General features: G+C 35.5%; 1 protein-coding gene across 3 annotated transcripts; it reads right to left on the bottom strand.

Moving 5' to 3' along the window:
• Window positions 1-28,486: 28,486 nt before the first annotated feature.
• LOC131073921 (retinoblastoma-related protein) lies at window positions 28,487-43,476 on the bottom strand. 3 transcript variants are annotated; one of them, XM_058010434.2, is made up of 18 exons: window positions 42,310-43,476; window positions 42,056-42,160; window positions 41,541-41,686; window positions 41,336-41,432; window positions 41,156-41,202; window positions 40,373-40,583; window positions 40,175-40,241; window positions 39,877-40,056; window positions 39,559-39,752; window positions 37,957-38,845; window positions 31,802-31,991; window positions 31,617-31,689; window positions 31,243-31,419; window positions 31,032-31,151; window positions 30,580-30,724; window positions 30,366-30,478; window positions 29,197-29,312; window positions 28,487-29,097 (listed from the first exon to the last, which is right to left on the bottom strand). In XM_058010434.2, the coding sequence occupies exons 1-18, from the start codon at window positions 42,415-42,417 to the stop codon at window positions 28,908-28,910; spliced, it is 3,168 nt and encodes a 1,055-aa protein (XP_057866417.2). In that variant the 5' UTR covers window positions 42,418-43,476; the 3' UTR covers window positions 28,487-28,907. The 3 variants fall into 3 exon arrangements, with proteins under 3 accessions (XP_057866417.2, XP_057866418.2, XP_057866419.2); XM_058010435.2 differs by having other exon boundaries at window positions 28,487-29,091; XM_058010436.2 differs by having other exon boundaries at window positions 28,487-29,094; window positions 42,310-43,475.
• Window positions 43,477-72,089: the final 28,613 nt, after the last annotated feature.

Genomic DNA, 72,089 nt, shown 5'->3' with positions numbered 1-72,089 from the left:
TATATATATTATAAGAGAAATTTGAGATAAAAAACTCTGGTAGCTCTCCCCATGAAGTAATTTTAGGAGGTAGATGTGAGAACCATTCTAGTGCGGGCTCTCCAAGACTCTTAGGAAATAGTCTTAGTAGATATGTGTCTTCATGTGCCACTTTTATGCAAGATGTGAAAAAAACTATTATATGATCTCTTGGATCACCCTTTCCTTTGTATTTATCAAACTTAGGTGTCTCAAAGTGTGGAGGAAAGGTTGTCATATATAGAGATCTATCATAGGGATAAGACCTGAGATCTTCCAATGTGTACCTTTTTTTGTCCTTGCTTGCTTGCATGCTCACCATTTGCTTTTGTAATTTTTAGACTTGTTGAGCCAAAACTTTTGTTTGTGTCAAGGGTATGCTTGATGCATATATGTTTGTAACATATGGTGAAGAGGTGGTATATACCGGTGTTGTTGAATATGCTTGACTTTGCACTATATTAACACCACTACTAGGTTTTGTGAAGTAGGTAAAATGAGGTGTTGTGTTAGCTTGAGTGGACCCAAAGGGATTGGTATGTCCATGTTGTATCCCTTGGCTACTAGTTGCAAATCTCGTTGATATCGGCGTAGTTACTTATGGAGTACTACTAGCTTGTGAGTTCAATATGGGAATTGATTGGAACCTTGTTCGAGTAAACCCTGACATTGGTGATGAGCTTATACATGCTTGTGTTGTGTTTAACTGTGTTGAATCCATTTGTGTTCTTGGAGAAACACTTTGTGTAGAAATTATTGTTGTAGATGCATTGGACATATGTGTCACATTTAGGTTCAATGTCACTCCTAGTGGCATTATTATGAAGATTTCAAAATCAGGAGGCATCTTTGCTCCATTTTGAATTAAGAGAGATAGATACTTGTCTCTATTGTTGTTGATAAGGGCATTGATTGACATTAAGACTTGAGGGTCTTGTTGAGCTTCCTCTATTTCCTCTTGTGTTAACCCTGTTGGAAGTTCCTCTATTGTTGGTAATCTATTGGGATTTGTTGGTATCAAAGACCTATTTCTTGATTGAGAACTTGAGATTCCATGTGTGTTCATGTTCCAAGTTGGGTTATACTATGGGTCATTGTTCAGATCCATCTGATTTTTTGCCTTTTTTGATCTTGTTACTACCATGTGATCTTAACACTCTTTGACTCACTATGATCTTCTAAATGCAAATGGTAGATTGATATGGATACAACACTTATGACTTAACTATCCATGCAATCTATGAATGGTGATACCCTACTAAGATTATAGTCAAGGAATGTTTGCCATAAGTTTTTCGACAAATTGTCAAAATTCTTTTTGTTCTCTTTGTTCCTTGATTTCTTTTGCTAGCTTTGTATCAAGGCAGATAGATTTATGGATTTCATTGTCTATGACTACTTCTACTTCTTTATATTGTGGGAGATCAATTATTACTTCCCGAGTGAGGTTGTCCAAACCATCAATTATCTCTAATTGATCATTGTCTAGTCCAGGATTAGGTTGTTCGAATGGAAAATCACCATCTCCTTTTAGACCCATGCAAAGGATATGTTCTTAAGACTTCTATGATGAAAAGGACTATGATGAATGAAGACTATGCAAACTGATTTGGGCACTAAGATGTGTAATGTAAGGACTCTATCCTAAGAGGAGTGTGAATGATGGACTTTTACTCTCCTAATTGTGAAGATTTATGCAAGATGTGGATGAAAAACTTAAACTATGCATTCCCTATATGTTCCTAGTGGTGTGGTGTGATGTCTTGGTTGAAGTAGGTCATCAAAGGTAGTGACGATGGATGTTGAGTCACAAAAGGTGCAGCGATAGGCTGAGGACTAGGGATCGGTTGATCTCCTATGTTGGGTATGGATGACTGCATTGGTGAGGATGTTGAGGGTTGTTTCTTAACTTTGTTCTTCTTCCTCCTAGTGGAAAGCCCTAATTCAACTAAGTCAGATGGTGAAGAGCCACTCCTAAGGACTCGGTGGAATCTCTCGGGAGAGAAAGATGATATACGATCCAGCTTAGTACCTCAATTTTCTGGTTGAGGAGGTGGTTGTGGATTTTCTCATGGATTCACCTGAGGATTAAGTTGTCTTTGTGCCTTTGATTCTATACTTATAGCCTTTTGTCTCTTGTTGTCTAAGACTTGTTGTACTTGTAACCAGTGGTTGTAATTTCTTGTATTGTCCCAAGAAAAGTCATATAGTTGAGTAAGAATGTCATCTTTCTCATTGTTGAGGTTAGGTTGGGTAAAGGGCATCAATCCATCTCCTGGAAGTACCATATGCAATTCACCTACGAGGGGATTAGTTTTGGCCCTCCTTCTAGCGCCAGTTTTTGTTGATGCGTGTTTTGACATACTCACCAACAGTCAGGTAGTTTATGCAAACAATCACCACCTCTCCTGAAAAGTAACGAGTTTGGAAGAAGTCACTACTCCAACGTCTTTGTAGTCGGGTCTCGACGGTGATGGATACCCCAATGATTGATGTGGTTATACCTGTAAAGGGGCCTGCTGGTTAGAACTAAATCTCGTTGGTTATGGATAATTGCACTTCCTCTCTTTTTGTATTTTTATGGTTTAAGATTATTTGGGAAATAAAATGCAAAGCATAAAGGGAAACATGAAAATAACAATAAAGATCAATATAATGACAACTTAATGAACTACTCAATTAGTTCCCTGCAATCCAAGCAATTATCAAATATTTTCCAAGTTAGCATTCAACAACGGACCTCTAGAAAACCTGCAAAATCATCAATTTCACAAATCTATGGAAATAAAATCATCAACAATATGGCCTATCCCAATAATTCTCATACACCACTGACTTGCGCAATATGATTCATAAAGTGATAGACAAAAATATTAAACCACGCTGCTAACTCAAAATAATAGACGTTACCGGATTACACATAATAATTTGGTAGAATATAAACGTAGATCAGGCAATCTACAAGATGCTTTTCATATTAATCTCCATTAATGTATAACAAAAATAACTCAAACTTCTTAACAATCTACAAAATACTCTAAAATCTCTATGTAGGCCACAAATCATCAATTTGGGACCCCTACAAATGAATTCAACTTCTCAATTTATAGAACTTCACCCTACTATCTAGGAAATAACTTTATTCTAAATTGAGAACTAATCCTAGGAGTCGCGGTTAACTTGCAAGTTTCTGCCTCGACACTCCACTTAACAACTACAAAATAAGGACTGCATGAGCACTAGGAAGACCTTGCTAAGTGAGCCACATTTTTGTAATCATGCAGAATTTCTCTTAAAATTGGAACTCGAGTAGGAGCAGTAGTTTTAAAATACAAGAACAAAATCTTTGCTATCTTTAGCAATTGTGTGCTTATCTTTTATTTCTTGGTAAAAGCTTTATAATTTTCAATTATACATGCAATTGCTTGGACTGGAGGATTAGCTACATGCTTAATTCTAAATTTATATTTCTTCAAAACCTCATTTGCATGTGCTCCTTGTTCCTCTAACTCCTTCACCGTGTCTGCCACCTCTTGACACTGAGTAATCAGTTGTGTGTATATATCCATAAGGGTGACATCAAAGCAGGTTGCAGGTCCTAGGTGTTGTGCCTCATATGCATCCCTGTTAGAAATTAGGATCTTAGGATACTAATCATTATAAACAAGATTATAAAGTAAATGAAATATGAAACATACATGCAAAATGTACACATTACACAAGATATACATGGGGAAAACCCTTTCGAGTAAAAAACCCCATAAAGCACCATTTAATTAAAACACTTACAAATATAGTCTATCATAAAATTGACATGAACCTGGGGACACTCCTCCAATACTTCCACATGGCCAATAATACCTCATATGCATAGTGATACAACTCACCATAAAGCTCCAAATTCTCACACCTCTCAAATGAGAGAGAACCTCCTTAAATATAGGAGGAAGGGTGACTTCACTAGTCACACCTTTTCAATAACCCCCACTCATAAATAATTAATAATCTAATAGTTATTAGATTATAATTATTTCAAATGGGATATGCTTATAAAGCATATAATATATAAGGTTTTATAACCTTATATTAGAACATTATATATAAATGTTATAAGGCTGTGATCCCTAATAACATTATGTTCTAACACTCCCCCTTAATGTTAATAGGGGATCACATGTCAATTTCCATAGAAGAAAAAATGAAGCACCCCAGTAACATAGGTCTTCTTTGACAGTAATAAATAGGGACACAAATATATGCCAACATGAAGATCATGCATTCCGGACTACATGAAAGTCATCTTGTCATAATTTATAATCCCAGTGTTTTAAAAATGATGCTGTGAGGTCTTAAAAAATTATATTGGAGCCGCGGTCCCCTCAAATTAGCCTCTCCCCAGGTTCATTACATAGTGTCTGTAGGTCTTAATACAATGCTTTTACAAGTGGAATATTTACAAGGAGAAGAATTTACAAATGCCCGTAGGACTTAAGCACAAATGTGCCTATAGGACTTACTAATGCCTACCTGCAGTAATTAAAAACAAAAAGGACTTACATATGCCTATCTGCAGGCTTAAAGGACTTACTAATGCCTATATAGGTCTTATTTCATACCTATTAGGACATATGCCTACCCGTAGGATTTAAAAACTAGGATTTAGCCACTAGGTGGTGTCATTGGCATGCACACTCCCCCTCAATGGCATCACCTAAGGCCAAGCATTATTGAATTTGGAGCATATAATGCCTATTAGGTCTTAAATCTAGGATTTAGCCACTAGGTGGTGTCATGTATACTCCCCCTTAATGGCATCACTTCAAAGCCAATCACTGCATAGAGGATTTCAAAATGATGGCTGAAATTATAATATATAGTATGTGCTCATGATCTTCAAAGTGTCTTTATTATAGAATGATTTCACTTGAGTGAGGTGCCCATGATCTTCAAGATGCCTTTATTATAAAATATTTTCACTTGAGTGAGGTGCCCATGATCTTCAAGGTGCCTTTATTATAGAATGTTTTCACTTGAGTGAGGTGCCCATGATCTTCAATGTTCATTTTGATCTTTAGAAATGATATTCTCTAGAAAGAGTAAAGTAACTTCAAGTAATATGGTACTTTCATATGTATCCAAATGGAACTCTTCCATAAATATTCAAGGCCATATTGATTCTTCAAGAGCTACATTCATATTTTGCCCATTTGATTCAAAGACAAATAGAAGATAGTCTTCTCATTAAAGTATTGCATCATCCATATAATAACGCTTGCACCAATTTGCATAATAACACAACCTCGTCATAAAAGAAATAATATAGTTAGTAACATAGTAATCAATTAAACTTGATCTTTGGTGCAAAGAAAGAACACAATATTATTTTTGTCATTTGCCAAAGATCATATAATATTCCTTATAAAATTATAGTCCAATGATTGGTAGAAAGGAGATCAACATATATTTTCATGAGAATAGGAAATTTGTTGTCTTGTTTAAAAATACAAAAAATAGACATGCTACTGCATATAGTAATGATCCATAAAAAATTAGGCAACGAGTGAGCTATCCTTTCTAGGTTTGCTCCCTAGACAGTTTATAAGGGCGATAGTCACCCATTATAAATAGTATGATTGAAAAGAAAATGGATCAAATATAGAATAGAATAATAAATCACTTGGATCTCCAAAATAGGATGCTAATGAGAAATTTTTTAATTTACTTATGAATATTTAATAACCTTTATATTTCATTGGTAAATATTTTATCCTCTATCCATAGATGATCATTGTGATAATTTGATAGTAAATCATACGTACATTAAACATAGTACAAGTAGGAATATCCTCAATGTTAATATAATGCATATCCTTCATCAAATACTAAAAAAATAATTTAAGATAATTCATGATGTTCCTTCCTTTATTCCAACTAGTTCATATGTGACTTTTTGTGATGCACTTAAAGGACTAATATAAATAATAACAGGTACTTTGGGAGGGCCACTTGAGGGGCATGTGGCACATTAAAGTATAGTTAGTTGTTTGAAGATTCAAAATTCATTCCATGGGTCTTAAATATATATGAAGACTTCCTTTTATTTATTTTATTTTTTAAAATATTGAAAGTAGATGGGAAATGTCATAGGTAGACAAATTATATGATAATGACAAGGGATACCAAAAATTACCCTATCAAAATGTAGTTTGAGATATTCCCATAAAAATGACAAGGAGACCTCAAGTATATGGCTTGCTTCTAGATACCATTAGGCCAATTTATATGCTTAGAAGGGGTGTACGAAACAAGTTTTAAATATTTAAAAATCTCTAAATTTCTTGAGTTTTTCACTTTCCCTGAGTCTGAAGCCGAGTCTGACTCTGAGTCCCGAATCCGAATCTGATTTGACCTTGCTGAGTCTGAGTCTTGTTTCTTTGCTTTTAACTCAAAATCTTAAGAATAGTAAGAAAGTTAGAACTTATCTTGCTTTATTATAATAATCATAATAACCTCTCCAAGGTCTAATGTTCCTTATATGTCTTTATGCAAGGTATAAAATAACATCACTTATAGTGATATGTCTGAGATTATACGTTGTCCTGATATCTTCTTTATAATTTATGTGAATTATACTTCTGCTAATCGATCTGATCTGATATCAAATCACTGTTGTTTCAGATATTTGGCTTTATAGTTTATACTTATGCGATGTACGATATGCTTCACTGTGCTTCGTTAATGCAAAGGTTGTGAGAGCTTCCTTGCAAAATCCAATTTGCATTCATGATGCAATTGTTTCATTTTATTCCTTGAGGTGACATATCTTCGAGGTCAAGCTCTGTCCTAAGATTTGTCAAAGAATCTAAATAAGAAATTGTCTTACGATGGTAAGACTTCACAATTTCTTTTCCTAATTTGACTTATAAAAAAAATGCAATGAGTGATTAAATAAAGAGCAATATCTATAAAGACACATATGGTGGATAAGCAGCGATGAATATATCTCAAGAAATAGATTAATTTTGAAGAGTATAGGAACAGCAATTAAGATACAATAAGCAGCAATTCATTTGCTATGGAGTAGCAAATCATATTTAGAAGAGAGATAATGTATTGAAAGGAGGTATGGTTCTTTATGTACAGCGATGACATTATATGTGAAGGGTTATGACCCATTTTGCCATCCTTAACCTTTCATACAAGGACCATTCTCTCAGTTTAAATGAGGAGTACGGAGATTAAAGAAATATGACAATGAAAAGTAGAAGGTCTTCTTATGAGGCTTATATGAGTTTTTTTTTTATACAAGTCTAAGCATGATATTTAAAATAATGTATAATTTTAAATATTTATTTAATTTCAAGATATTATACAGAAAAAAAATTATAAGTTGATGATGTAATTTACTAAAAGGTTTATGAATTACCAATTAGTTACTTAATATGAATTTGATTTGGAAAATTTAAAATTAATTTTGAGAATTATTGTTGATTAGTATTTATCAATACAAATAGAATATTTAAAGTTATTTGATCATAGTTTTTTTTTTACTAACAAGGACATTTTTAGTTATCATTTATTTCAAAAAAAATCTCAAATTTGTCCTTATTTAATGTAAAATAATTAAATGGTTGTACACCTTTTCAAACTAGGCTCAAGGTAGGCTCACAGAGTATACTTACTTGAATGTGGAAGCTTGATTTTACAAGTATTTTGAAATTACTTAATGATATAACATACATGTTGATTGAGCATAAAGAATTTTCCCATCAAGTTCTATAGATCTTCTAGAATAATATGTGAAAATGATTAGTATAGCCTAATAGGCTCTGATACCATGTTAGAAATTAGGATCTTAGGATACTAATCATTATAAACAAGATTATAAAGTAAATGAAATATGAAACATACATGCAAAATGTACACATTACACAAGATATACATGGGGAAAACCCTTTCGAGTAAAAAACCCCATAAAGCACCATTTAATTAAAACACTTACAAATATAGTTTATCATAAAATAGACATGAATCTGGGGACACTCCTCCAATACTTCCACATGGCTAATAATACCTCATATGCATAGTGATACAACTCACCATAAAGCTCCAAATTCTCACACCTCTCAAATGAGAGAGAACCTCCTTAAATATAGGAGGAAGGGTGACTTCACTAGTCACACCTTTTCAATAACCCTCACTCATAAATAATTAATAATCTAATAGTTATTAGATTATAATTATTTCAAATGGGATATGCTTATAAAGCATATAATATATAAGGTTTTATAACCTTATATTAGAACATTATATATAAATGTTATAAGGATGTGATCCCTAATAACATTATGTTCTAACAATCCCACTGATTCAAAACTTTTTGTTGGTCCATTATTCTCATATCAACTATTCTGAGGCCAAAAGGTCTCAGTATATTCGTCACAAAATTCTTGTATGACAAAATTTCCCTGAGGAGAGGGTCCTGAATGTCAGTCATATCCTTGATATACTGCTGATACATCTCTATCTTCAGCTCCAAAATGTATACATAGGACTGTAAGTTTTCATAGATATCGCCTCTTAAGAGGTCTTATTTTACTACCACCTCTTCTCCTAGTCATAGTATCCTTTTCAAAACTCGGAAGTGTTTATTGAAAGTGCTCTCCTTCTGCTCCCATTGTGTGGAGCAGGTTGCCAAAGCTCCACCTGCCTGTACCGCCTTACGGTATATTTCTACTATATTTTGTAAGAACAACCTAATCTTGGCTGCATTTACCTGGGTCCAAGATTTGGTGGCAACAGCCACTCGTCTCACCTCCACTCGTGCCTTTACTTCTCCCTCTGGCAGTGATGAGGTTGAAGGTAGGTCATCAACTCTACAAGAGTGTAATACCCCGCCAGGAAACCCCGAAAGGTTAAAGCTAAAACACTCAAATGGAGTGCAAATATTTTTTTTAATAATAATATAATAATAAGACACAACATGATGATACATTGGAATTATCTAAAGCTTAGGTAACACAGCGGAAGACAAAACTAATACCTAAAGGGTTTCCCAATGTGATAATGTAGCTTAACACCTAACTCAACTCGTGACATCTGATCCAATTAAGCAGGTTCTCTTAATTACATGTTATTACTTAAGGCATTGATATAATTTGTTCAGTAAATTAAATTAATAAATGATAGGACACGTTCATCCATTTAGGTTGAAGATGAGGCCAACATGAGGAAATTTACCCAATGAAATTAAAACATAGATAACTTAAGAATTCACCCATTAAGGTTAAAATATGGTTAACTTGGCGAGTCCATCCATTTTAGATACAATATAACTAATATATCGAAGTTCATTTATAGAGGTTAAAATGTAATTAACCATATGAGTTCATCCATTGTAATAAAAATTAATGCTAAGAAGATGAAGTTCATTCATTAAGGTTAAAATGTAATAACCATATGAGTTCATCCATTATAGTTAAAATATAGTTAAAAAGATGGAGTTCATTTATTAAGGTTAAAATGTGGATAGCCAATTGAGTTCATCCATTATAGTAGAATGAAGCTAATATGATGAAGTTCATTCATTTAGAATAAAATGTAAATAACTAAATGAGTTCATCCAATTTAGTTATAATATAGCTATTATGATGAAGTTCATTTATTAAGATTAAAATGTAACTAAATGAAGTTCGTCCATTAGACTTACAATTTAGGAAATATGACGAGTTCATCCAATAATTGTTATCCATTCATTACGTTCAAACTTTTCCTTAACCATATACCATGCATCTAATTTCATTATATGCTTTAATTCCATCATAACCTAGTGAGTTCTTTCCATGCTTACTTATTTTCATTAACATTAACAAAATACTTTCCATAATCATATCTACAATCCTTTATGATCCTAATTACTGCATTTAACAAGATGACTATATACATGCATTCAAAAATTAACTTCATATAATTCTCATTACACACTTAACATAATGCATCCATACATGCTAGCACTAACTATGAAACAGGAGAGACAAAAGCATCACATAACACAGAAATGATCTCGGAGTTCACCCCTAGAGGGCTACATCTTCGGGTCTGCTCAACTGTAAGACCCCTCTGGCAATTAATAAAGTTATAGTTACATAGTTTCACGTCATTTACATTCCTATCTTTTAGGCGAGCACAACCAATATACAAACGACCACTTCGGACAATAACTCCTAAATGATCCCTACATAGAAACGGATCCAACTGAACACATCAAAAGCAATTACAAAGGTCTCTTGTTTGATGGTACCCTAACTAGGGACTTGACCCACTATGGCCAACCAGACGATAGGGTCCAAACAAGCATATCAAGGCCTTGCCAGTACTTAACAAAAGCAAATACATAAATTAAACTTGCCTTGTTTCTATTTGTCTGTTTCACAATACCGAGGAAGGACATAGCTAAACCATTTATTTTACTAAATAAGGATATCATTAACTTATCAATTTTCAAATCGATGCATTATTTCTGATAATTCAATAGCATATCATTTAAGTTTTCAGAATATCCAATATTAAATATTTCATTTTCCAATTACTTCTATACTTTAGTAATCCATTTTTAGATTTCCCAGATGACCTATAACATTTATATCCAAAAATAATATATTCCTGAATAATGCATTATTTAAAAATCATCAATTAATAAATATTTTATTTCAGCAAATTTTTCGATTAAAATAATATTCTATCTTTTTCCCAAAAAGATACTTCCCCATTAATACTGTTACCAAAATTAAATATTAATTAATATATATTTATAAACCCATTATTAATAAAATATACACAATTAATAATTAACAATACACAATAAACCAATTATATATATAATAATATTTAATAATGTTCAAATTTCAAATTAATTATTAATTAATATATATATTAACCTTCATTAATAAATATATATTAATAATAATTAATAATTACTTAAAAACTTTTATTAAAACTGAAATTAAAACATACCATCATAAACATACCAGTAGCAACATCTATTTTTTTTTACAATACTCAGAAATTTTCTGAGAGCAAAATGGGGATAAATTCCAGAATAGCAAAACACCAGCTTAAACATACCAGCAACAACATTTTTATTTTTTTTGACAATACTCAGAAATTTTTTGAGAACAATATGGGGATAATTTCCAGAATAGCAAAACACCACTGAAAACAAAATGGGGATAATTTCCAGAATAACAAAACACCAATCAGCAACAACATATATTTTTTTTTTACAATACTCAGAAATTTTATGAGAACAAAATGGAGATAATTTCTAGAATAGCAAAACACCAACATAAACATACCAGCAGCAACATATTTTTTTTTTTACAATACTGAGAAATTTTCTGAGAACAAAATGGGGATAATTTCCAGAATAGCAAAACACCAGCATAAACATACCAATAGCAACATATATATTTATTTTTTTACAATACTCAGAAATTTTCTGAGAACAAAATGGGGATAATTTCTAGAATAGCAAAACACCAGCATAAACATACCAGCAGCAACATATATATATTTTTAGACAATACTCAGAAATTTTCTGAGAGCAAAATGGAGATAATTTCCAGAATAGCAAAACACCAGAAAGCCCAAATAAAATACAAGTAAACTAAAGCCCCCAAATAAAAAAAATAGACTCGGAAATTTTCTGAGACAAACAAAGAATGGATTCAGTCATTCTTAAACAAGCATTTTCATTTCCAGGCAACTAAATTTTACAAACTTGTCCACAATAAAAAACTAATTCAACCATATTTCCTCAATACAAAACATTGCAAGCCCATTTCTTTTCAAAGCTGAAACTCAAATATGAGAACATTCATGGGTTTTTAAACCAATTTTTTTCATGAAGAACAACCAAACACAATTCTTGATTTAAAAATAGAATAAAGAGGTAAATAAGAATCCTACCTCCTATAGCATTTCTGGCAAGATTTCTTTGAAGAAGAGCCCAATCTGCAGTTGTAGAGGTCCTCCATTCTCTCCCAAAATCCCCAATTTTTTTTCCATCCAAGAATCTTCTTCTCCAAAAATTCAACAACCCCCAAAATATTTTCCCAACCTAAGTTAAAATAATGCAATTTTGACCTAATTTTCTAATTTCGAATTTAAGCACTTTTTAAATTAAAAAAATGAAAATAATCATTCTTTTCAACTATTCAAATAATCTAACTTTTTTCTAATTAAAATTAAAATGCTTCTCTTTTATTTAATTTTAATTTTTTCAATATTAACAAAGCTAACATTTATATTTTACAATATTGATGAGGAAAGAATATTTAATAAATTAAATTCTCAAATAAATCTTTTCACACTATATCAAACTCAACATATAAATTAAACTTGCTTTTCTAATAAAAATTGGTTTTCTTAAATGAGTACAATTAACCTTTCTTTTCCAAAACGCAAAAGAGATTAAATTATTTCTATTTCAAATAACTTTAAATCTTTCCTTTTAAAATGCATAAACTAATTAAATTCGTTATTTAAAATTAACCATTAAATTAAACTTGCTACAAACATAATTAAAGCGATCTTTTTAATTAATGATTAATCCCATAAAAGAAACTTATTTATTTTAATTTCTCAATTACTAATGCATAAATGAACACATTAAATCAAATTAAATACTTAAACTTGCTACAAACACAAATATAGGGATCTTTTTAATTAATGATTAATCACATAAAAGAAACCTATTTATTTTAATTTCTCAATTTCTAATGTGTAACTGAACACATTAAATTAAATTAAGTACTTCACTTTTCCACACGCGAGGCATGCAACCCAAGAAAGCCAACCAATCACATGACACGCAAACCCAAACGAAAAGGGAAACCGACAGACCACACACGACGCTCACTTGATCATGACTAAGGCAAGACGAGGGTTTTACGACCACCTAATCCAAATTCTAAGGATGAAAAAGGTATACTCACTCTGCGATTCCTGATGGAGATGGACCTCGCACCTAGGCGGTACTATACCTGCAATCTCCTGCAACCATGAGTCACGCAAGCACACACACACACACACACATATATATATATTCAAAGAAGGCGTTAGCACAATTTTTATAACAAGAATTAGGGAAACGGTTAGACTTACACAAGAATCGATGTGAAAGCACAATAACAGGTACGCACAATATTCATAATATAAGACTACAACATTACATAATGGTAAATCAAGCATCCAAGAATGCCACATAGAAAAAGTCAACCAAGGTCAAACCGATTTTACAAGGCCGACTAGGGTAGGGGCACTACAAAGAGTCTAGAGGTTTACTCATTTCTATCAGAAGTTGTTTATATTGCCCAAGTTTCGCCTTAAGCTCCATATTTGAGGTGTGCTCCTTTTCAGCTCACCCTCTGACAACACTTGTGGCTATCTCCAAGGTATCTAGCTCTCCCCACTTGGTTTGCTTACCCAAATTTACCTGAGATATTTGATACTTGGGAGAAACCTGTCCTTCAACTTCATGTGGAACTGCCACGTCTACAATCACCTCACCGGAATCTATTTTTGACAAATGATGGATGGTTTTTAGCTTTTTAACCTTTGGAGGTTCCTCAGTGATTACTTGTTGTAGAGTGACCTCTGGGAGTTCTTCTTTTCTCTTTTTCTTCTTGAAAGTAAACTCCAGCCATTGTGGTATATCTTTATCTTTATCACCTTTATGTGATATAATATCTGCAGTTATGACATGAACCTCTGCCTGCTCCTCTATTTCATCTCTTACTTATGCTCATGTTTTCCCAAGATCTTGGGGTGAGGAAATCTGGTGAGCTAGGTTAGCTTGGAGAGTTTGTTGTTTTTGCAACTCTCCTAGTTTTCCACTGACCTCCTCGTTGAATGTCGTTTCTTCATCACTTGGCTTTGTCTATGCTTGCCCGGCTGCTATATCCTTATGAAGGTCCTCTTGATCTTGGGGATTTAGGATCAATCTTTCATTCAATATGTCTTATGCCTCACCCCCTTCACCTTCTAGTTGTCGTTGTTGCTCAAAATCCTCTTCTTCCTAATCGGAATCAAACTCGACGTTTCTAACTTTCATCCCTTCAGTGGTAGATGTGAAGCCTTGCACTCCGGGCTGCCCTGCAAATATATTGACTAATGATGGTGTAGGAGCAGTGGTTCCTGGAGCACTTGTTGTATCTGTTGAAGGTGTTTGGGTGGGTATCTCCTTAGTAGCTTCTACATTATCTTCTTTTTCTTGGGTACCCTCTCCTTCGATGTGGCCTATAGTCGTCCTTGGTGAGAGAACTTTGGCGAGTAGCACCGCACCCAGCCCATCAGTCACTCCTAGGTTTGCAGCCTTCTTCAATAGTTCAGACTCCCTCATCTTCTCTTGGATTTTCTTCAATAAGTCCTCGGTGCTTTCTTGAGGCTTGTCTTCCTCACCTGGGTTGGTGGACGTATTTTTCCTTGAGGCTGACCTTATCTTTCAGGCATACTCCTTACGGCCCCTTGACTGAGGTACCCCAGAGGTGGATTCCTTTTGTTTTATCTTTGATATGCTGGGCCTTACCCTCTGGCTTAACCATTGTTTAGTCCTATTTATGACCGCTTGGGAGACCTTCTCCATATTTGTATCTTTGCTTGCAGACCACTTTACTGGGGAGAGGGGCCTCTTATCTATCCTGGATTCTCTATAAATTGGATCAAGTAACTCTCCATCATCTCTCAGGTCTTTAGGGCGGTTAGTCTCAATACCAAAATCTCTTACCTGTGGGACAGATAACCTATTATAGTTATTTTCCCTGACCTCAAAACTATCTTGTAAGTTGGCCCAAAAGTCTTCCAAGTTGGGTTTGTGCCCCTCATATGCCTTAGGCATAGCTTGTTTGAGTTTCGCGTAGGGATCGTAAAATTCCCTAGCATGATCATATTCTTTCAAGTTTAAATCTTGAAGCTCTTGTTCCGCCCACTTTGCCACTTGTATCTTGGAACAGGCAAAGTATCCAATAGACATGGAGAAATCAATTCTTGTTTTATGTTTCGATGACAACGGTGACTGGAGGCCTATAAGTTGCCTTACATATTCTAGCATAATCACCCTATCGTTGCAATAACGAGGCAACGGCATTGGGTTCCCTGTGAATCCTCTAACCCTGATGTACGTGGAGCGTGGGTTTTGGATGAACCAACATGCCCACTCTCGGATGATAGCCATAGCCTCTGGGTTAATCCGATATCCTGCATCCCCTGTCAATTTGATGATTATTGAGAAAACAAAACCATCATTAACTCTCTTGAAGCGCACCTTAGCATTAGCTAAAGTGAGTTGGGAATAATATTCTCATATCTTCTTTTGTCCTTCTTTCTCTCCCAATTGTCCTTCCACTTGTAGGCCTGGGGATTTTCTAGCTCTAGCAGCTACCTAGATGACATATGATGTGAAGAAGAACTTTTGGGTATGATGCACCTCTTTCATCTGCTTACAGATATTATCGGAGAGGATCTGTGGCCAATCAAAGTATTGTTTCCCTATTAAGATAGTGCTCATGAACTGGAACATCCAGGGATGGAAATGCTTGCAGTTCGGATTGCTAAAGGCCTTGCTGAGCATAACGATCAGGTCCTTTTGAGGTTCTTTGAAATCCACCCTCAGGATCTTTGTTGCCTTAAGCCCTGTCTTTCTTTCTTCTTCTAGCCAGTTGGAATTCATGTGTCTCTTACTAGCTGATACTTTGTCGTTCCATGCCTTTAAGGCCTCTTCTTCGGTTAGCAAAAATACTTCTTCCCTAGTGGGGATACCAAAGACGAATCCAATCATATCTGGGGACAATTCTATAACTGTTTTTCCCTGTGCATCTGTGCACTTTCTGGTCTCTGGATTGTAAAATGGAGCAATGGCCATTATTAATTCTGGTGCTTGCAACGACTATGGGAATACAATAGCCTCTACTAGGCCAGATCTCTTGATTCTTTAGTGGAGGGCCTCCAGACTAGATTTATTCAATTGAGCTCTGATATCTTCAATTTCTATGTGGTTGATTTCAGTGTCTGTAACCCTTCTGATTTGATCCTCAAGCTTTGAGACATGGACCTATCCCTGATAATGGTATTTCATGGTGGTTGGGAGTCTATCAATTTCTTGGCCTCTTTTGCTAGTGGATGAGTCCATCTAACCACTCGAACCTGCAAGCAAAACACAAATCTTCAGTCTCCAAAATTAGGCATAAACTTTAATTTGCTTCAGGACTTCGGGGTCCCGGGCTAAGCACAAAGGGAGAAGGCTCAGAACTCCGGGGATCCAGGGTTCCGAGTTTAGGTCTACACAGCAACCACCCAGAACTCTGGGGTTCTGAGGTTCCGCGCTCATGGAATGGGGTGATCCAAAACTCCGGGGCTCCATGGTTCCGGGGTGGTGGAGATGAAACCACCTAGAACTCTAGGGTTCCAGGGTGGTGGAGATGAAACCACCTAGAACTCCAAGGATCCGGGGTTATGGGGTGGTGGAGATGAAACCACCCGAAACTCCGGGGTTTTGGGGTTTCGGGGTGGTGGAGATGAAACCACTCGGAACTCCGGGGTTCTGGGGTGGGAAATGAAACCGCCCGAAACCCCAGGGATCCGGGGTTCCAGGATAAAAAAAACTAGGGCACGCAAACGAACGAAAAAAAAATGTGAAAATGAAAGAAAAGCAAGCAAAAAGGAAAGGAAAGGAAAACTAACTTAGAAATCACAACAAGGGCGAGAAAATTCACCAACCTGGTGAATCAAAATGCCCGAAAATGCCAAAGGAAGCTCGGAGGTCCGGAAGTTCGCAACTTGGAGCTCGAGAGGAGGAATTGTGGATGCACAAATGAACTTTCAAAAGTCCATCATCTCTATTTATAGCTCCTGAACCCGTCTATACGAAGGCGTTAAATGCAACCTTGGGACTCCAGAGTCTCGGGATTTCGAGCTCGACAAAAGAAAAAGAAAATCCCACCCTGGAACTTCGGGGATCTAGGGTTCTGAAACAAGCAGCAAAGACGACCTCGGGACTCCGGGACTCCGGGGTTCCGAGGTTAATAGACAAAAATACCTCGGGACTCCAGGACTCTGGGGTTCCGAGGTCAATAGACAAAAAGAACCTCGAGACTCTAGGGTTCCGAGGTCAATAGACAAAAAGAACCTCGGGACTCCGAGACTCTGGAGTTCCGAGGTAAAAAAAGCAAAAGGACCCCGGGACTCTGGGAATCTGGGGTTATGAGGGAAAAAGAAAAAAAGGGGGGGCGCACATTTCAACTCAAGGAGACTAATGGGGAAATAGATACGTTGGGCATAACAGTCCTCTTGAATTTTTAGCTCTTGAGTGTTGAGTTGAGAGAATTTTGATTAATGTTGATATGACAAACTTGGTTGAGAATCATCTTTGAAATATTTGATCATGTAGCAAAGACACAGCTGACACATCAAAAATAATAATAACATATAAAGAATACTTGTTTAAGAAACTTTTTCAAATTTTCATGAATGTTGGAGACTTTTTCAAAACCCCATTTTGTTTTTGTTGTAATTAGTCAATTGATTGCACAACAAGCAGACTCTCATAAGGCCAAAAGGTCACAAATATTACCACAGCCCACGTCTTGATACTCTATCAACTCAAACAACCCTGTCAAACCCTAAGGTGCGCCTGTTTTTTTGGCTTTGTCCGGAAATTAAACCAAAGAGGATCGCTCCTCAATTGGCTCGTTATCCTAAGAGATATATGGTGAGTGTCTTGGGGGTGGATTCTTCCCCACCCTTGCATTGTGATAGTATAAGTGTCTAGTTACTGACTCAGTTGGGCTTCTAATTTCTAAGGTGTTTAATCAGGCTTCCATTCAAGTGGGCATAGATCCAACAAATTTAATCATCGCTATGTCATTCCAACACCCGTTGCTTACAATTTTCATTGCAAACACATTTATTTTATAGTGGTTTAGAATACTTGTCATTAGCCATTACCACTTTAGGTCATTCCCCTCTCATCGGCCTTATGAGTTTCTCGGGAGGGCGGGCCTACTAAAGGTGTTATCCTAATGCAGAATCTACAGAAAGAATAAGAGAAATGGTTCTGGCTTTTTTATCACCCATAAAAGGGGAGAGTGTATACCTATCACCTTACAGACACAAAGAACAACAATCGTTTTTAACCTTCATCACAAAAAAAATTATAACTATTAGAGATGTTGCTCAAAAATACATGGCGTTAATTTTAGCCAATATTGCAATGGTGAGATTTGTGTTGTTCTTTTTTAAAGCACCAAAATAAAATGTTTGTCTTAAGCTACCCCTGCAAAGAAATCAAACATTGTTAGCACATAGTGGGCTCTCCAGCCTAATTTTTCTTCTCAGTTATAACTTTTATGTTTGCAGAAACAAAAAGAAATCTGACAGAAAATGACAGAAGAATCATAACAGAATTTATCTAACCTATCCTAGCAATTGTGAATTAACCTCCATGCAATTGTGAAATACTATCTAATCAAATGTGAATTGACATAATAGCGATTGTGAATTTGTGTATAAGCAAATGTGAATTACTGTCACGTCAATTGCGCACTAGTTAAAACCTGCAACTTTGAAAACTTTCTAAACAGCAAAAAAAGACGGAAGAGAGAAGTTTTCACTTTCAGTGAAGTCGTTCCATATGAGGTTGCCCATTACTGTGATATCATCATAAATGTCGAGTTTGTCTAGTATTTTGTTTATGGTTTGACGGTATGAAACCATGGCCTTTCCCTCTTCAAATTCTCAAAATTGTCTTTCTGCTTTGATAAGCCTTTGATAGGCTTTTAGATGTCTGTTGTGTTGTTTCCTCCTCCTTGCACCTGAAATTTTGAAAGTTACCTTGTCTGCCATGGAGTTAGAAACATTTTATGTCTAAAAATGAACTTTTCCAGAATCATGAAAGATTGATGGGTTAATCTCGCAAATGGATTTAAAGCCAAAACGTCATCAAAAAATAAAATTTTGGGTTAAGCCTGCAATTGCGAATCAAAATGATGTCAAATGCAAATCAAAATGACATCAATTGCGAATTAATATTTTCAATCACGAAATTTTGCGATGGCAATTGCGCACTCCATTTTCTATACGAACTTGCAAATCAGAAAACCAGAAAATCAGATCAATAGGCGGGTCATTCACGTCGGGTTCACCAATAGTTTCCATGCTTGAATATCATAAATTTATTATAAATCTAATTAGGGGGTAAAGACGATCACAAATCTTTAACTAATCAAATACAATCAAACATAAACCAATATAATTAACACAAGATAAGAATAAATTCAAGTAAATGAAACTCCCTCATCCTGCATTGTGACTTCAATTGTTCTTCTCCGAAATTTTATGGGTGGATCTCGGGTATTGCACTGAAATTCCTGCATAAGATTGGCAATTGCTTTGAAGAATGTGATCTAGACTGATTTGTGAAAATGATATTGTTTATATAGATTTTCAACACATAAGGGATGAGGATTTGAACTCAAGTCCTGATTGATAGTCAACTGATTTAGATTGATCAGTGAACTCGTCTTGATTGATTTGTTAACTCAATAGATTGGTTTGTTAACAGGGTTGATTGGAGAGTGAAATCAATTGATAAACCAATAGATTGAATAGACTAGCTAGTTGACTGAATAGATGGATTAGAAGACCGAATTGATTGACTAGTCAGAAAAAGTTGATTTGGAGTGAAAAGGGGTGATTGAAGAGTTAACTAAGTTAACTAATTAGTTAATTGATTTGATCAATCAGTTATGATTTCAAGATGTGTTTTAGGATTTTGGAATTGATTTTCGTTTTCATTTTCAATTTGGATTTGAATTTGGACTTTCGAATGTTGAAATGCACATGAAATTAACTGAAATTCAGATTTGGTGAAATGTAAATTTGATGATTTGGAATTAGATGAAATTAATTAAAATTTGAATTTAGGGAATTTGGAGGAAAAAGATTAATTAATTTAAATAATTTAAAATAAATTATTTAAACATTAGAAATGTGATTTAATTAAATAATAAAGATTATTTAATTAAAGAATTAATCATAATTAATTAAATAAATAATATTTAATTAAAATTTGAGATAGGGTTAACTGATAAATTAATTGAGAAATAGAAATTGAATAATTAATAAAATGAAGAATGATGGTTGAGTCAATTTAGAAGGATAAGTAACTTAATTAAAGAATTAAAGAATTACTTAATTAATTAGGACGCATATTTAGTACATGATGAAAAAGACATTTTTCAGTGTCTACATCATCCTGTTGCAAAATGTAGATGTTTGAATCATAATGGAACTTAGTGAACCCAACTGATAGAAGGAAGGAGTCCATCTTGGCATAGCAAACTCAAGGGGCCTATTTAAGACCATAGAGAGACTTCCAAAGGCAGAAAACAAGTAAAGGATCATGGACGAATCCCTGTGGCTATTCCATGTATATCTCCTCTTAAAGGTCACCATGAAGAAAAGCACTCTTCAAATCCATTGATGAACTTCCCAGCGATGGGCATCAGTAATAGCAAGAACAAGTCGAATGGAATTCATCTTGGCAACTGGCAAAAAAGTCTCAAAGTAGTAAATCCTAGGAGAATCCTTTGGTGAACAGTCGAGCCTTATGCTTATCAACTAACCCATCTGTAGCAAATTTTGTTTGGTAGATCCACTTGCACCGAACAAGTTTCCTTCCCTTGGGAAGAGGGACTAAATCCCAAGTACGGTTCCTCTCTAAGGAATTGAACTCCTTCTGCATAGAAGCATCCCACTGAAGGACACCTGAAGCTTCCCAAAATTATTGTGGATCTGAAGCTATTGCAAAGAAGAGATGCAGAGCATGCTTGAATTGTGACCTTGTTGTTCTCACATCTAAAGGATCATCGACCTAATCACCAGATGACTCCAATGTCCGACAATCCCAAAGAGACCCAGTAGTTGGAGAATGAGGAGATTTTGGAGGACAATCATCACCCTCTGAATGATGACTAAGAGAGGAGGAAGATGAATCCTCATGATCATCATCATCTAAAGTGGAGGAAGAAGACATCTTATAAGTATTGGGAGGATTAAAATCCCTGAAAGAACTATCATCATGAAGTTGCAATGTCTCCATAAGAATGAAAGATGGAGAAGTAGCAAAAGAAGAACTGGAAGTATCTTCCTCAAAACGAACACTCCTCTTAATAAAAATCTCATGTGTGGTAGGATGGAGACGCTTGTAGCCTTTGACACCATCTGGATAACCAACAAATATGCAAGGCTTGCTCTGTGGATCCATAGCCTTGTGTTTCTCTGTTGGAATGTGGACCCATGTAGGAGACCCAAACACTCGAAAGCGTTTGACTATGGATTTCCGACCAGTCCAAAATTGAAAAGAAGTTACCCCCTTCACAGCTCGATTAGGAACCTGATTTTGGATATAACATGTACAGTTGATGACCTCTGCCCAATACTGAGGTGCCAATTATTTGGAGTGAATCATACAATTAGCCATTTCTTTCGAGGACCGATTCTTACATTCTACAACTCCATTTTGATGTGGAGTGTGTTGCAAGGTGTGCACCCTTGGTCTTTGTGCAACACAAGCAATGGGTTTGCGACATGGCTTAACTGCCTCCCATGGATTCTATGTGTCTGGTGGTTGTAGCGGGCATTGACAGGTTGACCTTTTGGTGCAACGACAACCGTACCCAACAGTGTAGGGAACTGTGTGTTGAAGATCAGCACCTTTTGAGATACAAAACTACTCAAACCTCTAGTTGACATAATCCCCCCAGTTATCGGTGCACAGAACCTTGATGGTTTTCCCTGATTGTTTCTCTGTAAAGGCTTTCAATTCCTGAAAAGACTAAAAGACTTTAGACTTTTGTTTGAGACAAAGGTGTACCGGGAAAGATCATCAATGAATGTCAAAACATATTTGGCCCTACTGAAAGAAGGATGTGAAAATGGACCCACCAAATCACTGTGTACTAGCTCCAAAAGCTATGTGGCTCTCCATGCTTTACCTTTATCAATTTTTTTATTCAGGATGCTTGCCAATAATGCATCCTTGACAAAATCCATTAGAAAATTGAATAGAAGGCAACCCTATAACCATGTCATGTTGACTGAGCTGCTGCAAGTAGTGATAGTTCAAATGGCCAAACTGTTGACACCGTAAACGACTCACCTCATCTGAGTGAGTGAGAAATGCAAGTGAAGGAGAATCAGGAACAAAATGAGAAAAGTAATACAATCTGGACTAATGATTTGCCTTTCCCACTGCAATTGTAGACCCATTGTGCATCTCATTGATTGCCCACATCAACAGACCCTCTCCCATGCACTTCAGCAGGAGTGTCATCACCCAATAGAATAGATGGCATTGAACATGACTCTAAGGAGGAAAATTTATCTTTTTATGAAGCCTTGTGGTGCAAAGCACCAGAGTCAATAATCCAGGAATTAGGTTGTGAAGCAACAGCAACTAGGGCCTTGCCCTTTGCTTTCCCCTTACTTGAGTCCTTTGAATATTTCTGAGATAAACTTGGTTTGACATAATTGTGCATCTTGATGTTGTTCTTTTCAAGAAGATGAGACAAGTGATCAATTTGCTTCTTTAGACATTTATGTTCATCATGACCATTTTTCTTACAATAGGAACACTTAGTTTTCTCCTTCTTGGGCTTATCACCTTTTGAAGAAGATGCATCATTAGTTGCTTTTTGCGTGGTCGATCTCTATTCTTACTTCTTTTCTCCTTGGTTCTTTTGTTTCTTTTCTTGCTTAGAAGGCCCTTTTTGATCTTTTCTGTCTTGATTTGTAGCCAAGGCATGAGATTTAGAGGGATTAATTGTGCCCATTTGAATTTTATTATCTTGTTCTTTTGTAAGTTCATTTGCAAAATCATCAAGAGAATGCATTTTATAGTTGGTTCCTAAGACACTTTTCATGGCATAAAATGTAGAAATAAAAACTAAATAGTTTGGACCAAGTTTGGAAAGAATGCTTAGAATCAATTATGAATCTTTCTTGTCTATCCCACACACCTTCAATTGCAATCTTATAGCCTTTAGTTTTGTGAAGAAGTCTTGAATTGTATCAAAATTACATGGATTTAATCCTATTAGCTCATTCTCCAATTGGTGTCCCCTTAATTCATCTTGTCTACAAAACAACCCTTCTAAAGTTGTCCATACATCATTTGAAGTTGTAGCAGATTCAACATGAAAAAGAAGATCAAGAGATACAGACATGCATAGAGTACCATAAGCTTTGTCACATTTGTTAAACCATTTTGGCTTTTCTGCAATTAGTGATGGTTCAGTTTCAAGACCCATAGTTACTCTAAACAACCCCAACTTCTTAAGATAGGTTGCCATTTTTTACTTCCACTCATAGTAGTTATAGGGTGTGAGTATTGGTACTCTAATTTGATCCATTTTAATGCAGAAAGTAAGATTATTTATTGTGCGAAAAAAGAGAATTTTTTTACTTCCACTCATAGTAGTTATAGGGTGTGAGTATTGGTACTGTAATTTGATCCATTTTAATGCAGAAAGTAAGATTATTTATTGTGCAAAAAAAGAGAAAACAAAGATCAACGCAACACATGAGAAACCCCCCATTTTTCACTAGATCAGAAATCACCTCCCCAAATATTACAAGTTGGGCACTTTATAGTTTAGTGCATTTACAGAACTTTTTCCAAGTTACAATGCTCAATGGCCCACAATAGCCAAAATTACAAATTCTGATAAAAAAATGAGCCAGAGAAAAAATCTAGAAAAAATGAGCCATGTATCTATGTAGTGCTCTTCACCACCTTTTTTATGCCTATTTGTTTCTGAAAAACAGAGCACCAGGGCAAAAGTTATGGCTAGATGAAGGAGTTAGTAATAGCAGACTTCAACCTGCAAGAAATGGGAAAAAAACAACAAAAACATCTTATCAAAACCACCTTCAAAGCAAAGAGCTCGTCTCCAACTTTCTGTCAATATCTCGTTTGAACAAATCTACCTCTGTTTGCCCAAGTTATGCAAATTGAAAAAAATGCCCTTTTTAGGGCCAAGGGTGGAGCCCTGGTGGCTCACTGGTGGTGTCGCTGGCAAAGGTGGCCAGATGGCGACATTGGGGTGGCGACATCCATTTGGCGAGTGGTGACAGAGGTGGAGCAACGGTCAATAAGCCGCTAGCAGCTACTATTGCAACCACTTAACGATGTTAAGGCTTAGCAGTAGCACTCAATGCTAGCACTATTAAGGCTTAGCAGTAGCAATTAGTGCAATGCTTGCCGCAACGCTTTTAAAAGCGCTTTTTTATTATTATTTGTATTCTTTTTACCTTGGACTGAGTGTAGGGAGGTCGTACAACCTGCCTAGGAAAAAAAATTCCCACAAAGGTTCCTGATACCGAAATGGGGTGAATTATATATAAAAAATTTGTCTGAGGCCTTTCGAATGCAATGGCAAGGTCCTCTTGGCCTAAAAATGCTCAGTCTGAAAGTTGTCTTCTAGATCTAATCTACAAATCCCTGTTTTGTAACTATTTCAAATAATCTCCAAAAAGGATGAAACGAAAGCCAATCTTAACTTTCTTGAGCCTCTCAGACGCAATGAAATAGTCAAAAATGCTCTCAGAATCCTCCAGAACGTTACAATCACCCAGATCAAGAGAAAGACAAACGTGCAATGACAAAGATTATCGGATCTTCATAAATCATTGTTATCTATATCATACGCAACGCAAGAAAAAAAACAGCTTAGTTTTACAAGATCTCACTACAGAGATATAATCTTTCAAAACACGCTCTGATAACATGTTAAAATTTGAGAAACGGATTACAACCCAAAATCAAATTGAAAGAGAGATCAAATAAACTGTGAATGCAAATGAAATGAACAACATAACAATGATACCAAGAGAAAACTGATATGAAGTGCTCCAAGGCAAAATAACATCTGATTACTATCTCCAACTATATGAAAATACAAGCTAGGTAATGAGTTTATATAGACTAAAGAGAGGGTAGAGGTGGCAAAATGGACCAATAGGGAGAGGCCACTATGCGAGTTAAAGATAGCAAGAGCATCTTCCCAAGATAGCAAATGCCACCTCCCTTGTAGGATGTCGACACCTCAAATCACCCACTCACTAATTAAACTCACTCTATTTAACCTAAGCAAGCTTAATAAAAGTGTAGGAAAAAACCTAGGAAAAGGGAAAAATATAAACCCAACTAGGAAAATAAAAACCTACACTAACACTACAAATCTAGATAAAAAATCATAAATTTGAATATCATCATAATATTGTTCTACATGATTCAAACCATGCTAGTACCTTGTGCAAGCTAGAGCATAAAATAAGTAGGATGACATTAAAAAACTTATTGAGGCAAAAACTAGTAATCATAGAATGCAGTCGTTCACTAATTAGACTTGCTCAGTCCAAGTATGATTCACCAACACATATGACTTGTACAAAGAACATTTATCCATCCAAATTGAGAGCACCTACATCAGCTCTCAACTTATGTTGTAGACTAATTATATCAACCTTTCAAATATGACTTGTCAATTGTCTTTGGCAATTGGTATTGCCCTCTCCCCTTTAGTATGAACCAATCCTTGGCAATGATATTTTTATAATAATCTTTCCTTTCATTAAACGTTGTCTATGAAATGGTGAAGTCCCAATGTGAATACTCCTCTTTGTTTGGATACTGGAAACAATTCTAAAATTGTAGCCCAATCTAGTGTTATGAGAACCCTATCATTACTCGTCTTAATCTCCCAAGTACTAAGGTCATACCTATTGATGCATTTCATTACCAAATATGTACATCGAATTGCCACCAAGAATGTTGCCACTTCCAATAGTCCGCTCTCCACTAGCTTCTGTGTGATCGAATGTCAGTCAAGGTTCTTCACACAATCCCAAAATTCATCTAAATCAATGTGCCCTAGTTGGGTATCCTCGACCTTTGCTAATGAGCTCTCCAACCCATTTAAATGCTCATGCCCTAGATACTTGTATTTCATCTTGAATTACTTTTCAAATCCTTGAAGATTTTTGGCAAAGTTTCCACTCAATTTGGCCGCTTTTGATGATGAAATTAAAACCCTAACAGTATGAACAATAAGCTTGTTAATGATTATTCGACGGATTACCTCTTTTATGGCCATGATAGCGATTTGTGCTTCGATTCTTGGCATAATTAACTTTGCTGCAAACTCCTTCCCTAAACTTGGCTAAACTTTTGATTTATGCTTTTGAAAATGATGATTTAGGTTAAATACCCCTTCGGTCAAGCTGCATTAACTTCACACCTACCTTGGCCCCCTATAATTAATGCATAGTACCCTCGGATATGGCATCGACACTACAACTCTTGATTGATTAGAATAGCTTGTCGAAACAAAACCAACAAAGAAAAGGTTTTAAAATTAAGTAGTATGATCGTCGAAGTCCAACAGAGCTTTTAGAACGAGTGGCCAAGACCAACAACACTTCTAGGTGTTCAAAAGGAAAATCGCAAAGGCTGTCCCATAGGCCATCCTTAGCCTCGTGGACATTAAAATTGGTTGCTTTCTTTATTTCTAGTATGAAAAGGCGTGTCAAAGTCCCGTGAGAGTTTCTAACTTAAACCCAAACCTGACGTACTATGTAAATATTTTAATAATTGAAAAAGAGCTCATTAGACATCCAAAATATGATTATGACAGTTGATGAAATGAGATGCAACGCTTAGATTTTTCAATCATGGGGAAAATTTAAGGCAACAACTAAAATAGTGTATATTTTATTCAACTATTTATTATGTATATGGCATTACCCTTGAGAAAGGTGCATATTTATTTGTCCTCTGTCCAAACAACCAACTGAATGAATGAACAAATTATGTTACAGTAATATGCATTTATAGACCATAACGATTCATGCTATGGAGTCGAAGAATTCCTACGAAGTTAGAGAAGTGGAACCATCTGTGTTTGAATCCTTATCATCTGATGGTTCTGGATCTAAACCAACTACTAGTGTATCTCTAATGAGCTTGCAAATGACTTATATGGTGATAACCTTTTTTAAGACTGCAGAAATCAGCTTACCCCTCTTATAATCTGCAATGCCCCAAGTATACTTGTTAACATGACCAGCAACATTTAGATATACTGGAAACACAAAATCCAGTCAACCCCCTTATAATCTGGAATGCATCAAGTAAACTTGTTAACATGACCGGCAACATTTAGATAGACTAGAAACACAAAATCCAGTCGACCTATAAAATTTAAGGGTTTGAAGTTTGCAGCTTGAGGTTTAAACTATTGCCACCCAACCGACCGAAAACAAGATTAGTTCTTTATCATGACGTTCCACAGAGCAATTTAGATCTTTACAATTCCAATTATCTTAGAGCGGAAACTTGCAATTTCACTCCCTGTTAAACTAAATCAATTACACTAAAATATGCATGTAAACATCTAAACACATTTATATTTTGGGGGTAGGTAAACATTTTTTTTTGGTAGCTTCTAACTTAAATTCGTGAATAATTTATCCAGAACGGGCATGCTCTTGTAAGTGCAATTGAAAGTAATGTCCGAATTAAATAAGTCCTGTGCAAAGACGCTTAACATCTGGGATTACTTCAAAATGTGACAAACCCACCACAAAAAATCCTCGTTAATAGAAGCTGCTACGACGCTTAGGACTTTGAGATGACAGGAACTTCAATGCAAATAAATCTCGCACTTTTTAGTTCACTCTGATGATCATCCACGGGGATGCAGCAAGAAACAGCCAAACGACAACTTCAAGAACCACAGGTATCCATAGCGGACCTAGAGTCCAGGGATTGTGTATCTGACGATGCAAAATCATTTCCAAATTACAATATACGGGCTTATGGTATCGGACCACATACTCGGATAATTCACAATCAGGAGAAAAGTACTTATTATGCCAACTAGAACAGTTCTTTTGACCAAGGATGACTGACTATATAATTTATCGGCACCCTATCTCACCCCGATCTATCCATGCTTTTTTTAGGTATACAGCAGAACAATCTTTCCATAAAAAAGTACATGTACTCTGCAAGAAATATCCTCTGAAGCAATGCGCTGCAACCTATATCCTCTGAGCAATAAATAAATGCCACTCAGTGAATTGTATGGTCTACTACAAAAACAAGCAGTTATCCATTCTCCTGTTATGGACACAAATCCCAACAGGGAACAACATATAAGACCTTCAATGATGTATATAACTTATATATATATATCCTTCCTAAAAGGAATTAAAACCACTAGTTGTACTGCCACAATACAAAGAATCCCTATTTAATTAATCAGACTGCCAAGGAAAAAAGTCAAGATTTTCCTAAAATGTTGGCACTGTTCATTTTCCTTGCACTACACAAGGTCTTGTACTCGATAAATAACAGAAAAGAAAAACTAAAATAATGATGATGGTGCACCATACAACTTTCTTCTAATTCCTCGAACTTTTAGCCAAAAAGAATCAAAGTTATGCACAGTACAAATTCCTTGGAATCGGATCTTATTTAGCAACATAATGATTTTACTTTGAAGCAGGCATCACATGCCCATTGGAAGAACATCACTGAGACAACTGCAACTACTATGGCACAAGTTGCAACAGTAAATGAACACCTCATTCTTTGGTATCAAGTCCATCTCCTGTTGCATAGCTCTACCTCTATTGTTCTAAACAAATTGATGCTAGAACAGCCAGCAACCCAATTTAACGGAAAAATTGAAATAGCCTAACAGCCCTGGTGTTAATGTCTACACTAAATTAGAAAATAATGAATTATCTACAGCCCATTGGTATACTTGTTATCTATCTGTTTGTCTCCGCTTCAAAGGTGAAGCTGATGTTGTCCATGGCAAAGACTGGGACTGGCTTAGAACAGAATCTGAAGTAAGATTGCCAGGATTTTGTGAGGTATACAAACTCCCAGCCACAAGGGTGTCACTCACTAACCCTGCATCATCAAAGTTGAGTCTGCCACTAACACGTCTGCTGCTTAAACAATCAGAAACAAAAATCCAATTAACATCAACATGCTGCAACATAAAAAACCATCTTTCTCATAAATGGCAGGTAAATTTTTGGATTACAAACCTGTTCAGACGATTGTTAATAGCTGTCAAATCTTTTGAAGGGCTTTGATATGCATGAGTACTTTCACCAACACATGCATACAAACTTTTCGAATGGCTTGAAATGAGTGTCTCCCTCTACAAAACCAATTGGTAAATGTTTAGTTCTATCAACCATGTTTTCAGAATTTCCTTTTTCAAGACATAACTGTAAATTAGAGAAAATTGCAAACCCTTAGCAAGACATGACAAAAACATTTTTGCTTTTGGTATTTAATTACTAAGAGAAATATTTTCAGCTAGTTTTATTTATTTACCCACAGTACCAACACAAAAAAAAAAGGTGAGAAAAGGACACTAAAAAGGGGAATGAGAAAATGAATTTATAGAGATTAGATTTTGACCCCGAAAAAATGTCTCCAACAGCTGACAGAGCATACTGTAGTGTACTTTAGTTTCCCACATTTGTAATTTTTTCAATCATAACTAATTGTAAACACTGAAAATATTCTCTTAATTGGTCCCCTAATAGTCGACCCTTAATTACCATTTATCATTTATTAATTATCACAGATTATTCATTCACTTTGTTTATTTAATTAAATAATTATATATTATTTAATTAAATGTGAACTAATTATCCACTTCAAATCTCTGTTTAGAAACTCGAATCTTCTTCCCTCAGTCAACTCCATCTGAGAATTGGAACTCTGTGTACAATTATCCATTTATTAAACAACTAATCCAAGTATCAAATTGGAAAATTTCTAATTTCTAGTTGAATTGACAACTGATTTTCCAGTTAACTCATGGGATTGGTCTTATCCTCATCTCCTAAGTCTATAAATACAGTCTCTTCTTCATCATTTTGATCATCAATCATGTTCATACATTAACATGCTGTCAAAATCAATCACTTATCAAATCCTATATAGTGTTATACTGCTGAACTTGCATCCACATTCCAACAGGAGGAGCAACGTATCATTTACTTTTGAGATTTGAAATAAACGTGATAAAATAGGATTAGATTTGATTTCTTCTTTTCAACTTTTGAGTCTCTTATATTTCTGGTTTTTCAATTTTCAATGCCTACACTAATATTGAATATGTAAGAAAGATACAAGCATAGTGCAGGAACACGTAAAACATCAAAAATGCCATTAAAAATTCTGTAAATAAGAACAATACCTTGGAAGAGCGTAGTGGTGAAACATAGACATTATGCGCAGCTGATACTTTCTTGGGAGACATATCTGGAAGACTGGGAAAAGGTGATGGTCCAGGTGATCCTGGAGATGGACCTGATTAAAGAGACATGCAAGCACTTGTACACAATAAGAATTGTAGAGTTTTCATTTCAAAATGATTGAAAACTGTAGTACTGACATAAAGGAATAACTACCTTCATTTTTGTCTGGATCTTCTGAGCTATGGTTATGATTTCCAGGTGCGGCATTAGGAGCAAACTGAACCAAGAAGGGCTTCATAGTATGCACAAACACTTCATTATAAAATGCAATAATGTCCACAGTGTCCTGCCCTGTTTTCTGGTAAAAGTTTTAAAAGCAAATTAGAAAATAGTAAAATTACTTTCATATGTTGACAGTTTCTAACTGCATGGATAAATCAGAAATCCTGTCAGAAAGAAAGAATGAAAGCAAATTATATTAGTGTTGTTAGATAACCTGCAAAGCACATTCAATTACAATAAGTATAACCAAGCGCTAGGATAAGAAAACCCTAGGTTGTCAAAAATAACTGCAAACTATGCATTAATAAAATCTTATCATGAACCATAACAGAAAAGATAGCAACTATAGAGGACAATGCCCATGAAAACTAGAAACAACATACCCCAGGATGGTTTGTTAATGACCAATCAATGAATACATTTCGGAATACTTGAGGTTTACACTGAGGTTGTTTCCTGTACTGAGCAACAATTTCTCGAAATGCCAACCCCAAACCAGAAACCTGCAAAAATATTGCACATAAAAATGGCCGTTAATCTGCAAATGAAGCAAGTTTACAAATGTTTTCTAATTGAGTCTCATGTAAAACTGACCTTTGAAATCCCATAATAGCTACAAAGAATGACTTGGTCGATATGTCTATTGAAAAACAAACTTGTTTCTTGGTTTAGAACACATTTTACAAGACGATAAACTTGTTCCATAACATGAATAGGTTGATTAAGTCTCTCAGACAAGCCCTTGATTCTAATTGCAGCTAGCTTAAGAACCTGAAGATATGATCAGATAAAGGATGAGTAACAATCAGTAAAGGGCATGAATAGTTAGATAAATAAAATTAGAAAATTCCTTGTTCATCCAAATATACTCATCAGAAAAAATTCTAGGAAGCGTTCTACAAAAGGAAAGGCCCAGGGAATTATATTATAGTTGTCCCAGTACAGCTGACACAGGAGGAAGCACTTACCTTCTGGAAAAATACATTTATTCCAGTCTCTGCACAAGTCTCCCCTCCTCCTGCAGAACATGGTCGTGTGGGACTGAACATGCACCATACATTATACCAAAGTTCTAATATCATTAAATCAATAAAAAAACATATGACTAAAATCACCGATTAACATTTAAAACAACAATTAAAAAGAAAACTACCTTGCAAAAGCTGTCTGCAGAGGAGGCTGTAATCTTGATTTTGTAGAGGAAAAGGCTAAAAAGGCTGAGGACCGGTCCTTTGCTGGTGAGACAAAGCTATTATTTACACCTGAAACTCCAACTGCCATCTCAATTGAAACTACAGGAGGAGTATGCCTCTGAGGTGAAGATGGAGCAGCAATATTATTATCTGCAGTAAAACATTTGCTAAGTCAAATCCCTCGCCAGATATAACTAATGTAAAAAATTTTAAATGTCAATAACAGAAATCAGAATACACATGAAGTGGTACAAATGGGTTCTCAAACACCAAATGTGAACAGCATATATTCAATATATCCTCATGTTACCATATTCTTAATCTATAATCTCAATCCTACCATCATGCTGCTGATCTACTAAACAACCACATTCCACCACCACAAAGAGCACATCAAGTGGAGTTATAGGGTATACTCCACTTCCACTTAATCACAGAAGCAATTAAGAAACTAAGTAAAAGGGTCCGTTATTGCTTTAGAATCTTTGTGTGTGCATCCTTGTATTTTCCATTGTCTTCAAATATATTTTAATAAATCTATAATAGTTTATCTGCAATTTAAATAAATTATTTACTCATATCTTAAGTACATGACTACTTAAATAGTGCGAATGTTTTTTTTTTTATCAATAAATAGTGCGAATGTTTTATAAAAACAAATTATTTCAATAATTTTAATTTTTATATGTTAATTTATTTCACAAAACACATAAGTTTTTCAATTACTTTATCTTACTTGATATATTTTTTCTATAATTTTCAAAAAGCTCAATGAAAACAAAACAAATTATTTACTTCATATGTTAATTTGCAATGTTCCACACAGTTTCAGAACAGGGGGACAAGTTTCAAGGACAGGAGGACCAAGAGCTTAAGTTTGGGGACGGCGGGGGGGTGGTGGTGCTGATATACATATAGTACTTGAAAAACTAGTTATGAAAAGATGTATAAGAATTACAATTCAAATGAAACTTTGGCAAATTAGTAAAATAGAAAAATTGCAAATACTAAATACTAAGATTTAAGATATTCATTTCATTTTAAATACTTGAATAGTAAATAAAATTTGACAAATGCACTTGTCGAATTGGAGATTTCTATTATATCGAAAATATTCATAAAGATGATTACAATGATTAGCATGATATCAAAATAAGTACAAACTACAAAATGTCAAAATGTAGTAAAGGGAGGTCTCTAATCATCCCCAAAATGAAACTCCTCATCTAGGCTCCTCATGGTCAATATCCACCAAAGTAACACCAACCAGCCCGACATCTTAAGTCATAACATCTTCATCAGTCCGTGATGGCTCCTCTGGCTCTACATCCCACTGTATTGCTAGACTCTCTTTATACACAAATGTCTTACGTTCAATGAGATGCAAAGCACTATGTACAACCACAAGCTTCTCTACTCTCCTATAGGTAAGTTTGTTCCTCTTAAGAGAGTGGATAAAACCATAGGTAGACGAGTTCCTCTCAATAGCTGAAGAACTAGGAATCTGAGATAGCAAACAAATGGCTAGAGCAGTAGTCAAATATTCTTGTCCATGACAAGTCCACCACAAAATTGGGTCATCATGTGCCATAGTTCTTATATTTATCTTAGCCACATCAAAATAACCCCTAAGAGTGGCAAATTTGATCCACTCAATGCAAATTGTGTCGGCATTATGAGAACCATACATCTTATCAATGCACCTAAAGAACTCAACCTTCACCTCACCATCCTAACTCTACCAAGCTTAGTCTTGTACCGCTGAGGATTCAATCCATAGGCAACCATATGCAAGGGAGTGTTGAGCTTGTCCCATCTCTATTGAATGTTTGGTTGAATGTGCTCATTATAGAATGTTGAAGTGGGGTCCACTCACATAGCAGCCCTCATTTGGTCAAGCATAGAATCGATGCACTTGTACGCCTCTCCAAGGTTAGGTACATCCCCATCCCCATATATGATAACCTACAAAACTGGAGCAATAATGGAGACTATGTATTTTGCATCACTCCAAAACACATCACTCTCCACTATATCCTTCACCCTTCTCCCCTACTCTATACTACTCGGCCCACCAATTCCAATCTGTTGTCATAACCATGAGTTGTAGTGCCTCTTGCAACTCAATCATTCTCTCCAATAGAATAAAGTAGGATGCATATCTGGTCTCAACAAGCATCAAGAACTCCTTCAAGAAGCTCCTGAAGAATGCATGTGAAGCTATCACTACTTAAATTAAATTAAATTAAATAAAGCGACAAACTCTAGCGTCGAGATAAACTCCCCCGGGTCTGCAAAAAAAACAATCTGCCGAAGAACAATGTCAATCTTCTCAACAAATACACAATCTCTAAAGCACAACCATCCACATCGTTCTCTTCACTGGCATTTTGTTCTTGCAGAATTTAGTCAATCCAATCATTGGAAAACAAGCCATCTGGATCGTACTTTCTCATAGCCTCTACAAACATATCCAAGTGCAAATACTTGGCACTAATGCCATGGAAGGCAATATGTTTGTTTCTAGCCCAGTGAAGGCATGCCCCATGCTTGAAGAAGACCAAGCTGAACCAACAGGAACCTGGGCATCTAAGCCGCACTTGAGACGAAATGAGGTGCAAACCCACTTCGTACCTGATTTCAGCTCATACCCATACCCAAATCCAGACCTCCAAGAACGATTCTGGTATCATAGGTTTCAATCTATGTTCCCTGGCACATTCTAGGTTTTTTTACTTGTCTCCATTCTAAGGAAGTTGTGAGGATTCGTGGTCACCTCAAAAACACCCTCAAGCCATCCCCAATTTTTTGTCTGCCCTAAACATCCTAGAAACATTCCCAACACAAGGGGACACCTAAAATGCCTCCCAAAGTCGTCCCTTTGCTATCCCCACAACAAATCAGCCACTTTTTTGTCTAAATTGAATAAGTGATTATTTTAATCATTTTTTGGGTGGGCCCCACACCTCACGTAGCCCTGAATGAAATAAAAAAGGCTCCCTCTCTCATTCAAACTCTTCTACATGCCAAAGAAAAATGTAAGAAAGTTGAGAAAAAAAATCATCTTGAGCAGGGTTTGAAGGTGCATTTGGAGAAACCAAAACTAGTGAGCAATGAGGAGTGAGTCATCAAGATAAGTGGAAGAGGTGAGTGGTTCTTCGGATTTTTTTTCAAAAATTCAAGTAAGAAATATATGATTTTGTTTTCTATTTTCAAATTGCACTTGCATTATTGTTTGAACAAAAAAACATGAGCAAAAGCGGTGAGAGTAGTGAACATAAAATGGAAGATAGCTCATACCAACACAATTTGCACAATCAATAATGCTTATGCCCTCCATGGTTGCTACTGGTAGTGGTGATGTTTCAACAAGTGGAAAGAGAAAGACTAGTACTACTGAGAAAGCAAAGATAGTTGCAAGAATGTTCAATATGTGAGCACGAGATGTTGCAAAGTTTTCCATTGTCAAATTTTTCTATGTCCATGCCATCCCATTTCACTTAGTACATTCTCCTTCAAACAAATGTTCAAACATCTAGCTTTTGTCAGTCCCTCATTCACCCCTCAAGAGCATAAACTATGCACTACCCCCCTTTAAAAAAACATTCTAAAATGAGTTTGGTGATGGAGGACATGAGGCAGACTTGGATTAGGACAAGCTACTCTATTGGCATGGATGGTTACTCTATTGACATGGATGGTTGGATTGATATTAGACATCAACCACTCATCAACATCATAGTCACATGTTCAATTGGCTCTTATTTTATTACAACTATTGATTGTCCAAAGAAACGCAAAGGTTGCAAACTTCTAATTTCATATTTTGCAAGAGGCATAGAGGAGGTTGAGCCCTCAAATGTTATACAAGTGATAACTAATTCGATATGTATATGCAAATTAATTGGAAATTGGAATGATAGTGGACAAACACATCTTTTGGACCCCATGTTATTATGTTAATACATTGAACTAAACATTAGAAAACGTAAGTTACATTGGGTGCAACAAATGAAGCTAGAGATATTCAAATATTCAATTTCTAGCACCATACCTCACTCACTCTATTCAAAACTTTTTTGAAGAATAAATTTCTCAAACCTTTGGAGACTAAATATGTTAGTTATTTCATTTGTTAGAGAAGATGCTTGAGATGTAGGAGGCTTTACAATGGATGATGGTCAATTAGAAGTGAATCGAATGGCCTACTACAAACATTACTGAAGGAATAACTATCAAATAAAATATACTTGAAGACAACTGGTGGTCCAACCAACATAAAAGTTTGCTGATTTTATTAATAAATTGATTGCTGGTGGTCCCTTTGCCATCCCTTAAAATGGCCTCAAAAAAATCCATCCCAAAAACAAATCTCCTCATCCCTTGTCATCCCTATCCCAAAAACTTGGTGAATCATAGGTTTGAATTGGCATTTTCAAGCCTCATGGCACAAAGACCTAGACCATAGTAATTCAAGAGCAAGTGCCACTATCCACATACTGCATAATAGTGTAGTGTACCAAATTTTTAAATACTGCATACATTGGTGATTGCAATTTATATTTTAAATCATATTCATATTCTATTTCGATGGTTAATGCATAATACTATGTTATATAGCTTCAAAGCTATCAAAAATTTGTCAAACCTTTCACCTCCTCAAGCCTACAAAACTTATGAAACTTTGTTACTATGTTTCTCATCCAGCCTCCCAACTACATATGGCAGCAAGATAGTCTATACTTTAGCAACCCTTCATGAATAATAAAACTCTACAGAACACTTCAAACTAGAGTTGAGCCGGATGGTTCCAAACTTCCAATAGATAAGGGAATCTGTATTGGATTATATGCCTATCAGCTAAATCAGCTTCTTCCTCGGTTTTAGCTAGGTAACGAAAACATCATAAAACAGAACATCAGCAATAACAACCATCTGTGATAAATGCTTGTGATACAAGCTGCATTTATAGACTTGCTCTTTGACTGTCTTGTATGTATACAATATCAGACAAATAAAAATAACCAGACACTTAAAAGTCTGAAAAAGAACAACACATTCATAAATTCACCAATAAATCTGCACACCAGAATCAACTAAAACTGTTTCAACATTAGGGATATCAGTTTTCCACAATCCATAATGTTTCATTGTGTTGTTTCTGGATTCGATTGGTTGTTTATTTGCATCAACTTTTCGGATGACACTCTGTGATCCATCATCAACATTTCTAGTTTGAACCAGACCTAAAAAATGTGTATCCTGAAATGCTCTTGAACAAGACAGGATCAAATAAAGTAACCAGCCTAAACTTTTATTGCATTTGTCCTTCTCCCAAACAATCACCCCACAAAGATGGCCCCTTCTCATAAATGTCATGTTCTCAGTATTTCCAAATGGCATCAACTATTTTTTTTTAAATTGCGATGCAAAGGTCAATTGAACTTGCATTCAATCAATGCAATACCCATTTAATAGATGAGTGTCTATTCAAATATGGCTCTTGATGTCTTGTTCAAAATTGATGTCTAAGAAAGTTTGAGCAAAATGGTATTTAATATTTATTCATTTTTATCAGTGATTGAGGAAGGCAAGGAAAACATCAATACAAATGCCATGGCTTCGGTCAAAATTGCTTTGCATGGTTTGAACCTACTATGCTTTCATTGAATTTTCTGTAATAATATATTAATGCTAAGATGTAATTTCTCATAAGTATTGTTAATTTGAAAGAAATAATGGAGCAAGACAAAAGCATACACTGAACGCTCATGCATACAAGTCTCAAAAGTTTAAATGACTGCATCAATCATTTCTTGTCAATTGAAATGTCATGCCTCCTCTTCAATTTGATTCATTTGACACTATTTAAAAATAATGCACAACTTTTTCCTCACTTAATAATTACCATACAAGATATACAAGGCTAGGAAATGACGCTTCAGATATTTGTATTCAAAGAAATTCTCTAAAAATGTAGCTATCTATATGATAAACTACAATTTTAAGCCTCTAACATGTGAAAATCTAAACCCAAAAAAACGAGATGCTATAGAAATAACAGTAAAAAAGAAAGCAATACCCAAAACTTGAATTTAAATGTAAGATAAATTACCTGGTATAGCCTCACTCTTGTGAGGAATGGTGGATAGCTGAAGATTTCCAGAAGTGAGATTATGATGCATAGCAATGGTATCTAGAGATGGCATCGGTTCTGCTAGAAGGCCTAGTTGATTTATTACTGGCAAAAGGCCAGGCTTTGCTACAATAAGGGAATTGTAAATTGAGGAGCCCTTTTCCCATGCCATGCTTTCCAGTAATCTTTCCTCTAATGAGTTCAGATGCCGCTTTAACTCTCTTGGGAGAGTTTCCTCATGCCTTACAAAACTTTCTATCACCTTGCTCAAATCAAATGCAGTAATCCCTGCTCGTTCAAGAACTGCAGGAAACATCATTGTAACTGTCTTGTGTGTTGCCAAAACAAGTTCTGCCGAGCAAGCAAGCATGCATCTATGAAATCTTTCATTAGTCAGCAGGGATGTCAAGTTACTGCTACGTAATCTCTGTGACTCTGCTCTGCACATAGCAGACAAAACCCTGTAATATAGCTTTAATGCTTCCAGCCTACGCTGCTCTGCCCATATGCTATCCATCAATGCAGCGCTCTGAAGGCTTCCAGCAACACATCTGTACACAGGTGCACTGCTAGGAAAAATTGCTTCCAGTATTATTTGTGCTCTACGGATCACATCTGGTTTTATATCCCTCTCACATGATGAAAGGAACTGTTCAAGCTCTGAAGAGGGTTTTGCAGGAAGTGGAGTGATCACAGTTCGAAGCCATTTTGCAGTTGTCATTGTTGTGCTCACTGGTGTAGAAGGTGGGGGCATCTTATTTTTAGAGGGTGTAGAGCTCTCTTTTACTGGGGATGTCAATGGAGAGCCCGGCGGAGATAATGGACTTGTTATTGTCTTTGTTGGTGAGGATATAGCATCATATTTTCTCTGCAGAATTCAAATGCATACATAAGATTATTGCTACCATTGTGCAACAACTTGCCACATGCCCCATAAGTCACTAATTTTATGCCATATAAAAAATCAATAAATGTGTGATAAGTTCCTCACAAGAGCACAATTGCAGACCACATTTACATAATATGCTCAAAAACTTTCAAGTGCTGGGAAAAAAATGTCAATAAATCAACAAAGTGGGAAATGTACAAACCAAGAGTGCAATATGCATGCACATCAATCATCAACACAATAGAAAATAATCACCGCACCTAATAAACATTAGAATCACATATTTGGTAGAATGAACATACAAGCAAAAACATCACCACCCGATTAAAGACATCAAAAACAGTAATTTTTGCTTATTTCCACTGGAAAGAAGCATTGAATAAGACGAGACCAAAGGAAAACAAAAGCACTGGCTTGAATATCTGCAATTAAAAATAAATAAAGAAAATGTAAATTTATAACTCTTCAGAGAATGAATCAAAAGTAAGAACAGGTTCCATAAATTCAGAATGTTCTTCATTTATGTTTCGATCATATAATGATCAACCCATATTGCAGATTTCAGAACTGAGTAGGCATTCCAGTGCAAGTAATAAATAATGTTGACCAAAATACAAAAATGATGACCGTATTCAGAAACATTGCAGTTTTTTCTACTATTATAAACGCATTCATGGTTTTATAAGTTATACCTTTAATCCAGTAATATTTACATTGCCCCCGGAAACACTTCCTGAACCAAATAAGCTATCTTCTTCATTTACAAACATTCGTTCATCAAGTTCTCCCCTATCATGGATCGCATCTTCATAATCCCTTTCAAGAATTCGAATACTTGATACAATGGAGCTCTCTTCTACAAGATCTTGAAAATATGTCAAGCCATCTGAAAGATCCAAAGCAAGAAAATATGTCAAGCCATTGAAAAGATCCAAAGCAACATAGCACAATTCATCATTGAAATGTCATTCCACGAGATGAAAAAAAGAAATGAAAGTATAAATTGCCACCTGTATCAATATCCTTCAACTCTTCAGTGTGGCATTCTGAAGCAGGATATGGGTTTTTTTTCAAAATGTCAACTATCAGAGCATTAGCCTTGTCAATTGTTTTTAACAAGTCCTCTTCTGACGTATGATAGATATTGCACAGAGATGATATCAGATCGACCCCTTTGCCACCTTTCCTAACTGAAAGAATGGATATGTTAGTCTAAATGGGCTAAATACTAAACAAGGATCAAAAACAACCTAAAACAATAAACAGCAGCCTATCACAATTATTTGAGTAAAATCCACAAGGCATTACCAAAGCGAGTAGAATCATTAAAAGAAAAACTTCTGCATCGTATAGGAACGTGCAAAATCAGAATAGCCTGCCATACAAAACTCTCCACCCATTAAGACAAACAGGGGGCTATAAACCATGTCAAATATCAAACTAACGAGCCTAAAACACATTTGCACAAACCAACGAATATGACAACAATCCAGCTCTCAAACTTACCAATATTGATACCAACCCATTTGTGCAAGTTACCAGGTCTTTGAAACGGCTAAAAACATGGATTCTCAATGCCAGGAACAGCATCCAACCAAATCTAAGATAGTTTGAAACAGGCTCAATGCCACTTAAAACAGACTCAGAACCATTTGTGACTGCATCTTGAGTACTATCCCCTGATAAAAAGAAATCCTGGTATACTCGTTTGTAATACCTGAAAGACATGGTACAAAAGTTCAATGATGCAATAAATCTAGGTATCATTAGACATTTCTCATTCAATAATAAATCTCAAAACATAAGTGAATGAGCACGAAAAAAATCACATTTGGCTTCATCTTACACACTGTAGAACAGCACATAAGGATGTAAACAAAAAATATCTATCTTGCATGTGTAATGTATGTTATGATGCAATAAAACCTGGGTACTGTTAGCCATTTCTAATTCAATGATAAACTTCTTCACATACAGGAATGAGCATGAAAACAGTCACATTTGGTTTCAACTCATCCACTGTAGAATAGCAAATAAAGGTTAAAAAGAAAAAATGCATCTCTTGGATGATGTCATGTAAGTTACAGCAGGCTGCATTTGCTTTGAATGGAATCTTCAATTTTAAAGTTAATCTAGATGTCTATTTGATAGATATATGATCAACCAAACCTGTCTGGCATAAAGACGTGGTACTATGTTTCAACCAAAACTGGCAAATTGGATAACAAGGGAAAAGGCCTCCAAATGACAATGAATCATAAATTTAATTAAATCGGGTTAAGTACTTACTTGTACAATACAGTCAGATGAACAAAATTTGCCTGGAGCTCCTTTGTCTAAATGAACCCACACTAAATCAGTTAATATACTTGACAGCTCAAAAACGCTATCTCAAATCAGTAGAATGCCCAATGCTTGTAACATAAATATCAAGCATTGTGATTGTCTTCCTACTACAAATTAGACTACCTGAAGCCTTTTCTCCGAGTCGATTCCATAAAGTTTGTTTATAATGGAGCCTGCTTTGAGGAAAAATTGTGGCATTTCCTTGAAGAAATCCAGGATACTGTTCACAGTGCGTAGTTTGAAAGAGTAAATAAAAGTGTCACACCAAGGCATTTCAAAAGAGATACTGTTCAATAGCATAACTTAAAGAAAGGAAACCACTTCATACTTGAGCTTGGCAACTCTTAAGATCTGAGAAAGCGTAAAACCAGTATCATTGTCTTCTTGGTTTATTTTGCTAACTGTGTTGCCACCATTCAGTCTCTTAACAGAATAAAGAACACAAGAAAACCAAAACCGCTCATTTTCCTCTGCCTGGTATCAAAAATACATATGGGTAAGCACAGTCTAGATGTCAAAACTTTTGAAATTTTAAAAATATTGCTAGGTTCTCTTTATTATATATCCAAAAAACAAATCGGATTTCTTAAAACTATTATTTTGCTCAAAGATCAATGCATTAAATTACTAATAAAAATTAGAAAAGGAACAACACAAACAAGGGCTTGTCAAAGAACAAAAAATTTCAATTCTACTTGTATAATAAAATATCCAATTTCATTCATGTGGATGGAAAATATGAAGGTAGCTTTCAGCCATTGAACGAGATCTAAATCAATGAATACGAAAATTTGACCCAGATCACTAAAACATCTTACAGACAAGATGAATTGAGAACAATACATTTCCGTTGGCAAGGGATTTCATATTAGCCAACAGAACATCCTTGGTTTCTCTGAACAAACGAAGTGCCTGTTCTGTGGTTTCCTCCTCCAAAGACAGCCCTCTCTGTCCAAAAAAAAAACATAATAAAAAACTTCGCAGAACAATAATCATGTAAAAGCCCACTCTATGTGTCAAAAAAACTACAATCAAGGACATCATGATTTCATCAAGTTACATTTTTTAAATCACAACCAGAACAATCCACAAAATACCTGACAAAATTCTTTGAGCCGAGCTTCCATGCTATCCTCTTCGGGATTCAATCCATTTAACCTCGTTGAAGGCTTGATGTCTTCCATTAACAACGATCCAGGACTCATGGAACACCTTGTTAATTTCTAATACCGCCTCAAATCCTCAAAAAAAGAATTCATCCTCGCAAAATCGCTCGCCAGAACAGACTCTACACAGTCAAACCCTACCATTACAGTTACCAAAACAAATCATATCCATAAAACTATGTTCAATCGCTTTGCCTTATTTTTACACAGCATCACCGACTAAATTTGGCTCAAATATTTAATAATAGAAGACCTTGCACTGGACTAAAACTCACCTAACCTACAATCTCAGCTACAAAAGTATTCCTAAACGTATACATCTTATAAACCGCCTTGTTATTCAAATGCCACTCTTTTATATTTAAAACAGAAGACAGATTCTCCTGCCTGGATTTTAGCTCAAAATCTCTTCGGTATATTACTCTCATCATAAATTAAATCTCCTATAATAACTAGGAAACTGCTCCTAATCTAAATAATTAATTATACAACACACAAACCGACTTCTTCAACTAATGCCACAATTTCTAACAAGGATTCCTTGGCCCATATTCCAGCTCAAAATTTCAACCAAAAATTACTCTTATCATAAATTTCACCTCAAATCCGCAAGTTCCTAACTTCATAGCGTAAATTCAAAAGCGCCTGATCGTCATTTTCCAACTAATTTCAAGCCACTGAAAAACGCATTTTCTACAGATTCAGTCGCCTCAACTATACCCATTCAAAAGTCGCAAAGGAAGGAGAGAAAAACAAGGGGAAAAAACAGCAGTGAACGAAAAATACGTTAAAGTTCCAGGTACCTATTTCTTCAGGTGCTTCTGTTAGTGAGTCGTGGCAAAAAGGTAAAAATAAACAGAAAATCAGAACTGGGTGTGGGCGAATTTTATGTCGATCGGCAAAGTTCGAGCTCTACAATCCAACCGAACACACAGCAATGAAGTCTGAATTGATCAATCAGAGTCTTATAAAGCGAATTTGTCGGCCATTGATGAGGGTTTTGAAGCTTCTTCTCATCACTACAAAGATAAATAATAAAAATGCTGTTTTATTTTTCCCTCGCAATCACTTGTATTGTTCTGTCATAAACTTTCCTCTACGGGAAATGCTCTTGTCGTAGCGCGGGAAAAAGAGCCATGCGGTATACACACATGACATGTCATGTCATGCATGAATGAGGTATGCTCATGTCATGCGTGAATGATGTATATACATTGTGTATATGGCATCCTGGGAAGTATATACACAATGCATATACAACGTCGTGTGTATGATATATACACGTGCGCGCATCGCATGGCGTTCAGCGTTATGATATATCATCGTATCTGGTGACCAGGTATTAATTAATTATTTTTTACTAATTTTGCCTATATTCATTACTTAATTATTTTTTACTAATTTTGCTTATACTCAGCAATTGGGATAGAACTGTAAGTTCTATTAATTGTGTTTTTTTTCATTATTTGGAATATTACCTAGTTTTTTATTTGGTGTATTTTTAATTTCAATTTTACTCCATCTCTTTAGCTTGCTTAAATTAGTGGCAATGTGATGGCAACCTAACTTTGATAATAATAGTGATTGTGATCTATTCCTAAGGTTTATGTAAGATATTTTTTTTAAATAATCTTATATTTAATAAAATAATATTATTATTATTATTAATAAATAAAATTTTAAATATAATATTTAACAGTAGATATCTATAGTAAATTTATTATTTTAAATTTATTGTCTTAAAAAATATATATATAATTTTTTTTCATTCATTTTTAGAGTTATTTTATTATTATTATTATTAGAAATATTATTGCAATCACTATTGCTTGACTAATAAATTATTTGACAATAAATAAGAAATCATTATTTTTCTTTGACAAATAAGAAGATTTTATTTTTTTTATTCAAAGAAATACAGAGAACAAGATTTATAACCTCCAAATGTTTCAAAATTATTTATAAAAAGTTTTTTTCTTTTTTTTTAAATATAGTTAATGAAATCAAATAGGATTTGAATTCACACTACTAAAATAATAAAATAAAATTTAAATTAAAGATTTGATTTTATATAATTTAAATTGTTTTATTACAAGCATTAATTATAACATTATAATAATAGTACATGTTTTCTCATGGTGGATTAGATATGATATGGAGAATCAAAGATAGAGAACCATTTTATTGGGAATGACAAATGCATCTCTAAATACTCAAAGTTTTGTGTCAGAAGTGAGTTTTCAGGAAACTACTTGGGTCCTAGCTAAATGTACTTTTCAAGGTTGCATTAATTGGTTGAAGGGCTTGAAGGAAAATGTTATTATCGGAATGATACGTGTCCTCTGGATTCAATCATGTAGAAAAACAAGCAAAATGAATTCGAGAACGAGAAACAAAAGTCTATTTATCAACAAAGTTAAATATTTTTCTTTGATCATCAACATAAAGTCTTTGTTTTCTCTTTTAAGAATAAAAAAGATTTTAAAAATTAGTAAAAAAAAAAAATTTAAATCAAAACGAACAGTAAAAAAGTAGGTTGCATTGGAGAATGTTATTCTCGAAGAATGAGAAATAAAAAAGTTATTAAAAAACTAGTAAAAAACAAAAATCAAAACAGTAAAATAGTAAGTTGCATTGATTCTAGGGGAATGATAAATGTCGAATGGGAAAATGGATCAAAATGGATAGAGAGAACTAGGAACAAAAGTATATTTATCAATTAAGTGAGATTTTTTCTTTGATGATGGTTTGAAGGAATTGGATTCACTTGTTTGGGAAAATGGAGCAAAATGGATCAGAGAGAACTAGGAACAAAAGTCTATTTATCAATTAAGTGAGATTTTTTATTTGATGAGGGTTTGAAGGAAAATGTTATTCTTAGGGAATGATACATGTATAGTTTGGAAAAGAGAAAAATGGATCCAAGAAAAAGGAACAAAAGTCTATTTATCAATAAAGTGAAATATATATATATTTTTTTTTTATCATCAATATAAAGTCTTTGGATTTATTTTAATATAAAAAGAAAAGAAAAAAGATGTTAATTGAGCAATAGATTGAATCAAACATTATTGGAAAATTAAAATTTTCACCAGTGACTTCAAGTTAGTGCAACTAAATCTCTTCATATTGAAAATGGGATGTGAAAATATTAGATAAATAAACTAGATTATATATCTTAATTAATCTATACAAATAATGTCAAGACATCCAATTTTTTCTTATCATTATTAATTTAGTTTAATTAAAATTAGCTTCAAAATTGTTATTTAATACTATAATATATTTATATTATAGCTTTGTATTTTAAGTATGTATTTAATTATTAATTTAGTTATTGAAAATAATTATATATTTAGTATTTTTTTTTGTTATTTAATTATTATTTATGAAATATATTAATATATTTTATATTATTGATATATTTAATCTATATAAATTATTATAATTAAATAATATTATTAAGCATTTATATTGTATTTTGTAATTTAATGATTATATTGTATTATATAATTATTATTATTATGATTACAGTAAAACTATATGTTATATCATATTTATAATATATCTTTATTGTGTTGGTCTGTTAATGGGCTTTTGAGGGCTAATCCTCACAAGAAGGGTCAAATAAGACAGGAGTGGGTTCCGCCAGATAAGGGTTGGGTTAAGGTCAATTTTGACTGTGCTTCTAGGGGGAATTTTGGGACCTCTGGGGTAGGGGTTATAGCTCGTGACGAATGTGGAAGCATTCTAGCTTTTGGAGCTAAAAGGTTGGTGGATGGTTCGAACAATGAGGTCGAGTGTCAAGCGGCTATAGAAGCCATTCTTCTGGCAAAGAAATTGGAAGTGAAGAGACTCCATCTGGAGGGGGACTCCCAGATTGTGTTGAATGGGATTACTAAAGGTCGGATGGAGGCATGGCAACTTGACAAACACATTAGAAGAATGAATCTCCTTCTATGTGGATTTGATGAGTCCAAGGTGTTGCATGTACTCAGGGAGGCAAATGTCAAGGCTGACAAGCTTTTGAATGTTGGAGCTAATGGTTCTTTGGAGAGCAACTTTAATTTATTTGAGTACTTGCGAAATGTTTGTCCTCGTGAATTTGGTTGAATTTGCTTAAGATGTGGGAAGAGAACCCGAGTTGTGTTATTGAATCTGGTATGGTTTGTTTTTGACATTAGATATGTGGGAAGTGATGTTTCTCGTGGATTGTGATCTACGATCAAGTAGCAAGTTGCAACGGCAACATAGGAGTGATGATGGTAGCATTTGGAGGGTTATCCAATTGATGATGCTTGGTTTGAGGTGCTACATGTGGAGTGATTATTCCTTGTTGTGGAGCTAGCTATTTTAGGGTATTGGCTCTTGGCTTTTTGGCACTTCGTAGTGTTTGGTTTGGGTTTGGTTTTTGAGTGTAGGTTTTGGACGAGAGTGTGGGGAAGCATGGAAGCCAATTTCTCTCTGTCTATAGATGGTCAGATGCCAGCATTTCGTGGCTCTATTTTGTGTAATCAGTTGTTTAATATTATCAGGGTTGATGGGGATGTGTTTTGGAGGGTTGTACGTTTGATGGTTGGGGAAGAATTTTTGGTGTGCGATTGCAGACCACGAACAAATCTGGGCATTTCATCATTGTTTGTGGCATTGGCCCTGATGGTGGGTGGCTCGACTACAGAGGTGTTGAAGGTGACGTCCTTGGTGCCGAGACCTAAATGGTTGGGAGGGCTGGTGGAAGTGGTGGCACGTGCAGAAATTGGCAAAGGTTTGAGGATGTTGCAAGAACCGTGGCAAAGGATTGGTGTGGAAATGGGAGATGTGCAGTCGTTGGTGCTTTGGTCGACTTCCCGAACTGTGGAGGTCCAGATGGAGGACGCAAGAAAGGGATTGAGGGACGTGGTGAACTTTGTGCGGGAGTTGGGACTAGCGGAAAGAGCAAAAATCTGTGGTAAGAAGACCCCAATCAAGTCGGAGGCGCCATTGGATGGTGATGGGCGGCCACTGATCTGACATCAAATTCCTCGGAAGCAAGCAAAGGTGGTGGAGCACAATTTGCTTCGAGATGGTAGGTTGGGAACCATGCCAGGGGGTGGGTGGGAGACTCATGTGGTAGGCCCTAGTCAGGGCATTCCTAATTTCTCAAGGGAAGAGGCCCTTGGTTGGTTTAGATAGGTTGGTCCCTTGGGGTTGTCATGTTTTGGGTGGGGAAGTTCTTAAGAATGGTTTGTTTTTGTGATGGTAGGACTTGTAGGTCCAGTGTCTTTCTCGGGTTCTAGTGGTTTTGTAGGGGCGAGACCCCATGTAGCGGTATGCTGATGAACAACTTTATGCTTGTAATCTTTCCTTTTTAAGCAATATTAAATATCTAGGTTATCGATCAAAAAAATATATATATCTTTATTGTGTTTATATTACAAGTTAAATTATTTTTCTTAACAATATATTTTAGTAATTAAAATTTTATTGTTTTTATTTATATAATTTAGTTTTTATAAAATTTAAATTATTTTTATTTATAATATTTTATTAATTAATACTTTATTATTATAAGGTATATTTATTGTTATTATTATTTTGATGAATATGCCTTCTCTATCAATTAAAAATATTAAAGTACATATTCACAAAAAAAAGGTTGGGGGATACAACATCACCCCGCGAGAGTCACTCGGCCAGTGGCCGGAAACAAAAAAACAAGCTATTCATCAAAAAACTTCCTTAGGCAGCCAAAGCAATGGCAGTTGAGGGAGGAGGATCAGGGTCATCTTTTTTGCCCCATACATCAGTGGGGGCAAGAGTCGGGTCTGGCACAGACCACCCATCTTCAAGATCTTTTTCAATTTCTCTTTCCTCTTGCCTAGGAGGCGAGATCGCCAAAGCCAGGTGAGGAAACTTGGAGGGGGTGGCAGAGGGCCACCCAGAATCATCAGCAGTAGAAGAAGCAAAGGCCATGGGAGCAGTAAAGGACCACCCCAAGGAAGAGCCACGTCGTGACGAAGAAGCCGAGCGGCGTCGCCAAGCATTATCTCACCCGCCTGAGGAGCGATGGGGAGGCTGGGACCGCGGGGTCTAAGAGCGGCGGGCTAAGGAGCTATGACCACGGGGCTGAGTATAATCAGCAAAGACAGAGTCCGGCGGTACTCGGACAATCTCACAAGGGGCATTGTCCTAGTGTTGAAGGAGCTACTGAAGGTGGGCCACCTTGTCAGCTTGTACTTGAATCTGCATTAATACATTGTTACAAATGCAAGCTTTAGCATAAAGCGAAACATTAATATCCAAACAACTGTGAGAAAAAATAATAGCATTTCTATCCTTCCAAAGAGTGTAAAGGATCTCCATTCTGAAAGCATGCCATATCTAGGAGAATTTATAGGGGATTCTAGGCAAATACCCAAAAGAGCCATGTGCCAGGAAAATGGCTCGGGCCGAAAAGGCCGAAAGAAGTCATGAATCCAGCTCCAATATTGTTGAGCTCTTCCACAAAACTAAAAGATGTGCATAAAAGTTTCTGGGTGACCACAAAAAGGGCATCGAGGATCAGGAACTCCCAAATGCTTGAGTCTGGAGCCCAAAGGCAAACCTTGAAAGAGAACACACCAAGAAAAGTGTGCAATCTTAGGTTTGGTGATGGTGGACTAGACAACAAAAAACTGAATCTCCAGGAAGTTTGAGAAGACTGCAAGTGCCACCGCTGGTTGAGAATATGAACCATAGGCAAATGAGGAACCAACTAGAGATAACCCATTTTGGGTTTGTAGTTGGTGAAAGGAGTCCAAGGATACCACTTCCAGTCTTTCCACTAAGGTCTAACAGACCAAATACCGAGCTTATGAAGCAAATTTGAGGGAAGGGACGAGACCAGAAGGTCATAAGTCTGTCGATTTGGCCGAGATAGGCGAAACTAGACCTAGAGGTCCTCCCAAGACTGGAGGCTCGTAGAAGATCTGGAAAAAAGATCCTTATGTGTTCAAATGTTGCGCTTGTGAAAGTGCAGAGCACTAACACCCTGAATTTTGGCCAGAGGTAACCCTTGCACCTAAAAAAGAGGAGACCACCAGAGGTTGTGTCGATTCCTGGATAAGTCGTCACGAAAGCCATTGTTAGCCCATCAAATTCAAGGCTTGATAGCTTCCCAAGTACGCTAGATACTTTTGACCACAAAAGTACCTTGTATCTAAACAGGGTATTTCATGGTGAGCAAGGTTTACATGCGAAACCCCTTCCAGGTTGGCCTTTTGGAGGGAAAGCCTGAAGAAATGCAATGTCGGAGAAGAACTTTCCAGGACTCATTGCCAGATAAGGCTCTGATAACCCATTTAGCACATAAGGCCAGTCCTTGTTCCTTGGTAGAAATGAGGTCAAGCCCTCTAGACTCCTTGGGGAGACAGCAATATTCCCAAGCAACCCTGTGAAAACCATGATGGTGTTGTCAAGTTTTTTTGATAGTAAGGTATGTTCTCTTAGGCATTGGACTTGAAGGTCCTCCCAAGACCAAAGGCTCATACAAGATCTGGAAAAAATATCCTTAGGTGTTTGAATGTCGCGCTTGTGAAAGCGCAGAGCACTGACACCCTAAATTTTGACCAGAGGTAACCCTTGCACCTGAAAAAGAGGAGACCTCCAGAGGTTGTGCTGATTCATGGATAAGTCATCCTGAAAGCTATCGTCGACCCATCAAAGCCAAGGCTTGATAGCTTCCCAAGCATGCTAGATAATTTTGACCACAAAAGTACCCTGTATCTGAACAGGGTCTTTCATGGTGAGCAAGATTTGCAAGCCAATCCCCTTCCAAGCTGGCCTTTTGGAAGGAAAGCCTAAAGAAATGCAATGTCGGAGAAGAATTTTCTAGGCCTCATCGCCAAATAAGGCTCTAATAACCCATTTAGCACATAAGGCCAATCCTTGGTTCTGGGTAGAAATGAGGACGAGTTCTCTGGACTCCTTGGGGAGACAGCAGTATTCCCAAGCAACCCTGTGAAAACCATGATGGTGTTGTCAAGTTTTTTTGATAGAAAGGTATGTTCTCTTAGGCGGTGGGTATTTTCCTTCAAAGGGTGATTGGATGAGGCAACAAAGGAATGAGGATCTTGGGTTCACCAATGGGAAATAGATCTATAAGCAAAAATCATTTATTGTAGTTAAGAATCCATCTTAGACAGTAAACAAGGGTGTTAGTACTCTAGCACCTAGTTTTATCCAAACTATGAAACCTTTTCATTGCACCTCATTGTCCCCTACAATTGAGCTGAGTGATGATGTCAATCGAGAGGTGGTCGAAATGAATCTTTTTTACAAAAAGGGGGTTTTCTTGGCAAATTCAAGGGTTATTGGGCATGCTTATTTCATCTTCACAAAATGGATTACCAATACCTGGCTTCCCATTTTAAAAGGTGATCTCCAAATTTACCTATAAAGCTACAAACAACATATGTCCATGCTTAAGCCATAGCATCCATCTTTTGACTTGAATTCTAAAACCTTTGATGTCACACCTGTTAAGGTTAGACTCCCCAGTATTTTATTTTAATTCTAATTTGATTCTTGTTTTGAAACAATTGGTAACTTGTTGGGCAAATTTTTGGATTTCAACGAAGGCTCCCCCAACTACTTACATACCATTTGTGCACAAATTTTGGATGTCAACGAAGTCTCCTCCAACTACTTACAAGTGATATTAAACGGGCTCAAAATTGTAAATCATTGTTCGAATCAATTGTTAGATTATAAAGGATTGCATTTTTTTTGTCACAAGTCATATTTCTCTTGCAAATTATTCTAAACACGATTTTGATAGTTGGACCACTTGGTGGAAAGACCAATTTTGATAGTTGGACCACTTGGTGGAAAGACATCTCCCCACACCATTATTTTATGAAAAAAGATGTTTCATCTCCTTCCCAAGACAAGCATCATGAATCAATTCAAAAGGAACCCCCTCAAAGATTTGTCTTCTCTTAAGAATGAAATTCAAGAGGCTTCTACTTTTGGATTGTGTTCTTTACCCATTGTTGATGATGGCTTGTCTCCATCTGGGGGTGGAAGCATATTACAAGCATGTTGGCAATAATAATGTAGGAAAACTGACGGGGGGGGGCTGAATCAGTTTTTCACCAAACTTAAACAAATTAGCCTCAATTTCAGATCTAATCAAGAACAAAAATAACAAAAATAAACACCACATCAACGACACACATAACACATAGATTTTTTACGTGTAAAACTTCGGCCAAGAGAAAAACCACAATGGGATCCTACCCACAATATGATGATATTATGCAGTAGTAAGTGTAAATATTACAATGGGGAATTCACATGCATTCAGAAACACAACCTAAAGCTCACTGGTCAAAAATAGCAAAGGGCTACAACCCTGGGAAGGCTCACCACCTTACAAAGACTAGAAAATAATCCAGATTACATGAATTGAAAGAATAACATCTCCAAATGTCTGATCACAGTTTTGCTTAAGCACATATACTCAAAACTCTGCTCTTCACACTTCTGCACACTCTTTCGCACTTCTTTTATTTTCTCCTCTGCTACTAAAAGATCAAAACAATATTCACACATGCAGATTCATCTCTCAAATGAATATTACATGTATTTATACAATCCATCAACCTACAAGGTCGGCTCAACACATAAGACCTAATTACAAAATTACATCACACGATACATAAAGTAATATCCGGACCAATACAATGTTAGCAAGGACATAGCATGGACCCAAATGAAAACCTTGAATATGCAACACTACCAAATATCTCACCAAGCTCAATTGCAACATGCAAGAACCATCGGGTCAGCCAGAAAGTCGCATAACACGAAGAATACCACTGGACCAATAAAATCTTTAATAACATGCACCACGCTCAATATGGATCACCAAAATGCATAGAACATGATCGAAGAACACCAACAAGCAACATGAATTCCTCCGCAACAACTCGGATAACTAGAATCATTGTCATTTCATCACCGGAGCTCAAGAACACCAACAATAAACTGAAAGATATGCTTGTGAAATTCCAAATCATGAACCACCTGAACTGAGGATACACGTGAACGTCCCAAAGCACTCTCCAAAATCCGCACAACATAAAGAATCAATTCTAGAGCAATACAAACCAGAAACCACAACTCTGTAATACATAACCAACAGAAAAAACAATCATCACACCGGATCACATAACTCAATCAAATCACCTTCTGAAACACTGAAACTCATACTAAATCAACTAGAGATAAGTATCTCAAAACCCATTAATCCACATCAACACATCTGCAACCAAACCAACTCTCTACAACACTGAAGCACGAGAAACACAAGAATATGTTGACATCAACGACAACAACACATTCCAATATCTAACAATCTCCCCCTTTGGCATTGATGACAACATATGAATGTGAAAAACAATCAATGCAAAGAAAGAAATAAACTCCAGCAATCTCTCCCTCATATCATGCGCATGAAGCTCTCTACCTTAGATAGATAAATTAGTTTTTCACATGCATCTCTCCCCCTTTGACAACAATGCCAAAGACACATACAAATCATTGTTCTACCTTTTCACATGCATCTCTCCCCCTTAGAACAAACTCACAACTCTAAACAACTAAATCACACACTGACTACTCCCCCTAAGTAGTAGCACCCACTCATCAATTTGGATAACAAGATAAGACTATGAAGTCCACCAAATCAATGCAACTCAATGCATCTAGTTCACAGAAGGAGGGGTAATCACCCCTAGCTTCTCTCTTAGATATATAAATGTATCTGCAGGCAAAGGCTTCATGAAGATATTTGTAATCTATTCCTTTGTAGATGCATACTCCAATCTGACTTCTTTCTCATTCACCTTCTATCTCAAGAAATGAATCTCGACTGATATATGTTTTATCTTAGAATGCAACACGAGATTCTTAGAGATATTGATAGCACTTAAATTTTCACAATAAATTAACAGGGCTCGTTATAAACAACTCTAATATCCTTCAGCATTTGTTTCATCCAAATTACCTGAGTACAGTTGCTAGTAGTAGCAATATATTCAATAGTAGATAATGAAATAACATCTTGCTTCTTACTTGCCCAAGAAATCAACTGCTTTCCCAAAAAGAATGCTCCACCGGTAGTGATCTTCTAATCATCAACATCACCTACCCAATCAACATCTATATAAGCACTCAAAACAAAATCATCATTCTTCGAATACCGTAAACCACGATCAACTGTTCCCTTCAAATATTTGAATATCCTCTTCACAACAATAACATGACTTTCCTTAGGATCAGCATGGAATCTTGCAACAAGACATACAACATTCATAATGTTCGGTCTAGTCTGAATCAAATATAGCAGTCCACCGATCATAGATCTATATGTTAATCTTAGAGGATTCGGTTAACACTGAGAGGGGGGTGAATCAGTATTAACAAAAACTGAAACTTTCAACACCAAAACAGACTTATCTCGGATTTGAAAACATTCAATGCTTAAACCAATTCTTCATAACAGATTTCCTTATTAGATCTAGATAATCATTTCCACTTATGCAAACTTTTTAATCAGATTAGTCATCAACTCAGTGTCTGATCAACAAACACTATTACCAACTTAGTAATTGATCAAAATGCTTCATCAACCATTTAACCATCAATATCGGTAATCACTTTAAGATCTCTAATAAACAAACATAAATTGTCTTAACCAGTAATAAAAAATAAAACATAAACATCACAAGAAAATCATCCCACATGAACACCATGATTTTCACATGGAAACCCAAATAGGGAAAAACCATTGTGGGAATTGGTACCCACACATATTTTGCACTCTTTCGGAATGTGCCCTATTAGGATCCAAGCCCGATTAGAAGCTTACAATGATGCCCTATTAGGAGTCACCTGGTTAAGGGATTTACCTCAACCCTGTTAGAAGCTTGGATCTGTTAGGATCAACCTTGCAAGAGGATTTAGAACTCAGATATTGAGTCGCCTTGTTAGGGGATTTTATAATGTGAGGCATGTTAGGACCTACCCAGTTAAGGGATTTTAGTTGTTATAATTGTTAGAGAACAACAATGAATGATCTGTGTATAGCACTCAACTGCTTGCTTAATCATATCCAATTAAGTTCTAAGTTTGTATCACTCTGGCAAATCTTCTCACACACCCTGGTTCAGCTTCACACACTTCTCAAAATCACTGACACTTCAAAACATCAACCTTACCGACATAAATAACCTTTACAACTAGGTTGGCATCAAAGCCCTAAGACTTACTACATAGATCATCACGAATATTTACAACTCATTACAGATGGTCATATGGATCATTACAATCAATTACAAATCAATATCAGTCATTGAATGATCATAAATCATCACAGCAAGTTGATCTGGTACAAAGTCAAACCCTTAGCTCATTCTACTAAGCACTTTGCACATTCCCAATAAATTCGCTCTCCAAACATGCCAAAACATCTTTCAAACACATCACACGGTTTGTGTCGCGTTATCACCAACATGTGAACTTGGTGTAGATCACCGCCAAACCAAAAATCATCATCGACCAAGTGAATTATTTACCGGTCCTTAAACCCTTCTTAAACCTTGGCAAAAACTCAACAAAAATTATAAACATAACTTCTGGTTGTCACAACATGATGCATCTTAGGTCAGATACATGTTACAATGATAGAAACTTACATTCAAAACCACAAAGCTTCAATCATCACCAATCGCCAGATACAATCAGAATATTTCCTTGTTTACCGGTTAAGGTCCTAATTCTTAGTTTATTGATTCTTTACCTCTCTGATAGACCAAAAGATTTAGATGACACGATACAACATAAGTAAACATCAGTAGACATGAATAAACATTAGTTGCCATCAATGACAACATAAATAACTGATCAAAGTCATCCATCATGCAATCTCAATCTCTTCATCACAATGTCATCTCAAACAGTCTTGTACCGATTCAGTCATCATTCTCCATATGTATTAGTTATGCCAAATATGCTAACACTATACCGGGTTTGGTTAGCCTTCGGAGATTCATCATCTTGCATCCAGACACCGTGGGAGTTCCAACAAGTTTGGAATCATCTAACCCAAACTTCTTCAGTAATTCTTTCACATACTTTGATTGAGATATGAAAATGCCTTTGTCAATCTGTGTAATTTGCAATCCCAGAAAGAATTTCATCTCACTTATCATAGACATCTCAAACTCTTTTTGCATATCATCAACAAACTTCTTACTCAAATCACCATCTCCTCCAAAAATAATGTCATCAACAAATACTTTAACAATAAAAATATTATCATTATCAATCTTGAAGTATAAGTTACTATCAACAGTACCTTTACAGAATCCCAACTTCATCAAATACCTGTCCAATATGGCATACCAAGCTCTAGGGGCTTATTTTAGTCCATACAATACTTACTTCAATTTGCATATCATGTCTTCTTCATCTATCAATGAAAATCCATTTGGTTGCTCAATGTAGACTTCCTCTTCCAATTCACCATTCAAAAAGGCTGACTTCACACCCATCTGATATACCTTGAATTTCTTATGAGCAGCATGTGCAAGAAATAATCTAACAACTTCAATTATAGCTACCAGAGCAAAAGTCTCCTCAAAATAAATATCTTCCATTTGTGAATATCCTTTACATACCAGTCTTGCTTTGTTTCTAATAACTTCTCCATCTTCATTCAATTTGTTTGGGAACGCCCATTTAGTACCAATTACATTCTTGTTTTTAGGTCTCGAAACAAGTTCCCGTGTATTGTTTTTCTCAATATGATTTAACTCTTCTTCCATGGATTTTACCCAATTTTCATCTTTACAAGCTTCAACAACATCTTTAGGCTCAATTTTGGAAATCAAACATGTCTCTTCAACAATAATTCTTCTCCTAGTCATCACATATTTATTTTTATGACCAATAATCTGATTCTCTGAATGATTTAATCTTACATACCTAGGGGTCTTCTGATTGTTCTAAATTTCAGTCTCTTGAACTTCTTCACTAACAACAGCATCTGGATTTACTAATTCTTCCGGATCACTTTGTTTCATGCTTTGAGTTTGCACTTGCTTTGAAGTAACATCATGATCATCAAATTCATATCTGCATGCTCTGATTTGCTTCTCATGACACTCATCTACCTTCACGTTCACACTTTCCACTCTTTTCCTCTATCTTTCGTTGTAACATTGGTAGGCTTTGCTCTTAGTAGAATATCCAAAAAAAATTCCTTCATCACATCTTGCATCAAATTTTCCTATATCCTCATCTCTTTTGATATAACATTTGCTTCCAAAAATTCTGAAATATCTAACTGTAGGAACATGACCAAACCATAACTCATAAGGAGTCTTGCCAAAATCACCTTTTATATGCACCTAGTTGAATGTGTACACAACAATGCTAACAACTCTCTCCAATATATATGTGGAACATTTCCTTCAATCATCATAGTTCTAGCAGGATCCAAAATAGTTTTGTTCTTCCTTTCAACAACTCCATTCTATTGAGGGGTTCACGGAGCAGATAACTGTCTTCGGATTCCATGCTCTTCACAAAAGGAATTAAACTCACCAGAAGTGAATTATCCTCCTCTATCAGACCTTAGACACTTTTGCTTCAATCATGTCTGTCTCCACTCTAGCTTTGAATATTTTGAATTTCTTCAGTGCTTCAAATTTCTCCCTTAGAAAAGTGACCCACATCATCCTAGAATAGTCATCAATCAACAACATAAAGTACCTATCACCCTACGAGATTCTCACCCTAGAAGATCCACATAAATTAGTATGCATAAGATCTAATAACCCATTAGATGTATACAGATTGCTCTTGAATGAAATTCTTGTTTACTTTCCCAATTAACATTCTTTACACATTGGATTAGTAGGCTTCACTATCTTAGGCATATCTCTAACAGCTTGGGTAGAACTTATCTTAATCATGTAGTCAAAATTAACATGACACATTCTCCTATGCCACAACCAACTCTCATCAATATGAGCAATTAAACAACTTTTCTCACTAGCATTTAGATGAAATATATTACCTTTAGTTTTAGTTCCTGATGCAATTTTTATACCGAAGCTATTTAAGATCTTACATTTCCCATTCTTAAATTGTAAATCATATCCCTTATCAACCATCTATCCAACACTCAAAAGATTATGTTTCAAACCTTCAACATATAAAACATCATCAGTATTATGCTTACCATCAAGAGAAATAGAACCTTTACCATGGATCACACAAGATTTGTTGTCTCCAAATATTACTACACTGCCATCATACTTCTCCATATTCATAAATTTACCTTTATCACCTATCATGTGATGTGAAGAACCACTGTCAATCACCCATTCATCTTTCTCTTCAATCTTAGAAGCTAAGGCTTTCTCTTCAATAATGCAGATTGCAGAATCAATAGGTACTAGATCATCTTCCTTGATAGAAATGAACACAAATTCATCTTCTGAATTCCCTTTCTTAGACTCGTCTTCTATCACACCTTCATCAACAACATAATAACACTTCTTCTAATATCTATACTTACAATTAGGCTTGTAAGGTTTATCATACTTTGACACTCTTTATGCTCTTTCAGGACACCTAGAAGCAAAATGTCCTATCTTATTTCATGAAAAACATTTCAAAGGTAACTTCCCTTCATACTTACTGGCTCCCTTAGGCAATATTCTGGCAATAAGTTCTTCAAGCTCTTCCAATTCTCTTTCTTGTTCCTCCATCTCTCTCATTTCCCTTTCATATCTAGAAACCCTGGTTGTGCCCTAGTTAAAATCTCTCTCGGATCATACTTCTACTTCCCGGATACAATAGCTTTAAATGAAGTCTCAACTTTGTCATGTGATTCACCAAGTTCGCTCAATTCAAAAGCAACAAGCTTACCAACTAACATATCTCTTGTCACAGTTGTCACAATCCAGATCTCATCAATAGCAGCAAATTTGTGTTTGTAAACAGGAGGCATGGATCTCAAAGATTTAGCTAAAATATTGTCTTCTTCAAGGACTCCACTATACATCTGATGTTCAATACAAGATCATTCACTTTAGCCATAAAGGATTAAATATTCTCATCTTCTCCCAATCTCAGCAACTCATAATTTCCTTTCAAGCTCTGCAATTTAACAACTTTCACATGTTTATCTCCTTCATACAAGGTTTCTAGCTTCTCCCAAATCTCATGAGCGATCTACAATCCTGTCACATTAGTCATCTCTACATTAGTCAAGGCACTCATCAATTCTTCTTTATCTCTTATATTATGTTCAACATCCTTGATCTCAGTTGCAGTAACAAGACCATTCTGAGGAACATTGTAGGCATTCTTTGTGATCTTCCGATAATCTTCTCCAAGACACTTCAAGTGACACTCCATCCAGTCCTTCCATATAGTGTAATTAGTTCCATCAAATCTCGGTCTCTCCTTCTTGAAAACAAAAATAGCCATTCTGGATCTCCTTAAGCAGTCAAGCTTCTTCCAGAGGATCTAGCTCTAATACCAATTGTTGGCAACAACAATGCAGGAAAACTAAGAGGGAGGGGTGAATTAGTTTTCACCAAACTTAAACAAATTAGCCTCAACTTCAGGTATGATCAAGAACAACAATAACAAAGTTAAACACCACATCAACAACACACATAACACATAGATTTTTGACGTGGAAAACCCGATCAAGGGAAAAACCACAGTGGGATCCTACCCACAATATGATGATACTTTGCAGTAGTATGTGTAAATATTGTAATGGGGAATGCACATGCATTCAAACACACTACCTAGAGCGCATTGCTCAAAAACAACAAAGGGCTGCAACCCTGGGAAGGCTCGCTGCCTTACAAAGATCAGACAACAATCTGGATTACATGAACTGAAAGAATAGCATCTCCAAATGCCTCATCATAGTTCCAGTTAAGTATATATACTCAAAAATCTGCTCTTCACACTTCTTCACACTCTTTCACACTTATTCGCTTTTCTCCTTTGCTACTGAAAGATCAAAACAATATTTGCACATACAAATTCATCTCTCAAATGAATATTACATGTATTTATACAATTCATCCACCTATATTTCAAGGTCGGCTCAACACATAAGACCTAATCGCAAAATTACATCACACAATATATAAATCAATATACAGACCAATACAATTGTTGGCATTACAATAAGTAGGGAAGATTCTTGGCATTACAGTAAGTTTGTTGGTTGATGATATTGAGAAGGTTGTTGGAGATTAATTAATAAAGGATGATTACTGTCTTAATATTATTTTTTTGTCATTGATGTCAAGCAATTGATTTTCTGATTCAGTATGATGTTGCCATGTCTTAAAAAGTATGGTTTGATGAGTATAAAGATGTCGGTAAGTGACATAGAAAGAATGTGAAAATGAAGGGGAGTAATACGTTATTCAATGGGCAACTATTACCGAGTTAGACAGTGATGAGATTATTATGTTTTGATTGTTTTGATATCCTATATATATGTATTCGAAGACTGAACAAGAAGGTGAAAAGATTTCATGCAATAGAATGAGTAAAGGTTTGATACTATTCTATTTTACCGAGCAAGGAGCTAGTGGGTAAACTCCAAGGTTATCGATGTCGGTCAAAGAAGGAAAAAGTCACCGAGCAGAAGCAACCGAGATGAGAATGTCTATCGAGTAAAGTTCAGTATTAACCGAGTATCAATTGAGCAGTAACAAAATGCATTAAATAAGTGAATACATTATTAAATGAAGGATTCCAATGCGCTGGAGATTTATAGAAGATTGGAATATTGTGCAAGAAGTTTGTTAAGGATCAATGGCAATGGAAATTCAAGAGTTAGATCTACAACACAGATTGAACGGTCCTAACCGAGCACAAGTACCTAGGAAGGAATACAAGTTTCAAGGCAAGATAAAATATTTTTCAGTTCAAAGGATACAATGAACCCAGTCAAGTTTGAAGAATTGATGGCTAAGATTAATCATGGGAAATGTGATTAAGGAGATTAAGCAGTTAGGAATTGCTTATAAATAAAGTAAAGATGAAGAACAATTATGTGGGCAAATTAGAAGCACAGTGATGATGCTGAAGTAATTACCGAGTATAGAAGATTGAAAATCTGTTTGAAGAACAGAGTGAGAAGCCCAGCAAGGAGAAAGATAAGTCTTATGACAAGATTATCTTGAGCACATAGAATCTGCTTTAGCATTTCAGATGTGAAGTTGCAAATATATATTTTATTATTGTTATTTATTTTTGTAAGCGAGAGGAAATCTCTTAACCAAGTGAACCTAACAGTCTTATTTGTAAATCCTCTAGGAAGGTAACATTCTGAATGAGTGTTTGAAATCCTTTGACAAGGTCACTTCTAACAAAGTGAAGATTCTAATAGATCTGAGGGAAATCCCTTAACCGGGTCACATCTAGCAATGTGTTTGTAATCTTTAATAGGATTTTCTTTTAACCGAGCATACTCTAGAAGAGTATATTTTCTTATGGGTCTGAAATCCCACAGTGGTTTTTCCCTATTTGGGTTTCCACGTTAAATCTAGTGTCAAATGTGTTTTAATGTTTCAAGTTAATTTGTTTATGAGTTTGAATGATTTATAGTCATAGTTGCATATCAAGAACAGTGCTACCGAGGTTGAATCTGATTAGAATACTGAATTGTGAGTTTATCTGATTCACCCCCCCCCCCTCTCATCTAACTAACAATTGGTATCAGAGCTTGGACTCTGAAAGTAAAGTTTAAAGGAACTCGAGGCTAGATCCGAAGATGTATAAAAGGGATGCACCAAAGTTGAATAAGTCAAGTTTCTCCACATGGCAGAAAAGGATGAAGCTGCACTTATCAGGAATTAGAGAATATGCAACATATTATCTGGAGAATGATTATATTGCACCTAGCACCTACCCTATGACGATGGAAGAAATAAAGGCAAAGCAAGAACATATTCAAGAAAAGATTGAGATAACATCAACTTTGACTGACTCAGAGTTTAATGATCTAGAAGGTTGTAATGATGCCAAAGCAATGTGGAATAAGCTTACATCTGTGTATGGAGGAGATGAACATGTTCAAAGAGCAAAAGTAGATAGTCTGAGAGGACAACTTGAATCCATGAGAATGAATGAAGGTGAGAACATAATCCAATATAGTACAAGGTTAAAGGAAACTGTTAATCAAATCAAAGGAGTAGGGGGAACTATTGAAGAAATGAGAACACTTCTACCTACTTATGCCATCAGAGTCTCTGCAATTAATGAATTAAGGTTTGTACCAAACATGTCAGTCTCTTTGGATGCTACTATCGGTAAGCTACATGCTTTTGAGTTAAGTAATTTTGATAACATGGGTCTTCGGTAAACAAAGTTGAATATGCATTAAGTTCTTTTCATCTTGGTGAATCTGATGATTGCAATGATAGAATGTATAAGTATGCTGAAGGAAATCATAGTGGAGCAAGTGAGAGATTTCACAAAAACATGGAAGAAGTACACAAACTACATGAGGAAATCAGAAAGCAAGAAGAGTTTGAAGCATTATTAGCCAGAAGGTTACCAAGAGGCAAATGTAAGTATAAAGGGAAGTTACCTTTAAAATGTTTTAATTGTGATTAAATTGGACATATGGCTTCAAACTGTCCTCACAAAGAATCTAGTGAAAAGAGAGAATACCGAGATGATAGACAGAAAGACAACTATTACAGAGGACACTGAGACTTCAAAAGGAGAGATAGAAAGACATGCCCAGTAGCTGATGAGGAATCCAATGATGATAAATTTGATGGGACTGAGATAGAAGAAGTTGTATATGTGGTTATCAAAGATGGATTAGATGAAGAAAGGTATGAAGAACAAGCCTTAATATCACACATAAATAATAATGATTCTTGGATCATAGATAGTGGATGCTCACATCACATGACAGGTGATAAACACAAGTTTGTTAAATTAGAAGATTATGATGGAGGTTATGTAAGATTTGGTAATGATGCACCATGTCCTGTGAAAGGTAAAGGATCTATCACACTTATTGACAATGCTAAATGTGATGATGTATATGGGGTTGAAGGTCTGAAATACAATTTGTTGAGTGTAGCACAGCTAAACAATACAGGATATCGAATAGAATTTCAGAAAGGAATTGTCAAAGTTCATGACAAACATGGAAAGTTGGTTGCTACCGGGACTCAAACAAGAGGTAATACATTTCACCTTGACTCAACTCGGAACAATTGTCTGTATGCAAAAATAGAAGATACCTAGTTATGGCATAAAAGGTTTTGTCATGTAAATTTTGATAACCTGATCAAAATAAGTAAGAAGCGCCGTGTAAGAGGTCTACCGAGCTTGGAAAAGCCTGAGAATGCTATATGCCGAGGATGCTAGATGGGTAAGATGACAAAATCAAGCTTTACAAGTAAGTCTTACACTTCTAAAGGAATTTTAAATCTTGTGCACACTGATCTTTGTGGTCCTATGAAAGTTCAAAGTTATTATGGTGATAAATACTTCATATTATTTGTGGATGATTACTCAAGTATGATGTCAGTTATGTTTCTAAAAGAGAAATCAGAAGCTTTTCAAATGTTCAAATGATATAAGGCAAGAGTTGAAAAAAAATAGGAAGACAGTTGAAATGTCTGAGATCTGATAGAGGAGGAGAATTCATTTATGATGAATTTAACTTATTCTGTAATGATCATGGTATAAAGAGACAAGTGTCTGCACCAAGGACACCACAGCAAAATGGGATAGCTGAAAGAAGAAATAGATCAATTGTAGATTGTGCCAGAACTTTGATGATAGAAAAGAAAGTACCTAAAACATTTTGGAGAGAAGCAATAAATACTACAGTTTACACCTTGAACCGAGTACAACTGAAGAAAGGAACTATGAATACACCTTATGAAATCTGGTATGACAAGAAACCAAATGTAAGTTATTTTAAAATATCTAGAAGTAGATGTTATGTTCACAAAGATGGCAGAAATGGAAAATTTGATCAGAAAAGCGAGGAAGGAACATTTCTTGGTTATTCCTCTAGGAGCAAAGCATTTAAATGTCTGATCAAATCATCTAACAAAATTGTAGAAAGTGCAAATGTGAAAATTGATGAATTTGCATAAAGGAATGATGAAGGAAACTCCAAAGAACCAGAAGATTATGAAGAGTTTGTATATGTTCAACCGAGAAGTCTTACCGAGCAAGCCAATGAAGAAATTACTCAGTTACTGAGTGATGAAGAAGATCACATAGAACCTACCGAGCCTATATTAGCAAAATATGTCAGGAGAAATCATGCATCAAATCAAATTATAGGAGATAAGGATGCTCCAGTGATGACAAGGAACAAACCGAGACACAACACATGTCTGATATTTGAATTTGAACCGAGGATAGTAAAAGAGGCATTAAACAATGAATATTGGGTAAATGCTATGATAGAAGAAATTAATCAAATAAAGAAAAATGAAACATGGACACTAGTCCCAAGACCAATAGAGAAAAATGTAATTGGTACAAAGTGGATTTTCAAAAACAAGCTAAATGGAAAAGGTGAGGTCATTTGAAATAAAGCAAGGCTAGTTTGCAAAGGTTATGCTCAAGAAGAAGGAATAGACTATGGGGAGACTTTTGCACCTGTAGCAAGACTTGAAGGAGTAAGAACATTGTTGGCATATGCTGCTTACAAAAATTTCAAGGTATATCAAATGGATGTTAAGTCTGCATTTTTGAATGGTATACTAGAAGAAGAAGTCTATATTGAACAACCTGAAAGATTTATTGAAGAGAAGAATAAAGATTAGGTATGTAAGTTGAATAAAGATTTATATGGTTTAAAGCTAGCACCTAGAGCATGGTATGAAAGATTGCACTCTTACTTAACCAGGATTGGATTTATGAGGACTAGTGAAAACAACAAAATGTATATGAAGAATGATGATGATAATGGAATATTGATGTCAGCCATATTTGTTGATGATATTATTTTTTGTGGAAATGATTCTATATGTAAGAACTTTGGAAATGAAATGTGTAGAGAATTTGAGATGTCACTAATCAGCGAGATAAAGTATTTTATAGGTTTACAAATACTGCAAATGAAAAATGAGATTTTCATTACTCCATCCAAGTATATAAAGGAAATCTTGAAGAAATTTGGAATGGAGGATTCTAAACCTGTAAGAACTCCTATGATTACTAATTGTAAACTATCAAAAATCTACATCTGTTGATGAGACACTTTACCGATCTATGATTGGAAAGTTGCAATATGTAGTTCACAGCAAGCCTGATATAGCACACGCAGTAGGTATAGCTGTAAGATTTTCTGAAGATCCCAAAGAAACCCATATGACAGCAGTCAAGAGAATTTTCAGATACTTGAGAGGCACTAAAGATTATGGTTTACTATATGAAAAGAAGAATGATTTTGACTTAAAAGTCTATACTGATGCTGATTGGGCAGAAAATATTGAATGGAGGATTCTAAACTTGTAAGTACTCCTATGACTACTAATTGTAAACTATCAAAGAATGATGAATCTACATCTATTGATGAGACACTTTACCAATCTATGATTGGAAAGTTGCAATATGTAGTTCACAGCAGGCTTGATATACAACATGCAGTAGGTATAGCTGCAAGATTTTCTGCAGATCCCAAAGAAACTCATATGACAACAGTCAAGAGAATTTTTAGATACTTGAGAGGCATTGAAGATTATGGTTTACTACATGAAAAGAAGAATGATTTTGACTTAAAAGTCTATACTGATGTTGATTGGGCAGAAAATATTGATGATAGAAAAAGCACAAGCGGTGGAGCTTTCTTTTTGGGAAAAAGACTAGTAAGTTGGCTTAGCAAGAAACAAGGATGCATTTCACAGTCAACAGCTGAAGCTGAATATGTCACTACAGCATTGAATTGTACCAATATAGCATGGATCAAACAACTGTTGGAAGGTATGAATGAGACAGTTATCGAGCCAGTAACTATATTTTGTGATAATACAAGTGCTATTAACATTTCAAAGAATCTGGTAAGGCACTCTAAGACAAAGCATATCTCTATAAAGTGTCATTATCTTAGAGAAGAAGTTCAAGAAAAGAATGTCGTGCTGGAATATGGTAGCACAAAGGAACAAATAGCAGACATTTTCACAAAGCCACTGCTAAGGGACACTTTTGAGTATCTCAGAAGTAAGTTAGGGGTCCTACCCCTATCTAGCACTCACTAACAGAGTTCGGTGACAACATCAATTCTATGACTACATAGAATACTATTTGTGAGTTGATGCTGATTTACACACTTTAGAAGGTTGTCTAAAGTTGTGCAAGGAATAATGAATGAAGACAAGATGTTCTGACCGAGATACATTTGTATAACAGCTAGGAAATTACTTCACAGGAGAAGTAATCATGGATCAGTCTTACTTTTGGCTTGTTATCAAAGGGGGAGAAGACTAATGGCAGGGGGAGAAGATTACAAGACAAGTTTACAGCTTGAAGATAACAGGAGAAGATTCACAACACTTCAAATTAGTTAGAATAAATCAAGTTGGTATTGCCATCAATGCCAAAGGGGGAGATTGTTGGCATTACAATAAGTAGGGAAGATTGTTGGCATTACAGTAAGTTTGTTGGTTGATGATATTGAGAAGGTTGTTGGAGATTAATTAATAAAGGATGATTACTATCTTAATATTATTATTTTTTCATTGATGTCAAGCAATTGATTTTCTGATTTAGTATGATGTTGCCGTATCTTAAAAAGTATGTTTTGATGAGTATAAAGATGTCGGTAAGTGACACAGAAAGAATGTGAAAATGAAGGGGAGTAATAAGTTATTCAATGGGAAACTATTACCGAGTTAGACAGTGATGAGATTGTGATGTTTTGATTGTTTTGATATCCTATATATATATATATATGTATTCGAAGACTGAACAAGAAGGTGAAAAGATTTCATGCAATAGAATGAGTAAAGGTTTGATACTATTCTATTTTACTGAGCAAGGAGCTAGTTGATAAACTCCAAGGTTATCGATGTCGGTTAAAGAAGGAAAAAGTCATTGAGCAAAAGCAACTGAGATGAGAATGTCTACCGAGTAAAGTTCAGTATTAACCAAGTATCAACCGAGCAGTAACAAAATGCATTAAATAAGTGAATACATTATTAAATGAAGGATGCCAATGAGCTGGAGATTTATAGAAGATTGGAATGTCGTGCAAGAAGTTTGTTAAGGATAAACGATAATGGAAATTCAAGAGTTAGATCTACAACACAGATTGAACGATCCTAACTAAGCACAAGTACCTAGGAAGGAATACAAGTTTCAAGGCAAGATAAAATGTTTTTCAGTTAGAAGGATACAATGAACCTAGTCAAGTTTGAAAAACCGATGGCTAAGATTAATCATGGGAAATGTGATTAAGGAGATTAAGTGGTTAGGAATTGCTTATAAATAAAGTAAAGATGAAGAACAGTTATGTGGGCAAATTAGAAGCACAATGATGTTGTTGAAGTAATTACCGAGTACAGAAGATTGAAAATCTATTTGAAGAACAAAGTGAGAAGCCCAACAAGGAGAAAGATAAGTCTTACGACAAGATTATCTTGAGCACATAGAATCTGCTTTAGCATTTCAGATGTGAAGTTGCAGATATATATTTTTTTACTATTATTTATTTTTGTAAGTGACAGGAAATCTCTTAAACGAGTGGACCTAACAGTCTTATTTGTAAATCCTCTAGGAAGGTAACATTTTGAATGAGTGTTTGAAATCCTTTGACAAGGTCACTTCTAACAAAGTGAAGATTCTAATAGATCTGAGGGAAATTCCTTAACTGGGTCACATCTAGCAATGTGTTTGTAATCTTTAACAAGATTTGCTTTTAACCGAGCATACTCTAGAAGAGTATATTTTCTTGTGGGTCCGAAATCCCACAGTGGTTTTTCCCTATTTGGGTTTCCATGTTAAATTTGGTGTCAAATGTGTTTTAATGTTTCAAGTTTATCTGTTTATGAGTTTGAATGATATACAGTCATAGTTGCATATCAAGAACAATGCTACCGAGGTTGAATCTGATTAGAATACTGAATTGTGAGTTTATCTGATTCACCCCCCCTCTCATCTAACTAACAGCAATGTCGACAAAGACATAACATGGACCCAAATCAAAACCTTGAAAATGCAACACCACCAAATATCTCGCCAAGATCATTCGCAACATGCAAGACCCATTGAGTCAACCAAAAATTTGTATAACAGAAAGAATACCACTGGACCAATAAAATATTCAATAACACACACCACAATCAATGTGGACCACCAAAATGCATGGAACATGATTGAAGAACATCAACAAGCAACATGAATTCCTCTGCAACAACCATAGCAACTCGGATAACTAGAATCATCATTATTTCATCACTGGAGCTCAAGAACACCAATACAAAACTAAAAGATATGCTTGTGAAGTTCCAAATCATGAACCACCCGAACTGAGGACACACATGAACATCCCAAACACACTCTGAAATATGCATAACATAAAGAATCAATCTTGAAGCAATACAAACCATAAATCTTAACTATGTAATACATAACCAACATAAAAACCAATCATCACACCGGATCACATAACTCGATCAAATCACCTTCCAGAACACTAAAACTCGTACTAAATCAACCAGAGATAAGTATCTCAAAACCCATTAATCTACATCAACACATCTGCAACCAAACCAACTATCTGCAACACCGAAGCACAAGAAACACATGAACATGTTGACATCAATGACAACAACACATCCCAACAACTCTAATATCCAACAAAGGATATGTGCTACAAACTTGACGGATTCTATCCCTAAAGAATAACTGATTTCACAAATTAAGGCTTCTGATGTTAAATCTCCTGTGGGTGAAAATATCAATACCTCAAAAGCCAATGAGGTGGATTTCAAGGTTGGAACTACCAATGAAGAGTGGATAGTTGTACAAAGGAAAAATGAGAAAGATTTGGCAGACCTCAACGTGGTTCTTCATGCCTAGACCAAAAGTGGTGTTAAAACTTAGAGCTCTAGTAAAATAAATTACATTGACTCTTTGCATCCTTGTGTTCAATATTGTGTACACATGTTTATGAGTCTAAACATCTATCATTGGAGTGTCTTGTGGCATTCCTCTAAAGTTTCCACCTAGAACTTTGTAATTTTTATTTTATTACTAAAATATTAATTTCTATTATAAATAAAATATATTGAAGTTAACTTGAATATGCTATTATATTTTTTTTTATTAAATATAGAGGAAAGGATCAATTACAAAGTTTAGAAAATGGTTTGATTATCAAACCTCCCCTAGTAGATACAAATAATATCCACATTGTACAAGTCTTACTCAACTAGCTTCAACCCCAACAACAAAATGGGGCCTATACACTGCTGCAATATACAATTAGTCAAAAATGATATGCATTGTGTCCTATACAAAGAAACTTGTTATAAATAGTTGAATTTGGTATACATTATGGTCCATACAAAAAACTTGATATAAAGTAGACATTAGTTATCAATCCAGGAGGCCCATCATAGAGGGCCTTCCATCCAGATGAGAGTCCTATTCCATGGGATAACTCCAACTTCAGCTAACTGAGCCTAGTACTGGCACTCCATTTTCTTCCCTTTGTTAATCTCATGCATAAAGACCTCTAGTGTGTTGCAAAAGGTGATCTTTCTACGCTAAGTTTAGACCAGGTATAGCCATGAGACAGTTCTAATATGAAAACTCTTGTGGTTCCATCTTCTATGAATCTCTCAAATTTTTTAACTGCAAGCCTCGTCACTAAAGAAACCTACACATCAATGTTATGAAAAATGAGTCTCCTTGGAGACTCACTGAGCAGCCTATCCTTACTTAGGTATCTTTCTTTATTCCTAAATTTTCATAAAATCCAAAGAATTTCACGAGATAAAAAAGATCATAAATGATTGTTGTCCTCTTTAATGCCTTTAATGTAACCATAAACAACATCGTAATGAGTGAAAGCACTAGTAAAAATAATATCAAACATATTCCAATTTTCCTTAGCAAAAATGTAGTTAAAGAAAATATGCAAGTAGTTTCTACAATTCTGCAAATATTACACACATCAATGTCATTTTGATTATTCTTAATGGGAAGTTTATGCAAGTTAAATGACCACTTCAATCCTTTCTTTACAGGCAAAATGTTACTATCCCAAAGTTGGGTGAATACTTCCTGCCAATCATTACTGTTGCAATTCAATTGCCAAATAGAGTTAACATGCATAATCAGATCAAAATTAGAAGATAGAGAATCATAAACAATCTTTTCTTGAATATTCATCAATGAATATCTTGTTGGACATTTGGTGGAATTGATTATGTGTTGCATTGATGTTTTGTCATTGATGCTAACACTGGTTGTTTGGATGCTTTTACTGGCACCCTTATGGTCCTGGTAGGTTGAGTGGTTTCTGGTTGATTCGGATCTGGAATGATCTGGTAGGCTCTGGTATAGTTTGGGGATGGAATTGGCTTTTTCATGATACTCATGCTCATATTTGGTCAGTTAGTTTTGGTCTGGTGATCGGGTGCTATCCCGCTTGCTTAGAAGCTTGGTTTCTAGTTCCGACGAGGGTTTCACCGATAGAGATTTTGATGATCTTTGATAAATTGCATAAGTGGTGTTGGTGCGGCTTCTGGTGGAGTTTCAAGATGTTGTTGGTGATCATGTTCGAGACTTGGTGGATGGAGATCACTGTTTTAGCATGTGGACCTATACTGGGTCTTAGTTGATCTAGGTTATGGACCAGCTTTAATGTAACATGTGGATTGAACCTCTTGATGTGGATGTATTATGTGTTGGATATTATTTGTTTGGTTTAAGGTCAACATGGTTTGTAATTATGTAATTGGTTTATTATCTAGTGGTTGACCTAATTGTTTATGGTTGAGGGTTTGTATGTATAGATGTAAGATCTCATTGTAGATCATCATGGTTATGTTAGAGGTCATGGTCAAAGAATTTAATGTGCGAATAATGTAATATCATTCAGGCAGAGGATTTGGTCGATCATTGGAGATCAAATTGGGTGTATGTAAGAGGATTTAGTCCTCTGGTATTGAGCTTAACTGAAACTGTACTCAGGCATAGGAGATGTTATCTTTTGCAGTTCAACACTTCTCTGGATTGTGGTCTAGATTTATATGTAGTCAGTGAGGCTCTTTTTGTGATGAGCAGTGCGCTCTAGGCTATTGGCCTTCATGTAAGTGCAGGCCCATCAATTGTAATTCACATACTTACTGCATAAGTATTATCTGACTATGGGTAGGCTTCCCATCATGGTTTTTCCCTTTACCGGGTTTTCCACGTACAAATCTTGGTGTCATGTGGATGGTATTTATTCTTGTGATTATTGTTTATGCTTAATTGGTTTAACTTTTATTTTGGTATTTGGTTTAAGCATTCTGATATTAATGTTTTGGGTTATGGTATTAATATTTTGGGTTCTGGTATTAAAGTTTAAATTACTAATAGTTCCGGTAATCTGTGACAACTGATTCACCCCCCACCCCCCCTCTTAGTTGTCTTCCAGTTATTTGAAATGTCTAACAATTGGTATCAAAGCTTTGGTCTTCTCTGCAGAAAGCTTAACCGCTTGAGGAAGATCCTATGGTGACTAACAATTCAAGTTCATCTAGTTCTTCTGGAGCTATCTTTCAGAGGGATATTCTGAGGCTTGATGGAACAAATTACACAGTATGAAAGATTTAGATGGAGACTCATCTGAGATGTCTTGGCAAGGATATTTGGGAGATCACACAAAATGGTGTCACACCTTATAATATGGGATCTAGCAATCCTCCTTTGGTAAAACTGGACAAGGAGCTTGAGAATGATTGTAGAGCAAGAGAAGCCCTCTTGTGTGCACTTTCTGATCAACAAATAATCGGATTAACCGACAAATCATCTGGAAAGGCTATATGGGATAAGTTGGAGACTCTTAATGAAGGAAACCCTATAGTGAATATTTCTAAACTTGATGGTTACTGGGTGAGATATGAAAACCTGAAGATGGAAGAAAATGAAAGGATTATTGCATTCATGGAAAGGGTAAATGACATTGTTATGGGAATTCAATGTTGTGGTGGAACTTTGAGCGAAGATGAAATTGTTTCTAAAGTTCTGAGAGCCCTACCACCGGCTTACAAGATGAAGGCTACTGCTATTAATGAGTTGAGAACAATGGTTAATACATCTGTCAACATAGATACTTTGGTTGGGAAACTATGTGCTTTTGAGTTTGAAGAATTTGGACCTTCTGGAGCTATGAAGTTTGAACCTGATTTTCATGCATCTACATATACTACCGGTAAGCAAGACCGGAAAGCTTTATATGCAAATGAATTAGAAGATATGAAGAGAGAAGATGATGACTTTGAGAAACTTGATGCACTATTTGCTAGAAGAGTACTTAAAGGACCGATATGAAGTAAGTATGAAGGAAAAGCACCTTTTAACTATTTTGCATGTAATAAGATTGGTCATTTTGCATCTAGATGTCCTAAAAGGAATACAAGATTTGAAGAAAGAGTTAG

Source organism: Cryptomeria japonica, chromosome 9 (genome assembly GCF_030272615.1).
Source record: "Cryptomeria japonica chromosome 9, Sugi_1.0, whole genome shotgun sequence".
NCBI lineage: Eukaryota > Viridiplantae > Streptophyta > Pinopsida > Cupressales > Cupressaceae > Cryptomeria > Cryptomeria japonica.
Note: the sequence above shows the minus strand (reverse complement) of the source record. Positions and strands in the feature narration are given on the sequence as shown.

Coding starts and splice junctions, on each gene's coding strand:
- LOC131073921 (XM_058010434.2), bottom strand. CDS start 42,417: ATGAGTCCTGGATCGTTGTTAATGGAAGACATCAAGCCTTCAACGAGG. Junction 41,203..41,335: donor ACTCGGAGAAAAGGCTTCAG/GTAGTCTAATTT, acceptor GGGTTCATTTAG/ACAAAGGAGCTCCAGGCAAA. Junction 40,242..40,372: donor ATGGGTTGGTATCAATATTG/GTAAGTTTGAGA, acceptor TTTGTATGGCAG/GCTATTCTGATTTTGCACGT.